The sequence below is a fragment of the Formica exsecta genome, unplaced genomic scaffold (assembly GCF_003651465.1).
Source record: "Formica exsecta isolate Colony F162 unplaced genomic scaffold, ASM365146v1 scaffold482, whole genome shotgun sequence".
Taxonomy (NCBI): Eukaryota; Metazoa; Arthropoda; class Insecta; order Hymenoptera; family Formicidae; genus Formica; species Formica exsecta.
Genome location: NW_021852055.1, coordinates 43,459 through 109,856, shown reverse-complemented (window position 1 = coordinate 109,856; position 66,398 = coordinate 43,459). Strand labels below are relative to the sequence as shown.

The 66,398-nt window shown below is 35.6% G+C and overlaps 6 protein-coding genes across 6 annotated transcripts in view; 4 read left to right on the top strand and 2 right to left on the bottom strand.

The window, feature by feature from the left end:
- The window catches only part of LOC115241400 (plastin-2), a 66,668-nt gene extending 63,321 nt beyond the window's left edge, over positions 1–3,347 (top strand). The window contains exon 4 of the mRNA XM_029817145.1: positions 421–3,347. Within this exon, the coding sequence (XP_029673005.1) occupies positions 421–618 (198 nt within the window). The 3' untranslated portion in view covers positions 619–3,347. The remainder of the gene's footprint in view (positions 1–420) is intronic.
- A 27,557-nt stretch (positions 3,348–30,904) lies between these two features.
- LOC115241401 (vitellogenin-like) lies at positions 30,905–33,146 on the bottom strand. Its single transcript, XM_029817146.1, has 3 exons — positions 33,010–33,146; positions 31,590–32,287; positions 30,905–31,278 (listed from the first exon to the last, which is right to left on the bottom strand). Exons 1-3 carry the CDS (start codon positions 33,038–33,040, stop codon positions 31,033–31,035), a joined length of 975 nt encoding a protein of 324 aa, XP_029673006.1. The 5' UTR covers positions 33,041–33,146; the 3' UTR covers positions 30,905–31,032.
- Positions 33,147–38,655: 5,509 nt separating this feature from the next.
- Positions 38,656–43,492, bottom strand: LOC115241402. Its single transcript, XM_029817147.1, has 4 exons — positions 43,116–43,492; positions 40,832–40,991; positions 39,710–40,386; positions 38,656–39,295 (listed from the first exon to the last, which is right to left on the bottom strand). Exons 2-4 carry the CDS (start codon positions 40,860–40,862, stop codon positions 39,056–39,058), a joined length of 948 nt encoding a protein of 315 aa, XP_029673007.1. The 5' UTR covers positions 40,863–40,991; positions 43,116–43,492; the 3' UTR covers positions 38,656–39,055.
- A 6,650-nt stretch (positions 43,493–50,142) lies between these two features.
- LOC115241413 lies at positions 50,143–51,156 on the top strand. The gene is made up of 2 exons (XM_029817159.1): positions 50,143–50,478; positions 50,530–51,156. The coding sequence occupies exons 1-2, from the start codon at positions 50,143–50,145 to the stop codon at positions 51,154–51,156; spliced, it is 963 nt and encodes a 320-aa protein (XP_029673019.1).
- Positions 51,157–51,885: 729 nt separating this feature from the next.
- LOC115241410 lies at positions 51,886–53,925 on the top strand. Its single transcript, XM_029817158.1, has one exon. The coding sequence runs from the start codon at positions 51,886–51,888 to the stop codon at positions 53,923–53,925; it is 2,040 nt and encodes a 679-aa protein (XP_029673018.1).
- Positions 53,926–54,327: 402 nt separating this feature from the next.
- Positions 54,328–55,299, top strand: LOC115241409. Its single transcript, XM_029817157.1, has one exon. It carries the CDS (start codon positions 54,328–54,330, stop codon positions 55,297–55,299), a length of 972 nt encoding a protein of 323 aa, XP_029673017.1.
- Positions 55,300–66,398: the final 11,099 nt, after the last annotated feature.

Genomic DNA, 66,398 nt, shown 5'->3' with positions numbered 1-66,398 from the left:
CAGCAGGCACAACCGTTGAGCATCGTCTTATCAACACTCGACATTGATTTGTTGGTTCTAGAAGTAAGAACCAATCACGTTCGATTGCTACTCAACAGTTGTGTCTCTTGAACGCACCCAATAACAATCTGTAGTTGCATAAATCGCTTCAAACAAGCTGAACTATGCGCATATCATTATGTCTAAATCGCGTATGCCCGCGAATCACTTTGTCTAGTCGGCGGATATTAATTTCTACGCCCACAGGTATTAAGCCCTTATTCATAATTAACATTCATCGAATTTCTGTGTTCCACTATCTTTCTGTGAAAGTCTAAGGGCCGCAAAAGCCAATTGATTGTGCGGAAATGAGGAACATTTTAATCTTGTTGTTGGTTTGATTAATTGTTAGCATTTATTGCTTTTTATTTTGTTGCGTAGGAGAACCTGGATAACGCTAAATACGCGATATCATTAGCGCGGAAATGCGGCGCGCGTGTCTATGCACTGCCGGAAGATATCACCGAAGTGAAGCCGAGAATGGTAATGACGGTATTCGCCTGCTTGATGGCCATGGACTACATCCCGAACATGGATTCTGTGAAAAATCAGCCGAATAACGTGAACGATGGCCAATAATGTTGACGCCTATTTGTTCTACTATATACTTTTTGTACACAGAAACTTTTGAACCGGCCGTATCGCTTTGCACCTCTTCCACGAGCGTAAGACTTGTATATATGTAGTTTAAGTTAGCTTGAGAAAAGTAGTACCAAGGAGTATTACTACTAGAAAAAGTTGACAAGACGAGAAGAACTCGAGAACTTGAGAATCCCGACGAGATAAAAGATTCCCGTTTGAGCGAATAGTCGCGCGAAATATGGCAAAAATCATGTGTTTGACGAAAGAAATTATTTTACCGTCAAATTTAAATATTTCTTAACTCTATAAAATATAAGTATATAAAATATCAATATAATAGTGCATTTGTGATACTTTAAATATATATACAATGTAGTAAGATTTTCACCTGCAAAATAAACGATCGAAATTTGAAATAATTTTGAAATTAAAAAAATGGATTTTTTATATTAAAGTATAAGGTGACCAGACAATTTCTCAACTAAACTATTTAAGATTCATGATATGCCGTATATTGATATTTTCGTATCAGACAGTATATTATATAAAGAGTGTGCAAATTGTTTTGAATTAGTGTTATTTAGCTGTAAATTTTCTCGTACATGGTGATTGATTGTCGTGTTATTATGCAATGTGGGATTCTTCATTCCCATCGTTTTTGCAATCATATCACTTGTTTCCACTTTATATACTACTTGTCACATTGTAAAAATCAATTTTATACCGAGAAGTGGGCAAATAAAGAACACGGTAAAAATCATCGAGAAATATTTACAATGCATACCGAAATATTTAGAAAGGTGAATATACACAGGATATTCAATTCGACATTAATTTTAACGATAAAAGATTTTGAGAAAAGTTCTCTAAATCCAAGTTTAATTAGCGAGATACACTGAATGCAGAACTTTAAAAGTATAATATATTCCGATAAATGATAACTTTTCTAGAAATTTTCTCTTAGGAAAATTGATTTTTGATTTGATTCGAGAAATTAAGGAACATTTTGTATATATATTTCAAGTAAATAAATCGTCTGGCGCAAAGTGAATGAAGTTTGACATGAAATTTAAAAACTCATATTATATACAGTATAGATATAAATATACTTAACACAATGTATACGTACGTATATTTGATAGTATAGATGTAAGAGACTTGTGATCTGTTTGAATTATTATTTTACGCGCTCTCAGTGATTCGCAATGTTTATCAGAGGATTATGATACTCTAAAAACTTGTTAGTTCAGTTTCTTGCGCATCAATATCACATAAGCGGATTTTATATCGAGCAAGTAATTTACAATGATTATACAAATTACACATCAAATAATATTTTTTTATATACATATATTATATGAGAATATTGATAAATTTTTATATATTTTGTCTGGCTCTAAACAAAAATCCGTTGCTGAACTATAAAGTGAAGGCTTCTGATAATTCATCGTTGAAATCTGTCGCCACTCTAGCGCGGTAACAGTTTCTATGACATTCATATATTGGAGACGACATATTATTCAAAAATATCAGTCGATTATGTGCGTCATTAGTCGCCAGATTATGTGCGTTGTAAGTGGACAGGTAATGAATAATAATAATGTAATCATATTGACACAAAAATTATTATAATCGTGCCATTATTACTACTGAGGTGTAATTTGATATTTACATAATATTTATAATCAATTCGAAAATCGGAACGTACTTATGCAACTAATAGTTAATATTAAAATATTCGCGATTGCTCTTTGCAAATAAAAAGTAAAGTGTAAATTATGTCTTCTTTTTTCTCTCTCTCAATTTTGCAAGTTTATATAACGCGTTTTGTGTGTGTAGCATATGCAGATTGCAAAAAATTAATCGTTTTCAACAAATAAATGATTCTTATGTATGAAACAAAGTCGCAAAATATATCAAAATGATTAGAATTCTTTTGAGAAAATTTTAATACGAGAGGGAGGGGCGAGGGGGAGATAATTTCATCATATATATTACATATAATTAGAATTTTTAATTAGGACTTTTTTAATAGAAGAAGGGGAGAGGAAGATAAGAAGAATTAAAAGAAATTTATGAAAAATTTAATATACTTTGCATAATTATCATTGAGACTTGAATTACGATAGATCATTGGTTAATTATTATTATATTCAGATGTTAATTCATTGTATTAGACGATATAAGAAATTATATACGATGAATATAACTAATTGTAAGTGCAATGCGTTTTATCGGTATATTTGTATAGATCATTTTATTGCATTAAATTTCTTCTCTTAAGACATCATTGCATTATTATTCCAAGAGCAAACAGTAGATGCGTATGAACGCGTGATTGTAATGTATTTATGTAACACGTATTAGTAAAAAAAATTGCTTGGGATAAAAGAATAGAAAAATCGATTTGTAATGCAAACTTGGAATATTTATGTTATGTATTTAATTATGTTCTTGTATCAATCGCGCGATTTGGAAATTCTCAAGGGCTATTGGCAATTTGACTAATTAAAGCTAAGTATTGCAATCATTGAATAACAATCTGAATTTACAATGATCACTGTATGTGTGCGTGCATTTCATATATACACATATATACGCGCTAATACGCACATATACACGCATACTATGTATATTGTGTGTGTGTATGTACGTGTCATGCGTCCATCGTGTAGTTATAACTTAACGTGTACGTAATTTAAATAAAAGAACTTTATTATATATAATATCTTATTACTTTATTATTAATTAATGGCAAAGCAGAATGCAAAATAAACTATTGGAAAAATAATTTTACTTTCAACAAATAACAGTGATAGTCAAAAACGAATATATTTTGCAAAAATTTATTTAACAATTTCTATATATACATACATTGAAATTAGGACTGCCATCCGTCTGGTTTTCCCTGGATTTGTCCTAGTTTTTCGAGCGTCCGAGAACGTCCGGGGGGATTTTTCAAAGTAGTCCGGGTTTTTTGAGCACGTGACACAAGGCGATGCGCGCGTCGCATTTTGAGGCTGTGTCTGTGTATGTTGTACGTGCGGTATTGTCGGAGCCATAGACATAGTATATCTAGACCGAGTGTTGAGAAGTGGGGGCCGATGCCCACGTAGAAAAGGACATACTCTGTTTCGTGCCCCTTGCGTTCTCTCTCGCTCGCACGTAGCATGACGAAAGAGAGCGCTATGCTCTGTGCGAGCGAGAGAGAACGCAAGGGGCACGAAACAGAGTATGTCCTTTTCTACGTGAGCATCGGTCCCCACTCCTTAAATAAAGGCAAACGCTCGGTCTAGATATACTATGTCTATGGTCGGAGCCTTAGGGCCTTAGGGCGTTGGGATCATTGACAGCGAAATAAAAAATGTTGTATTACATTATTACTATTATTAATAATTCTTAATAATAATGACTACTAATAATATTAATGATTATTAATGATTATTAATGATTAATAAAAATTATTCTATTTTTATCGCTTTATCAACAGTTGCAATAATTTCACATTATGAATTATGGATGCCCGGATTTCAATTGGAAAAGTCCGGGGTTTTAAACCTTTCAATCCTAGGTCTGTATAATTACAGATGGCAGCCCTAATCGAAATACACATATATGTTAAAACATGTGACGCATAAAATTATAAATAGAATTCTGTCTTGTATTTTGTCATAAATTATAGATCTAAAGAGGTATTGAGTGTGATTAAAATATTACGCGCGCTACACATCTCTATGAAATTGGTATCTCGATTGAAAGTTTTATCAATAATCCTATTTGCATTCGCAATAGTTCTACAGTTTCTGATAAGTTTTAGAAAAAGTTCCGTCGATCTAGATAAAAAAATTATACCTCAAAAAATGAGGTGCTAACTATTCATGGCACATTTAAAAAACGTCATTTAGACTATGGAATTCTATAATTCTCGAAGAGTTCTATAGTTCCTGATAGATTTTAATAATAGTTCCAGTTTTTAAATATTTTTAAACAATTTTTTAATCTTAGCGCTGGTATCGCACTTTGAGAACTATGCTAGCTATTTCCACCGTTTTTTCGACAGTTTTCAACAATTCTTCCATAGTTCTCAATATTTATCAATAGTTCCGGCTTTTAAATACTTTTAAATAGTTTTTTAATCGTAGCGTTGATACCGTTAAGAGGATGCCGGACCGTCCTGTTTTACCGGCCATAATAATTACACTTTGCAGACCGAAATTATTTTATTGGTTACATGAAATAAGAAATCCTTTTCCACGATTAAAGTATATACATCAACAAAGTGGGAACCTTATGCTTTTACGTTAAAAACGAAGAAAAGCTAAAAAATTACAGTTTTTTGACCGGTTTCTTGCGTCAGGTCGTAACAATATTTGCTTAATAAAAAAGTTTTGCAGTTTGTATGTACAAAATAAGATAGATCTCCACTCGGAAGTGCATGAAAAAATATAAGTGAACATTTAGAAACGTGTTTAGAAGCCTAGTAAAAAAGATTACTGTCTACAAAATTTTAGATGTTCTCTGGATAAAGATTACTGTCTACAAAATTTTAGATGTTGTCTGGATATGTGTGTTGCTAGGGAAATGGCTGCCCTGATTTCACTTGTCACATCGTTGTAACAGTTTAGATATAATATATGTATATAATATAATGTGTGTGTGTGTGCGCGCGCGCGCCCGCGTTTGCGTGTGTGTGTGCGTGTGTGCGTGCGTGTGTGTGTGTGTTATAATATAATATATGTATAAAAGTCTGTGTTCCCCAACAATCGCATCCATGTACTCAATATATTAGTCTGTGCTCACACGGACACTGCACACATACACGATGTCGTAGGTATATGAGAAAAATTGCCTCATTCCACCGTCGTCACTCGACTTGACTTTGAACTCCGTCGCCGACTGTCGTACAGCGTGATATAGCCTTGCTCGCAGAGATAAGCTATTTGACCCTTTTCGAGAGCTCCTTCGTCGCCAGCGCAATTTTCTTGTTCTCTCGGTCACGTATGACGTGATTTTTCCGTCATTATTTCCGCTTTCAATCGCGGGTATATTTATAAATTTCTCTGTTCATTTTAGCGAACGAATCTCTCCGCTGATTAATTACAGAAGAAAAGCAATCGCAAACATCTCGCATCCTTATTTTTTCCGATTTCGCTCATTTTTAATTAAGAGAATTACTTTCTCCTTTTTCTTTAATGCGACTCCTATCGCGGAGAATAGATTTCGAAAGACCTTCACTCCTGTAAATAAAACATTCTCGAAGCTTTTAAAATGCGCAAATTGTTATCTACGTGGTCAGTTATGCAAGAGCGCTATGCTCTGTGCGAGCGAGAGAGAACGCAAGGGGCACGAAACAGAGTATGTCCTTTTCTACGTGGGCATCGGTCCCCACTCCTTAAATAAAGGCAAACGCTCGGTCTAGATATACTATGTCTATGGTCGGAGCCTTAGGGCCTTAGGGCGTTGGGATCATTGACAGCGAAATAAAAAATGTTGTATTACATTATTACTATTATTAATAATTCTTAATAATAATGACTACTAATAATATTAATGATTATTAATGATTATTAATGATTAATAAAAATTATTCTATTTTTATCGCTTTATCAACAGTTGCAATAATTTCACATTATGAATTATGGATGCCCGGATTTCAATTGGAAAAGTCCGGGGTTTTAAACCTTTCAATCCTAGGTCTGTATAATTACAGATGGCAGCCCTAATCGAAATACACATATATGTTAAAACATGTGACGCATAAAATTATAAATAGAATTCTGTCTTGTATTTTGTCATAAATTATAGATCTAAAGAGGTATTGAGTGTGATTAAAATATTACGCGCGCTACACATCTCTATGAAATTGGTATCTCGATTGAAAGTTTTATCAATAATCCTATTTGCATTCGCAATAGTTCTACAGTTTCTGATAAGTTTTAGAAAAAGTTCCGTCGATCTAGATAAAAAAATTATACCTCAAAAAATGAGGTGCTAACTATTCATGGCACATTTAAAAAACGTCATTTAGACTATGGAATTCTATAATTCTCGAAGAGTTCTATAGTTCCTGATAGATTTTAATAATAGTTCCAGTTTTTAAATATTTTTAAACAATTTTTTAATCTTAGCGCTGGTATCGCACTTTGAGAACTATGCTAGCTATTTCCACCGTTTTTTCGACAGTTTTCAACAATTCTTCCATAGTTCTCAATATTTATCAATAGTTCCGGCTTTTAAATACTTTTAAATAGTTTTTTAATCGTAGCGTTGATACCGTTAAGAGGATGCCGGACCGTCCTGTTTTACCGGCCATAATAATTACACTTTGCAGACCGAAATTATTTTATTGGTTACATGAAATAAGAAATCCTTTTCCACGATTAAAGTATATACATCAACAAAGTGGGAACCTTATGCTTTTACGTTAAAAACGAAGAAAAGCTAAAAAATTACAGTTTTTTGACCGGTTTCTTGCGTCAGGTCGTAACAATATTTGCTTAATAAAAAAGTTTTGCAGTTTGTATGTACAAAATAAGATAGATCTCCACTCGGAAGTGCATGAAAAAATATAAGTGAACATTTAGAAACGTGTTTAGAAGCCTAGTAAAAAAGATTACTGTCTACAAAATTTTAGATGTTCTCTGGATAAAGATTACTGTCTACAAAATTTTAGATGTTGTCTGGATATGTGTGTTGCTAGGGAAATGGCTGCCCTGATTTCACTTGTCACATCGTTGTAACAGTTTAGATATAATATATGTATATAATATAATGTGTGTGTGTGTGCGCGCGCGCGCCCGCGTTTGCGTGTGTGTGTGCGTGTGTGCGTGCGTGTGTGTGTGTGTTATAATATAATATATGTATAAAAGTCTGTGTTCCCCAACAATCGCATCCATGTACTCAATATATTAGTCTGTGCTCACACGGACACTGCACACATACACGATGTCGTAGGTATATGAGAAAAATTGCCTCATTCCACCGTCGTCACTCGACTTGACTTTGAACTCCGTCGCCGACTGTCGTACAGCGTGATATAGCCTTGCTCGCAGAGATAAGCTATTTGACCCTTTTCGAGAGCTCCTTCGTCGCCAGCGCAATTTTCTTGTTCTCTCGGTCACGTATGACGTGATTTTTCCGTCATTATTTCCGCTTTCAATCGCGGGTATATTTATAAATTTCTCTGTTCATTTTAGCGAACGAATCTCTCCGCTGATTAATTACAGAAGAAAAGCAATCGCAAACATCTCGCATCCTTATTTTTTCCGATTTCGCTTATTTTTAATTAAGAGAATTACTTTCTCCTTTTTCTTTAATGCGACTCCTATCGCGGAGAATAGATTTCGAAAGACCTTCACTCCTGTAAATAAAACATTCTCGAAGCTTTTAAAATGCGCAAATTGTTATCTACGTGGTCAGTTATGCAGTATTTAAAGTACAGAAAAATGGATAATTACTGAGAGCAATCTGGAATAGTACATAGTCTAAAGAATGCAATGCTTGCTCCTCTTGTTATTCTATAGAAAAGTCTAATGAAATCTATAACCATTCATATTTTGGGAAAAATACAATTTCAACTTATTATTTGTTTAAAGCAAATATATTTACAAAAAGGCTCTGAAACACATGAGATTAAAAAACCTAATTTATATCTTAATTTTATTTTACAAGAAGGATATTTAATATTTCAAGAAAAATTAAATCAAGAAAGTATGCAGTATAAGTATGCAGTTAAAATACCAAGTATAAAAATTCAAAAAGAGTTTTAAAATAAAATAAATTTAATTTATAAATAATTTTACTACGAACTTTCTGTCCACGAAAGTTTTATCTAGAAGCATGTACAGTTCTTATTAACAAAATACCTGCTTCTTCAACGAATGAAGATTATTACGAAAACTAATAGAAATATTTCAAAAAGTTATTTCTGCTTATCAAAATCAAAGCATATGTCACAATGAAAACATATTTCATTGTTATCTTTTTAATGTAATATGTAAAAACGATTTTAAGGGGGGAGCCCAGTGTAACCGGGAGAAAAAAGGTGATTTTTAGGAACTTTTTTTGAGAAAACTATGAATAATATTGGATTGATTTTTTAGGGGATATAAAAAGGCATCATTAAGAAAAAAGAAGATATTTCGTTTTTCGAATTTTAAAAAAATTTTTGTCGTGTTAGCGTGCAACTTTGTGACACAATATCGGTGGCGTATTGGTTATCGACGTGCAGTGTAGCAACGAGTTGAGTCATCTGAAAACTAAAATCCAATATTTCCTTTAAAGCTTACGAGGGCTGTATGATAAGTACTCGTGTTAAGAAAGAAAACGCATTTTAAAAAAATTTTTTTTTATCTATTTCTCAACATAGTCTCCTTTCAGCTCGATACACTTAGTCCAGCGATATTCCAACTTTTTTAAGCCATCCAAAAAATATGATTTGTCGAACTCTGCAAAATAGGCCTCTGTTTCGGCGATAACCTCCTCGTTTGACGTGAACCGCTTTCCGCCAAGCTATTTATTCATGTTTGGAAACAAAAAGAAATCGCATGTAACTTCACTTTGATTTCCTCACATGTCTTCCCATCCAAAAAAAGGAATCGAATCACTGACCGATATTGTTCTTTTTCCATGGTTGCAAAGAAACACAAACTTGCCCACTTTCAACAGCTATCAAAACAAAACTACTCGATAAATCTGTCTGAAATTTTGACAGGCGTTGTTCGAAAGATGGTGTTAAACGATGGTATACAGATTTTTATACAGCACCGCAAGATTGTAACAACATTGCAGCAACATTTTTCTGCAAGATTGCAACATTGCAGAAACATTGCAAAATATTGCTGTAATGTTATTATGATATTGCAGCAACAATAAAATGTCCGCCTACAGAAATATTGCAATATAATATTGCAGCAACATGGCAATATAATATAGAAAACTTTATATAATCTTAAAATTTATTTATTAAAATCTGAAGTATCTTGCATATTAGAAAATTATTATCAAATTTTTTATTTTATATAAGAATGGAAACTATTAAAAGAATTTTTAGTCCAATGTTTGAGTCCCCTGTGTTGGGGTAATATCATACAACTTAAACTAATAAAAATATTTATTATATCTTTAATCTTACTAGCCGCTCTTTGTAAACTTTATATAATCATCGTGACTAAAAATTAAATGCGGAATAGATAGCGCAACATGCGCTGCATAGTGGTAAACGAATGAACTAGCGATTATCGAATACTTTTTTTGTCGGAATGTCGGAATGTTGCTGTAACATTGCTAAAGTTATATTGTAAAATAATATCTTTGCAATATTTCTGCAACATTACACTGCAATATGCAATATTGCAATGTTGCAGCAATGTTGTTGCAAGCTTCAGTGCTGTATGAGTGGTGCTATCAGTCGTTAAACACGAATACTTATCATACAGCCCTCGTATTTTTAGTCAATTACGCGGGGATTATACTAACTTGCAAACAAAAATATGAAAAATTGAAGCAATTACAGCAATTGCAATAAAAGTAACATTTTTTTTACTAAAAAATCAATATTCTATTGTTGATAAAAATGTTATAAGTAAACAATAAAATTATAGCAGCTAGTACAATCCCTGGAGAAAACTATAAGGAATCAAACTGTATTTTGCAAAAGCCATTTGATTGATTACTTTTTGAGTTATCCTGCACGCCAAATTGGAAAATGTAGTTTCGAGAATAACGCATTTAAAGTTTATCTCTTTGTTATTAGACGAAAAAATAAAGTTTTTGATATTTTCACGATTACAGTTGAATAACACTCATAAGGGAACCTCGCGAACCCGAAAATTTTGATTTTGATGAAACTTTACAGACATGTAGGAGAGGGTCAATAGATGAATTTAGAAATTTTCAGGGATAAACTTCCGAAAACGATAAACCTCCGATTGCGCTGAAATTTTAACCAAAGCTTGTCCTTGACTTGAGTATAAAGCACCTTGAGGGTTTTTTGCCGATGAAGCCCCGTTTCCTCCCTATGCCCCCTCAAAGTTCCAAACATTTTTACTGTATATCACCGAAAATATTGATTTTACAAAAAAAAGTTTTAGACAAAAAATGAAGCCCTTAAAAAACTCTACAAAATAGGTTATATACATTTTTTACATAAACCCATTATTTTAGAAGTTACGTGATAAAATAATAATTTTAACGCTATCGTGTTAATACAATGTATCGGACAAAAACAAATAATTGTTTAAAAAAATACATTGTAAATAATTACATACTTTTTCTTAAAAACAATTATTTTTTTTATACTAATTGATTTGTCTTATTATTCTGTACATAAAAATATTACGGTAAGATTATTAAAAACTAAATATTTTACGAAATATTTTATTTTTTATATCAAAATATGTCAAATTAAAATATAAAATAACTCAAAAAGTACTTAATGAAAAAATACTTTATTATAGTGTTTTGGAAAGCTCTCAAGATGGGCTACAAGAATATGCAATAAAAAATATAGTATTCATGTGACCTTCATGTGACCTTCAAATAACTCTTCAAGGTCAAACCAATGGTATCATCTTATGGCCCCCTCGAAACCATACAACTTTTGTCTAAAACATTTTTGTCTTAAACTCTTAGATTTTATGATATTTCAGTGGATATATTAAAATGGCCTACCTTGTATATTGTTGCATCCCTGGATTATGCCCGTCTTCGAGAGATCGTCTCTAAGCACGTTGCCGGGGAGTTTGCTGTTAAACAACGGCGGACATGTTGTTTTGGGTCGCCATCTGAATTTGGTGACGGATGTCAATCCGCGCGGACGTGTCAAAGATTATTAACGATATTCTCTGTTCTCTATTTCTGTGAATAGTTATATTGTTCTGTTTCATTAAAGTTCTTGTTCTTTCATAACTAAGAGTTATTATTTACGACGCGGAGTGTGAGTGCCGATTGTGTCTTGCGTGATTCGATTTATCTTGCTTCCGATCCGCGGACGCAACAACATGAAAAATGACAGCGTCCGATAAAATTATTGCGAGAAGAATTTATTTATTTACTCCCCTATTTATGCATAAAATTTCATCATAAAAATATTTCTTTTATTATATATTTATTTTATATAAAATATAAAATATTTATTTTGTTTTATCATTTATTTGGTTATGTTTTTATATTCGTAATAGAAATCTTGATTATTTTGCTCGATTGAACATGTTTTTCCATTCCTTAACTTATTGAAGATTACATCACCGAATTTTTTGAATATAGAGAATTATTTCGAAATATTTCTGCATTGCAGTGGAACATGACGTGAAAAACCATCGAAATGCAACGAGATAAATCGCGTTTTATATCTCATGTATATTTATATCGTATCAAGCGACGCGGTAGCGTCGCGACGCCAAGTATATTACATATCATTCATTTATGCATAACTTTAATGCAAAGTAGTCACGTTGCACCGCAACGTGAGAATATTTTGAAGTAATTTTCCTTATTTACAAAATGTTATATAAGGAATATGTAAATAAGATTATAAGACTCTATATAAATCGGAAATATTGCGCGCAGTTTTAATATAAAGTGCAACCAACAAGTTTAACGATTCATTCAAGTGTAAGATTGTCAGAGTTTTAATTTTCGGAAAAAGTGTCTATATCTTTAATTTAAACAAAATGTTACATGTGAATCCTGCGAATGTTCTTAATATGTTAATTGTTTCATTCCAAATTTCAAATATTCCACGAACACAAGTAAATGATAAAGAAATCGAATTACATGATACTAAAAAGGATATTATATAAAATTCAATGGATGACATATCATTTGCAATGCAGATCGATACTACGTTAGAATTTGAGAATTATTGGGACTCAAATTTATCCGAAGCACAATTTGTCGCAGTTGATGAAATAGAAGAAATTGAAGAAAATGATGAAGATGAGGGAGAGGATAGTTGTACATTAAAAAAAGGCGAAATTATAAATAATGACTATAAAAAAAAAGCTGTTGAATTCTGGAAAAAAGAGTCGTTACGCTTTATTAACAGTACAACATCGCTTTAGAAATGTAATGTACGAACGAATAAAGAGGGCGTTAAGTCTATAGGCATAAAGAGATGGAGACAGAGGGAGCTGGAGGTAACGAGCAGTGAGTGTTGAGAAACACAAGTTAGATGGCGATAAGAATAAAGCGTGTATGATACATTGGCGTTCTCTTCATTTTTCCCAATACAATAAATTGGCGACGAGGATAAAAGTGCCATTCAGTGCAAAAGACAATATTAAACCACCATCTCAGGAATTGATACAAACTAAGCGGGCAATCTAACCTCTCAAAATGGATCAGGAGCAACTTAATCAATTATTAGCTGCAATGAAAAAATCTCACCACACAAATGCAGCGTCAAATAACCGTCGTAGATGCTACAGGCCGTCAACAAAATTTATCAGCGTCAAATTTAACACTCATATAAAATTTTGATCAATTCGTTTCAGCGAAAGAAACATTTCGTCAATATCGTCATCGATTTGGAAATTACTTAAAAGTAAAAAAAGTAGAAACAGATAAAGTAATGTCAAAGCATCTACTCATCAATTCAATAGGTCCAGAAGGGTACAAGGTACTATGCTCAGTCGCAGCACCCTATGATCCATCAACTATCGACTACGACGAATTAATTGAAAAGGTAGAAAAACATCTTTGTCCCAAGGTAAATATTTTCGTTGAACAACATAGATTCTTTAATTGCGTTCAACAAGAAAAACAGACAATCGCACAATATGTAGCTACATTGAAACAAAAAATTCTTGACTGTAACTTCGGAATTGGATGCAGATGTGACTGTAGATGTGATGTTAAAGTAAACGACGTACTTCTTTGTGCACAGTTTATCCGGGGCTTACAGGACACATATACAAGAGAGCAGCTTTTGAAAGTCAAGAATCTAACATTTCAGACTACAAATAACGAGGCACTGGTACATGAAGCATCACAAGAAGACAGTAAAGAATTAAGTCAAAATTAGACACTGATTACTTCAACGAGAATCGACGAAGTCAAACGAATATCTAGAAAAGACCAGCGGGAATCAAAAATAAAACAGCATCAACGTTCAAAATCTCATAATAAGCGACCGCATAGATCAAAGTAAAAAATTAATTATCGTGCTCTTGGCATCGAAAAAAATTGTCTACGTTGCGGTAAGGATAATCACTTGTCAAAAGAATGTTACATAGATCGCAACACATTGAAATGCACAGCATGTAGTCGTACTGGACATGTACAGAAGATATGTATCCAAACCCTTTTAAAACAAAAATCGAATAAAAATAAAGGAGAAGTATCAACTAATTACATTGATTCTACGATGCATGATTTTTATGGTATTAACCAAATTATCGATGTATATCAAAAGTGTGACAACATCGAAGAAGACTTAGAAAAATATTATGTCGACGTAAGCATTGAAGACAAAAAACAAACATTCGAAGTTGATTCAGGAACAGGATTCACACTTCTTCCGGAATCAGAATATCATCAACTTGAAATCACAGCAAAGTTACAACCAACTACTGTTCGTTTCAGATTTTACACACAAACTGCCTTCGAGCCCTTAGGAATAGCTCAAACTTCGGTACAATATAAAGATCACAAATCAACAGAGACTTTATTCATCGTGCCATCTGCTGGATATCAACCACTTCTTGGTCGTACGTGGATTCGTCATCTCAAGATTAATTTGGCTGAACTCGACAAAAAAGGTCAAACACAAGTAATCAGTCAATATTTTCCATTGATCTAACACCTGGAATTATCACAAAATATCAAGAAATTTTTAAACCCAAAGTCGGATGCATTCCTAATGTCACTTGTTCTCTTCAATTAAAAGGAAAAACAAAGCCAGTCTTTATTAAAGAACGAGAAATTCCGTACGCACTACGCGAAAAAGTGGACACCGAACTTGACAATCTGGAACGTGATGGAATTATTACAAAGGTAGACATAAGTGAATGAGGATCTCCACTCGTAGTTATTCCGAAAGCAGATGGAACTGTCCGCCTATGCATTGACTACAAAATAACTGTCAATCCATGTCTAAAAGACGCGCATTATCCAATTCGAAAAGTCGACGACATACCAAATAGTCTAAAAAAATCAAAATATTTTTATCGGCTGGATTTGTTCAAGGCTTATTTACGTGTTAAGGTAGATAAAGATAGTCAATCCATCCAGACAATCTCTACGCACAGAGGAACATACAAAATGAACCGGTTATCATTCGGAATAAAAACCGCCCCAAGTAAATTCAATAGAATCATCGTTCAAGTTTTATCGGGATTACAAGGAGTATCATCATACTTTGATGATATTATAATACATGGAACAGACAAAAGAAGAATGCCAACAACGCCTCATCGAAACGTTAGAACGCTTACAACATTACAACCTCCACATTAATATCAAGAAATGTGATTTTTTTAAAGAAGAACTAGCATACTTGGGATATATTGTTAAAAATAATACCATCAAAAAAGATCCAAGGAAAGTTGAAGCAATTCTAGAAGCGCCAGCACCGGAAAATGTGGATGAATTAAGACAATTCCTGGGAATAATAACATACTACGCCCGATTTATTCCAAATTTATCAACAATCACATATCCTCTTCGATGTCTTTTACGTCAAAATTGCCAGTGGAAATGGGACGCTACATGCGAAAGCGCATTCAGACAGTTACGAACAGAAATTGCAAGCGATCGCGTTTTGATTCCGTATGACCCACACTTACCAATCTTACTAGCATGTGACGCTAGCCCAACGGGAATTGCAGGAGTCCTGTCACACATTATCGAAGGAGTAGAAAGGCCAATCTCGTTTGCTTCTAAGTCACTTACAAGAGCAGAAATGAACTACAGTCAACTTGATAGAGAAGCCTTGGCTATAATCTTCGCTGTTGATAAATTTTTTATGTACGTATATGGTCGAAAATTCAAACTTATAACAGACAATCGACCGCTCAACTGGATTTTTCATCATAATACAAAAATGCCAACAATGACAGCAAGTCGTCTACTACGTTACGCTTCTTTTTTATCAACTTTTGATTATAAAATCGAACACAGGAAGGCTGAAGATCACACCAACGTAGACTATTTTTCACGGGTAAAATTCAAGTCAAAAACATCCCAGGAATATCCACTTAATCAAGAAGCCACAGAGATCCATGATCAAGTCATAAATCAAATTTTGTCAACAGACATAACATACAAGTCAATCGCAGAAGAAACATCAAAAGATTCGGAGCTAGCGAAGCTAAAGGATAAATTGCTCAACGAATCCATCATCGATACTAAATTTAAATTACAAGATTGAATTATTTTCAAAGGCAATCGTGTCGTCATCCCAGTAATACTTCAAAAACATGTTCTAACGGAACTACATCACATGCACGTAGGAGTTGTGAAGATGAAGCAGCTTGCTCGACGTTACTGCTAATGGAAAGACATCGACAAGGATATTGAAAACATCGTAAAAGCATGCCAACCGTGTGCCTTAGTAAAAAAGAATCCACAGAAGGCTTCAATTCACGCGTGGACTGAGCCAACGGAAAATTTTGAACCTATTCACATAGATTACGCTGGTGAATTTCAAGAACACCATTTTCTAATCCTTGTAGACTCCAAGTCAAAATGGCTGGAGATAAAAGTAATCAATAACGCTCCGACTACGAAAGTTACCATCCGCCTATTACAGGAAATTTTCAGTTTTCACAGATTTCCTAGGATACTAGTATCGGACAACGCTGCGATATTAACCAGTGAAGCATTTACAAAATTCTGTAATCAAAATGGCATTTGTCAAAAATTTACAGCTCCAGGGCACCCCGCAATAAATGGACTAGCTGAGCGTAATGTTTAAACAGTCAAGAACAAACTTACGTCAATGTCAACGTCGCCCGATTCAATCACTGGCAAAGTTCAAGAAATACTATTCAGGTATAGAGCAACGCCATTTGCTTGTGGTAAATCATCGGCAGAATTATATCTGGGATGCCGACTGCGAATTAAACTTGACTCTCTGAAGCCTTACAAAGATAATACGTCAAAGAAAGTTCCGGAAAACTCTACAGTTAGACAATTACGCGTGGGAGAAAAAGTACAAGTAAGATGGTGGTCCCGAGGGAAAGCCGAATGGAAATTTGGTTTTATCACAAAAAAGTTGGGTCGCTTACACTACGAAGTCCGCCTTGATTCTGGTTACACACTAAAAAGACATATTAACCAACTCCGTAGTACATATATAAAAATACCCACATCAATCGATTTGAACGAGTCACAGAAAAAGAAGGTCACATTTGCAGATGAGATGGACGCACCGTCGACTAAATTGGATTTGGATTTAATTTATAACAATGATCAGCCAAACGGAACACAGGAACCGGATACAGCACCCGAAGACGTTCCAGCCGCCTTACCAGAGCTTGAAGACAACAAACCGGACATTGTACGGGCAGAACCGGTAATCCGCCGAACTGAACGAATTCGACGACCCCCATCATATTTTAAAGACTACGTAAAATAAATACTCTCCAATGTCAAATTACATGTGGGAGACTCTGTAATGTACGAACGAATAAAGAGGGCGTTAAGTCTATAGGTATAAAGAGATGGAGACAGAGGGAGCTGGAGGTAACGAGCAGTGAGTGCTGAAAAACACAAGTTAGATGGTGATAAGAATAAAGCGTGTATGATACATTGGCGTTCTCTTCATTTTTCCCAACACAATAAGAAAGATAAAGTCCTTGCCGCTGTTGTATCGATGGGAACTCTCCCTACAAAAAGGTGGTACTCATAGAAAAAAATTATTACAAATTTCTGAACATGTCTTGAAAAAATTCGAAGACGCTAACGATCAAAACAGAATTATTCATGATTTAGATTTGCGACGATGGGCGCTAGAAGCAAAAGAAGAAATTAATTTTCCTCATTTTAAAGCAGGAGCAACGTGGATATTAAATTTTAGAAAAAAGCACGGCATAGTGAGAAAAATAACAAAATTTATAAATCGTTCATCAAAGACAAATCAAGAACAATTACAAATTGCATGCCAAGAATTTATAAATTCTGTGAAATCATTTATAGAGATCTTTTTGAAATACAAAATATATAATATATAATGCAAACAAAAGTGGGTTCAATTTAGAAATACATTCAGGAAGAACGTTAACAACACAAGGTGTTAAAACAGTCGAAACTGTAGTTCAATTAGAATCAGCAATTACACATAGCTATACTATTATGCTTACCATTTTTTGCAAGCGGGCAACTGCAATCATCTCTTTATTTGGTTTTGAAAGAGGCCAGTGGAAGTTTTGGACCACGCGTAAAAAAGACTTTGTTTAGGTCTGCAAATATTTTTATCGCATCGTCAAAATCAGGGAAATTAACTACACAACACTTTTAATCTTGGTTTACAAATGTATTTTTACCCGCAACTGGAGCCTTCAGTGTGTTATTATTAGACTCTTGGAACAGACATTGTCCCGCGAACCTACATAAGTTTATGCTATCTAAAGATAAAGATGTACGGATTTTAACAATACCAAAAAGAACTACAGGAATAATTCAACCCCTTGACATTTATGAATTCAGAATCAGGAAAAACTTTGTGAGAAAGAGAGAAATGGATGGAGGGGGAGAGAAAGAAGAGAAAGAGGGGATTGGGAGAGGGGCGAGGGGCGAGAGGGGAGAAAGGGAGAGAGGAGGGGCGAGAGGGAAAAGAGGGGAGAGGGGGAGGAAAGAGGGAAAAAGTAGAGGGGGAGAGGGTTGTGGGGGAGAGGGAGGGAGAGGAAAAATATAGGGGGGAGGGGAGAGAGGGAGGAAAGGGTAGGGGAGAGGAGAGGGAGAGGGGGGAGAGGCGCGAGTGAACGTGAAAGCGAATATGTACGAGGAGAATGAAGCTGAGCGATAATATGTTGTACGTATAGTGAGCGAGTGATTAGAAAGAGACAGAATAAGCGTATGATCGAGAGAAAGAAGATACGAGAAACTGCTATAATGTTAGTGCGTACATATATATTACTCTTACACGCATGAAAGAGACAAAGATAATACGATTATGTCTGTCCTTGTCATGCAAGATTGCAGTTCTGTCTATCGCGACATCACGCAACTAATCTACTGCTCTGTTTTACTCTTGAGCCTCGATCTCGCACACACACATATGTACGAAAGCTTTGCATAGTAAAATGTTTTTTATAAAGCTTCTAAACTCATTTCTCAAAGTTCACTGATACTCTTTCATGAAATGCCGAGTGAGGGATCCACTTGTTGGAAAGAAAAACATTTTTCTACAAAAAATGACTGCCTTTGAGTAACCATAACTCACTCAAAATTTTATATATTTTTTTTATTCTAGTCTACTTTATGCGCAAACATTTACACATTATAAAACTGGTTGATTTTTTTGTTTCAGATAATTTTTGGAGGCTTTGGAAACTCCACCGTCTACTCATCTCACCGGGCTGCTTGATCCACCCACTCGGCCCCCACAGCTTCAAATAACATGGCGATTTTTTTTTATTCAATAAAGATATATTTTTGTGGATACCAAATTTGATTATTCTATCTTTATTAGTTCCTTTCCTAAAAATTTCGAAAAATTGTCTATTTTTCAATGCTAACAAAGTAGAAACCCCCCTTTAGTTTCAGTCACGATGATAAAAAGCTTGCAAAGAGCGGCTAATAAAATTAAAGATATAACTATTTTTATCAGTTTAATTTATCTGATACAATCCCAACACATGGAATTCAGATATTGAACTGATTGTTAAGTAATCGGACACATAAATGTCCGAAAAAGTTAAAATTATTCATTTTCTACTTAAGATGTAAAATAGAGTCTAATATCTATATAAGTAAAATTTTAACTTTTATGAATTAAATTATTCAATCATTATCAATTTCTTAAACTTATAAATTATTTATAAAATAGCGATGTTAACTAGATAACAAGAAATTGTTTAATAGTTTCCCTTCCTATATAAAACCAAAAATTTGATAATAACTTTTTAATATGCAGGATACTTCAGATTTTAATAGATAAACTTTGAGAATATATGAAGAGATCCAAGAGAGAGAAAACTCGTTGTAATTGCATAAATTCACAACCTTTTTTTCTTATCTCTCTTGGATGTTTTTATATATTCTCAACGTTTATCTATTAAATTTGAAGCGTTTTGCATATTTGTAGCAACGCATTTCAATATTACAAATACATTGCACCGTAACATTACTGTAGTCTTACAATGTAATATTTCTAAGAGCGGACATTTCAACATTGCCGCAGGCTTGTAGTAACATTGCAGAAACATTTCGCAATTTCCATGCAATATTACAATGTTTCAATGTAAGATTTATGCAACGTTTCTGCAATCTTTCGGTGCTGTATGGGTGACATCTTACCATAAAAATGATAACTCGATAACTTTGAAGCAGCTGACCCAAAGTGGATAAAATTATAGTGTCTTGAAAAGGTTTCAAGAAGGGCTATAATAATGTGCAATAAAAAATAGGGCGTTCTATTTAAAAAATTCATGATAACCTTGCCCTGACCTTGGCGACGCTACCCAAGGTCAAATTGATAAAATCAGTAAATAGATCTTTTTAAACCCTACAACTTTTATTTGAAACTTTTTTTTATAGAACTTATATTTTTCCAGATATTCCGGTAATACACCCGATATAAATGTTATGTTGTATATATATATTACATATACAGGATGGTCCTCGTAACGGTCGCCACGATTTTTAAGGCGCTTACAATAATCTGACATAAAAAAGTCATAAACAGAAATTTATCAGTTTCTAACCGGCAACAAATTGCAATAATAAAAATTGACCAAACAATTTTTTTTCCATAAAAAAGCAAGGTCACCTTCAATTTTTTAAACGGAACTGCCTACTTTTTATTGCATATTCTTGTAGCTTATCTCATGAGCTTTTCAAAACACTATAATAAAGTATTTTTTCATTAAGTACTTTTTGAGTTATTTTATATTTTAATCTGACATATTTTGATATAAAAAATAAAATATCTCGGTTAGAAACTGATAAATTTCTGTTTATGAGTTTTTTATGTCAGATTATTGTAAGTGCCTTAAAAATCGTGGCGACCGTTACGAGGACAGCCCTGTATAGGGGAAAGTAGGGTAAAACCGGGTACTTTTTTTGGATTTGTCTTCTTATAAAAAATTAGAGAATAAAAAAAAATTTGCTGACCGTTAGTTGTCTTTAGTGGACCTTAAACTATAAGAAAATGAGGTTAGTTGCCGAAAAAAAAAATTTGGTTACCAAGGATAATAAGATTTTCTGAAGAAATCAAAATACCCGGTTCCTACCGATAGGGTAAAATCGGATACTCATTTGAAAACATGTAAAACACCGTGCAATTACAAAATCTAGATTTATTTTAATTAAAATACAATACAAAGATGTATTCTATTGACAAAAATCACAAATAAAGAAATCCTCTTGTTTTACATTGCTGCTAGACTTCCTTATTTAATTTTTTAACTTTAGGGCTTTTTTTTAGAGGTTTCTTTTTTTGAATGGTAGTTTTCGTTTCCAACTGCTTTTTGGAGGGAGACAAAGCCAGAATAACAGGTTTCCTCTTTTTATTACATAAGGTGTGTAGATACCGGGTTTTGCCCCAACACGAAGAAAATAACAAACACGGTGGCTGTATATTCCGGCAAAGTGACGATCAAAGCTAATGCGATGTACTCTCTAATATGTACAGAATGCAATGCTGCATTTACCGAAGCAGATGCTCTGTGTAGAAAAAGTCCATAACGACTCGATTATTGCCCCGATTTCGATCTTTTCCGGCCCGAAAATTTTGTACTTTTCTTAAAAAAGAAATATCGTGTGCATGTGGCACGATTCATCTCAAAATAATGATGGCATCAATTTACAACTAATAACACGAGTTAGCCGAAGATAGTAGCATTTTCACGAAGAAACAGAAATATCCGGTGCGATTTCTAATCGGTTTTATCCTACTTTTCCCTATATATGTATATATATATATAGTACATATAGTGGGTGTATAAAGAAGGTCGAGACCTCGGAATATCTGCAAAAATATAAATTTTATTAAAAAAATGTTTCAGATAAAAGTTGTAGGATTTAAAAAAATTTATTTATTGATTTTATCAATTTGACCTTGGGTAACGTCGCCAAGGTTTGGGCAAGGTCACCTTGAATTTTTTAAATAAAACGGCTTTTTTTTATTGCATAGTTTTCGATAATCTTACCGTAATACTTTTATGTTCAGAATAATCAATTAGTGTAAAAAGAAAAACAAATAATTGTCTAAAAAAATATATTGTAAATAATTACATACTTTTTCTTAAAAACAATTATTTTTTTTATACTAATTGATTTGTCCCATTATTCTGAACATAAAAGTATTACGGTAAGATTATCGAAAACTAAATATTTTACGAGATATTTTAATTTTTATATCAAAATACGCGTCAGATTAAAATATAAAATAACTCAAAAAGTACTTAATAAAAAAATACTTTATTGTAGTGTTTTGAAAAGCTCTCGAGATAAGCTAAAAAAAAAGGCAAAAAAAAGTAGGCAGTTCAATTTAAAAAATTGAAGGTGACCTTCACGTGACCTTCAAGCCACTATTCAAGGTCAAATTAGTGACACTACCTTATGCCCCTTTCGAAACCATACAACTTTTGTCTGAAACATTTTTTTCTAAAATGCATTGTTTACGAGATATTTGACTGTTTCCAGACTTTTCTAACACCCTGTATATAAAGTTTCTTTGATTTGGTTTCGAGCGAAATATTCTGTGATCAATACGATTTTGTTCCAAGTAAAGGCGTTTCTAAGATTTCAAAGCCATCTTTGTTCTCTTTAAACGAAATCTAAATATATTTTTTCTTATATGAATCAATTTTTTTCATTTTACATATAAAAATATTAAGATAGAATCATTGTATATTTTTCATAGTATTTTATAATTTGTGTATTTTATAATTTTGATTACGGAGCATAGACAAAGAGACCACGAATTTAATTGGAGTAAAATTGATGTCTTGGATAACGACCCGATTTTAGGGAAAAGATTGATATCTGAAATTATTTATATTAAACGTCAAAAGAACAGCTTAAATCTTCAAAACGACACAGACCAATTAGACAAAAGATATTTACCAATAATAGACAACCTTGTGAAAATTTAGTCTTTACGATATTATGTTTCCTTTTTATATCTTGATTGTTAACCTTCGTACTTTCAAAACCAAGCATTACTAATATCATCACAATTGACAAGTGCGGCTCGCTCGACACGCTCATGATTTTATCTTCTGTCAAAATACGTTTGTCCACTTTATGTAAGTTTTTTTATTTTATCGTTTTATTGTAATTTCATTACTTAATATTTTGTTCACACAGTTGCTGAAGATGGTCCAATTTACGGACCGAAACGTTTAATAAATACATATTCACACACAACGTAAAGAACACAATTTTGACGCCCCTCATCCAACGCATTTGGCTCTCATTTGCCCATCTCCTTATAATTTAGCTAATATTAATTTTATAATTTATTTTAATATATTGTAATGCAAAATATGCAAACTAGTAAAATGTGCTTACTCTTCCATTAAAATATTTATGAAATTTTTCATAGGTTTATGAGTGAAATCAATTGAAAACTCTATTTCAGCATTATACCTATAAAATAATATTGTGTATTTTTTAAAATTATGTCTTTTTTTACATCAAATTATTTATTTTATTATTCTACATTATGTGTATATAATATATTAAAGTCACATATTAATTAAAGTACTATATTAAAGCCATTAAAAATAAATACAATCTTGTTTAAGAAATCAAAGATGACTTTGAAATCTTGGAACGATCTTTATCTGAAATGATCATAGGATATTTTCCTCAAAACTAAACATTTATCTGTGTGAAACGTTTTTCTATAAAACTCATATTTTGACATTTCTTGAGTAATTTTTAGTAATTCACATTCTATTGATATAAGAAGAAATTAATGTTTCTCATAAGAGAATAAAATATATAGAAAAAAACAAAGATATATTCATATTCACATACCATTTTTAAGATTCCTATTGAGAAATCGATGTATCGCGGTGGATTAATGCAACTGATTTGAAATTTCTCGATTGTAAGATTCGATATAGATTTCGCATCATCGGCCATCGGCAATACGATAAATCGGAAGCCAATATCCTTTTCCTCGATCGTATTCGTCTTCAGTTCTCCACGTGTAATACTATATATAGTCGCGCAATTGCCCATCGACAAATTTTCTTTGGCCATGAATTGCGACATGCGCTCCATCTTGCGTCGATCGACACCTATACTAAACTGATTGGCAATCTTTCTAAGAAGATTTACGATTTCCATACGAAACGGTGGCTCGATTATCAGATCTTCTATGCCATCTTCGTTAAATTTAATTTCAAACATCTGTTCCGTCTTCACTTCTCGCGGCGTGTTGCGATCTTTCCCGGCAATCGTGGAGTTCTGCAAATGGCAGAAGAGATTGTCTGTTGGAGATTATTGTCATCTTCTCGAATGGCTCGTAGAGATCCGTTTTTATCATGTAGGTCATGTTTAGGTCATATGAGTATTCCGGTCCAAACGTCCATTTTGACGTGTCATTTACGACCACGCTGGCCGCTGATGAAGCGAAAGAAAATTTGATCAAATGTAAAATATTCTACTAGAATTATTTTACTTGTCCACACACACTCTTAAAAAGGGTATTATTAAAAGATATAATCTTTAGTATATTATTTTTTTAATTTCCAGTTATATAAAATATTTGAATATGTGATCCATCTAAACTTTTAGAAATTTTTAAAACTATTTTTAGTGAAAAAATGTTTAGAAACCCCCATATGTGTGTGTGTGTGTGCGTGCGTGCGCGCGCGCGCGCGCGCGTGTGTGTGTGTAATATTACTCTTAGTTCAAAATATAAATATCCAGAAATATGACTAGAAAAAAATGGAATATACATATAGTAGAGTTTAAAAAAAATGATAGAGAGATAGAGAGTTGATAAATTATATTTGGATATGATAATTTTTAAAAATTTTGTTTAAATTGTATAGCTGTCGTAGCCAGATTACATAATCCGTCGTTTTACAAAACGTCTAGGCATTTTATAAAGTGCGCCCAGATTCTCAAAACATAGTTAAAAATGAAATATTTTTACAATCTGGCTAAGAGTTTTAGTCTTTTTATAAAATACTAACAAGCGATCCGCCACATTGTCGAACGCAATGATTTGTACGTTGTTTTAGATTCTGGCTAATCCATTTCAATCATTTTATGAATTATCTTTGTAGAACAACCATTTATAGAAAATTAATAGGTAATTATGTTGCTACGTCCAGACTCGATGAAGGATGAGTCAATGGAAGGGCGCAACAACTATCTTTTATTATCCCGAAGTTAAACGTCTCGTGGCGTTTGGAATCGGGTCGAACGAACTGACAGGTCTGAAAAGCGGATAAACGACTGAGTCGCTATTACGCTGATTATTCAGACGTTCATTCGGTGGTCCCTTTTCGGTAAGAAAATTTAATCTCTTTTACACGGGATGGGACCAAGTGCGATCTTTCGACTAAAAATGAGTGGGGGTTAATAAAGAGTTATTTTGATTTTAATTAACAAAGTATGAATTTATTCATTTTTTAAGATAAATGATAGATATACATGATTATTTAAAAACAAAAATAAAATATTGTTGAGTATAATTTCTCGGTGAGTGTACGTGTGTATGTGTGTGTTTTAGTTCGTGAGTGTTACATTAATACGGAGGACATTAGTCAAAATGCAAGAAAAAGATTCTATCGTTAACATTTAGGTTCTGACCGGTTAATACAATATAAAAATATATTGATTAAAGGATAAAAAACTAAAATGAAAATCAATATAAGTCAATAAGTGTATATGTTAAGAACGGTCAGAAGTATAAAATTGGTCGCTCGCATATGATTAAAATCTGTGTTAGATTAAGATCAAGATTTAAAATTTTCTAAGATTTATTACCGGAACGGGTTGATGATTTAAGAGAATGAAACATTCTTCGGAAAGTTTTGATTTAAATAAGAAACTAGACAAAAAGGAGGAAAAGGAAAATTATTCAATAAAACTTACTTTTTTAAATAGTAATTCAGAGGTGGAGGGGTGGCGAATTTGTGTACGGTGTTTCGCTCTGTGTCTCATGTCGGCAACTCGATGTTCGATTCGTGGTTGCTCTGGAGATAATGCCAAGAAGACAAAAAGGAGGAAAAAAAATTTAGTCAATTAAACTTACTTTTTTAAATAGTAATTCAGAGGTGGAGGGGTGGCGAATTTGTACGGTGTTTCATTCTGTGTCTCATGTCGGCAGCCCGATGTTCGATTCGTGGTTGCTCTGGAGATGATGCCAAGTGAGGACACTGGTTGCACAAGTGCCTAACTCGCGAATTACGGTGCAAAAGCACAGAGTAAGACTGCGTGAAGCTGAAGACCGGAGAATAAATGTGTCAGTTCGTGTATGTCCCTTCGAGTCCTCTTTTCATAACTCTCTTTTCGGGGGTGTATTCTAATTTCTAAGAGTGGGAATCTTCCAAAACTTCAACGAATTGAAATTGCGCAGAAGTGGGGATTCTTCACCTTAACGAATTAAAAATTGTGCTAGTGTCCTCATTAGGCGGGGTGTTTCTCCTACTTTTCGAATTTTTACTCGTGGTGATTGTCGATTGGTGATCTCGATATCAGTTCAGAGTTTCTTGAGCATTAGATTTTCCTTGCGCACGTGATCTGATTAGAAAAAGTCTTACTTCCTTATGATTATTTTTATCGATATTAATGCAGCTGTATTTACTGAATATTTCGTTACGGAAGTTTTATCATTACTGATTCAGTTGTATTTGTCAGATATTTCGTTAGAAAAAATTTTATTACCTTTTCTGTATCACTTTATTCTTCCGCCGGAAAATTCTATTGCAAGAGTATCTACTGATTTTTATTTATTTTTAGGCGACCGGCGCGGTTTCGTCACCGCTCTCTCGCGTCTTTCTCACGGTTACTCATAGATATAGATATTGATAAGTGACTAAATGTTTAAAGAAATGTGTGGCGCAAGATGCTCTTTTTACTGAACAATTCATTTTTATCACCAATTGACTATCATTGCCGCAACGTCGCGGAAGGAAGGAATCGTGGAGTCGCCAGGACGTAACATGTTATTTGTTACTTATGTAATTAATATTAATAAGTAATTATGTGTATTTCTAAATGAAGAAAAGCTTGTATGAATACTTGTTGTATTTATTACTTATTGTATTTATGAATACTTGTATTTATTACAATTAAGGTTTTATAAAAGTAACATGAATAAAATTCTTGAAAATAATGTTTGAAAACAAATAATAAAAAAGAATAGAAGCGTGAAAAAAATAAAAAAATACATTTATTATGACTATTTTATCAAATGTAACATAAAGTAAGATCGGTAAAAACGCGCCGTTCATAAAATGACTGAAATGAACCAGCCAGAATCTAAAACAATGTACAAATCGTTGCGTTTGACAATGTGGCGAGTCGCTTATTAGCGTTTTATAAAAAGACTAAAATTCTTATCCAGATTGTAAAATATTTCATTTTCAATCATGATTTGAGAATGTGGCCGCACTTTATAAAATGACTATACTGCGTTTACGGAGAGAACGACCTCGCTTTTCGTCCGGTTCAGTCAGATCTCGCCCGACCGACCGCCCATTTTGTCCTCTCCACGCTGCCAAAATTGGTCTTGCAGCTTGCAAATCCGGCTAGCCAACAGAGGGGACCCTATTTATTTATAATAGTATTAAATTTTATTAATAAGGTAAATATGCCGATGAAGGGAGGCAGTCCCGATGACCTTGACCTTGATATATGTTGTCAAGATCATGACCCTGAACAACAGTTTTAGTTTTAAATAAAAAAAAAATGTTACAGGACTTTTCTGTTCAGTTTACTGTGCTCTACCTGCTCACGAGCGTTGTCAAGGGTGCTTTGGGACACCCTGTATACTTTCCAAAACGAAACTAAATTCATTCTATATCTAACCCTTCTAAAACGTACATGGTGTCGTAAAATTATGTTCTATTCATTAAAGTTTCTTCATTAATAACTTCTTAATAAACTACGAGCGACGGCTATGACCTTTTGAATGTTGTTCAGGGTCATGACCTTGACAACATATGTCAAGGTCAAGGTCATCGAGACTGCCTCCCTTCATCGGCATATTTACCAATTCGATTAACAGAGAACAACTCAAGCTTTCAATATTTTAACATTTCTTTCGAGCTTTATAGGCGGATCACATACATGATACACGATCGACATACGGCATTGAAGTAACGCGCTGAAGTCTCTCACCTAATCCCCACACCGCCCAAAGCTGTGCGGAGCGAGGTCGTTCTCTTCGTAAACGCAGTATAGACGTTTTATAAAACGACGGATTATGTAATCTGGCTACGACATAGCCACACTAATTTCCAAATATTTGTGCTATAAAATCAATATAATACAATGTGTGCAATTATTCAAGCATGCTTATGTTCGAAATAGGTGAATGCAACATCGGGTCATATAAGAAGGAAAAGCACTTGAGATTTCAAGCTTATTTAACTTCTTAGTGGCTTACCTACCTAGGAAATACGATTAGGATGACGTTTATCTCGTAACAATATAACCTGCTACACGTACGCTGTACACTATTTTTCTTACACTCGCAAGCTCCTTTATATTAGAACTTGCTCGTAATTTAACAACATAATGTTCAACAGCGTTCACATTCGTAATGATCTCTAGGATGACGCACATCGTGACTTCGTGACTGAATCTGTTACACGTGTATGTACATACGTATATGTATATGTAACATAAATGATGAATATGATATAAAAAGAACTTTTCAATATTTTTTTATTCAACTAATATTATTATAATTTATTGTATCGGAATGAAAAAAACATGTGTTACTCTCAAAGCTAACTAAATTGTTTTGTGACACTGTACAAAAAGCAGATTCCATACTGTTTCAAAAATATTCTATTTTTAAATATCTTTTCCTCGCGCAATTTTAAGATAATTGCACTATCTTTTAGCGCGTAGCACAATAGAGACGTATTTGTGATTAGCGGAAAATATTTCCGTTCTTTGTATATAGATTTTCTTTACATAATGCACATTTCTTAGAGATTTGTTAAGCGTTGCAGAAATCTCGTTATGCTCGTATAAGACTACGCATTGAAGATTAAAGATTATTGGAAAAATTGAAATTCTCATTATCAACCTCCTAGACAGCTTCTCAATCATTCACGCATTGTTCGCACTTTCTCTTTCACGCTTCCGTTTCCCTAGCAAGTGCCTATCCTCTTGAACCTTGACCGGCCCAATCATGGAATCTGACATCCTGTTGATTGGTATTGGCCAATCATGCGTGGGGCTTATCGGATCACTTCATTTCTCTCACTTTCTCGAGGGTTCCTCTGCGGATTTGAGAACATTCCGTCTCGTGCAACAAGTCTCTCAATATGTATGTGCTTCGGAAAATGATTACCAGTTTCTTTGTTTCACGTATTATTCGGGATTGTTTCATTTTTTTACGGCAATTACAGAAATTATCGCGATCAAAGACACATAAAGATGTGGTTTAAGACAATCGGTAAGACAATCAACAGTGCTTCTCATATTGTTGTTAAACATTCATCTCAAGCGGGAAAGTGTCTCATTTTGTGACCGTGAATATAGACATTATCGAGATACCAAAGACAATTAAATTGTGATCGAATGTGATTCTCCTTTTTCTTTACGGACAAGTAATTGACCTCGTGGTCAAGCTTTCTTCGTTCGTTATTTTCTTGCATTCATTAATTTTGTATTACTATTGTAAGGTTTACTTATAAGAATTGTTCAGTAATAAAGTACAGTATTCCAATTTCTTTTTGCTAAGTGAAAGTGCGTCTACAATTTCTATGTGCGGTTTCGCCGGTTGTTCATTCTGTGATTCTACCAATGAGTAAAGAATAACAGGAGTGAGCATATCGGGGTATATTTATCGCGAACGGTAGTACGTCATCGCAGCCATCTTGACCGTCCACTTTTTTGACGTTTTTCAGGGCTGTGTACAACCACTTGTTATCTTACTTGTTCCAATCTGCACTTATTTTGCGCACGATCACCGATTCTAAATAAGTGTAAGGAAGAGAAAATATTAGGCTAAAAAAATATTATTAATAAATATTAATTGTAAGATCATGGTGCATTGCCAGGCCTTTGAGATATTTTCAGTATCTCTGTCATGCTGCAATTCGTCCCTGAGCGGCCATCTTGACCCTCCACTTATATATAGTCACTTCCGCCCGCTCGCTTAACACCAAATGCTCACTCCTGTTATTCTTTACTCATTAGATTCTATCCATACCGACAACCGGAATTCCCTCGAACTTTTTACAAAACAAAGATTGAAGATTAAAAATTAAAATTTAATCAATCAAAACAAAAGAAATTAAAATCTCTTTCTTCTGATTGGTCAATTTTCAATCTTCCATCTCAATTTTCAATGTATAGTCTGATACAGGCTTTACAGATCTTAAATGAAATAAAATTAGTTCTAGAAGCAGCGCTGCTTCTTGCTAAGCATTAGGACCATGACACATAGAAAAACTTAAGCAGTAAAACCTAAGACGTAAGCGAATTGATCACGGTCAAACAGTAAAGCAGCCATATTGAAACATAAGCAGCGCTGAAAATTCCATATGGATGAAATTCTTAAGTCTTAAGTCTTACTGCTTATGTTTTTTTGTGCCATGGCCCTAAGAATTTCATCCATACGGAATTTTCAGCGTTGCTTACGTTTCAATATTGCTTCCGTTTTCGACTGTAATTGGTCGCTTTCCTTACAAGTCTTACTGCTTACGTTTTTCTATGTGCCACGATTCTTACTCACCTTATTACTAGCAATTATATTGCTACAAGGAGAACTGTGCAATTTAATTTCACTTAATACTCGTGCGTAACAAGACTTCTGCAGCGCTTAACAAATCTCCAAGAAATGTGCGCTAGACAGTCTTTTATTACATTATCACGTTTAATCATTTGTAGATCTGTAAATGAATTTGATAATATAATTTTATTTCATAAATGTTTAATAATTATGAAATAATTACTAAATAATTACTAGTCTAATCACAAAAAAAAACGGAAATTTTATTATTATAACATGTTATTTATTAATAATTGATTAGTAGCTTATTTCGGCCACTAATTTCCGTACGCATTCTAATACATGGTTTTTTCGATTTTTTTTTAATATGAATTTTTCACGTCTTCCGAAATGACTTCCAAATTTGAGAAGGCGAATAGACTCGTTGAGGCGGGATTTGGTATCTCTGGCATTAAAGATTGCGCAAAATCTATTCGTTTCAATTTTAGACTTATATTCTGATAAGGTCGCATAATTCGCGATTTGTTCACCGTTTTCATTATACCCTCCGATATCGTATATGATACGAATTTGTCCTTTGAGATTGTAATGAGACTCGCGGAAGTAGTCTAAAACAAAAGAGAAGAAAGAGATTTAAGTCAAACGTATCTATATAGCGGCAAAAGACATTATTTGTTAAAGAAGTTTTTTCTTTAAATAAATCATTTAATTATGATATTAGATTACCGGAGAAATTTTTTAGAGTGTTAAAAGTAAATCATTTTAGAATATTAAATAACAATTTTGAAAAACATTTGCAATAATAAATATTTAAAAAAAAAGATTGATGACAGTTATATACATAAATATATGTACATATACACTGTTTGCTTTATGTTGGACACAAATACACTTTATAATTTTCTGTTAATCATTGTACCATATCCATGTAAAGTTCTCCATCACAACGACTATAATCCTCATGATTTCCGAAAAAGTATATTGTTCTTCGCGGGCATTTCTTTGGCTGTCGCGTTTTTTCCACTTGAAGCCTTTCAACTATAGGACGTGCGAGTTTATCACTTGACAGAAATCCGATCTCGAAATTGTCGCTTTTCTTAGCAGAATCGTCGTCTTCCTCAAAATCATGACCTTCGCGGGTAATTTTAACGTCGACTTCGCAGTGACCCACCGTCGAATTTTCCATTATAGTAAACCTGTTGCGACGTTCCTGCATCTCGAACCCAATATTCAGCTGACTGACTATGACTTTAATCATGTCGAGTCTCCATCTGGGAATCGTTCTGTAGACCACCAGATTTTCGATACCTTTCGTATTAAATCTGATTTCAAAGGGTTCCTCGCCCACAAAATTGTATCTTGTAGGCACAAAGTTCTCCGCATTTGAACATCTACTGTCCTTCGGATCAGGACGTTTGATTCGGGAGTTCTGGAAGCGGCAGTTAAGAGTATCGTGTCCCTTGGGCCGGCATTTGAGCTCGGTGGCAATCATGGAGCAGAAATTATCGTTCTCGTGGACAATGTTGGCTAGGGACATATTTACGAGAACGTCATACGTGCATTCCGGACCGTACATCGTCCATTTGGACTGTTGATCGTCAATAGCGACGTTTGTAGCTGTGGAACGATAAAAGATAATTAACGGAAGTATAAGATCACGGTTAATAAAAGATGATTGCAATTATTACAGATGAACTTTGCTGAACATTAATATTATTAAAAATATAAAATAAAGACTCTCTCGAAGAACAAACAAAGGAAACTGGGCAAATTAACAGCCGAGCGCGATTACATTTGCGCAAATATTCAAATTATTTATTCCGGTAAATTTTGTCCGGTAAATTTCATTAACCGGTACACTTTAATTAACACCATTCGCTAAAGATGGTCCGATACCAGGACCGAAACGTACGAAATTTACCGGACAAAATTTACCGGAATAAATAATTTGAATATTTGCGCAAATGTAACCGCGCTCGGCTCTTAATTTGCCCAGTTTCCTTTGTTTATTAATATTATTATACTCATGGATATATTAATTTTAAATAATGCAATATGATATATGTATATGTATCCAAAAAGAATATCCTCAAGATTGACAAATAATATAGAGTAATTAATAAAATGGAGATATTGATATAAATAAGCGAAATTAGCACAAATAAAAGTAAATTTTGCAACGCAGAAATGTGTGTGTGTGTGTGTGTGTGTGTGTGTGTGTATATAAAAGAAAAAAAGAGAAATAAATGAGTTATAAATTTAAAATATTATTTTGCCTCCATTGGACAAAGCATAAATATTAGCGATTTATACAGTTGAAATAAATATTAACAACGTACCTAGAAAAAATGGTAGAATTGTCACTAACATGGCCGATATCTTTTCTTTGACTGATGCTTCTGTCTGTCGTTCGTCTTCTCTTTATATGAGATGGATAATTTGATTCATAATCCGTCTCCTTGAAAATAATGTCGCTGTACTATTTCCGTCTAGATATCTACAGATTCTACAGATATCTTCTGTATTAGTTGTGGGATAGCGTTGCCTTTATACTTAAGACTGCTTTGATAATTCTATAATTATGATTGTTCTACAAGTACCAGCAAGGTTTAAATGTAATTGATAAATTTACTGTATGTCTTATCTTTATTGCTTCCTCATAGAGAAAGCTTTGTTTTCGTTTGTTATCAGTTTGCTCGGATATTTTCCATACATATTTAAATAAAATATTCTATTATAATCTTTTAATTAAAATAATATATTTTATCATAAATAAACATTATCACATATATACTTTAAGAATCTTCTCTTTATTTATAATTAATGGTAAATATTAAAACATGCTATATCAATAAATAGATATATGTAAGATAAACAAAATTGTTCTGATTGTATTTTCTCAAAAAAATTTAAATAATACGGATTACGTAGCAGTAGTTGAAATTGACTTTGAAATCGAAATTGTTACTCCTTTACTGTAGTGTGTATAAAGTCGAAACTTAGCTCAATCTTCTCGTATAAGAAGACGATTTCATTTTTGACATTGATATTAATATTTTTGGTATATGACTCAAAATTTATATTAGACATCAAGTTCCAGTTATGTAACAATATCTACATCTATATCTCTGGATGGAAACGCACAAAAGATATTAAGAATATTATTATTATTTTTTTTTGACATGTCAAGAAGTTATGCAAAATAAAATAATAATAATTAAATTATACATATTTTCGAGAGATTAATAATTTACAATATTATAATAGGAGATAGAAAATACATGGCTTAGCTATAAAATAACCGGATTAATGTTTTTAGTTCTTTGTGTTAATGCTAACTATCAATAAGTGATAGTTTTAAAGCTTCAGCTCTATCAACTGTAAAAATTTCGTTATCATCGGATGTACGTGTTATAAAATATGTCGATTAAAAGGGCCAGTAAAAATTTTATTTTGGCCGCGAAAACATAATGAAGTAAAAAGTATATATCAAGTACTATGTAAAACTTAAGAAAAACGCGATGCAAATGTTTATTGTACGAAATGTTGAATGTACAATTGTATCTACATGGTTTTAGAAAATTACGTTCTATTCATTAAATTTCTTTTGTTGATAACTTTTTAATGAACAATGAGTGATGGCTAAAATCTTTTGAAGATTACTCAGGACGATAATCTCTATAATATATGTCAAGGTCACAGTCATTGGAGCTAACTTCCCTGAACTGAATAATTACTGAAATTACACGCTTGGAACACTAGTAGTGCTTAACTATCTGCCATGTTCGCCTGATTTGGCACTTTGTCTCTGTTTCCAAAAATCTGTTTTGAAAATTCCATTAAAAGGAACTCACTACGATAACATTCCGGCGATCCAAGCGGTTGCGGCAAAGGTACTAGAAGCGATTCTGAAAAAGAGATTCCAGAAATCAATTCACTCAATAGTTCACCTTGCTCAATGCTATATCGATACCGAAAACATATATTTTGAATAAAATAAATTAAGTGTGCCATTAGGATCGTTATTTGATTTTATACTGCTTGAGTCCGGTTATTTTATAACCGGCACACTTCGTATATCCTCATAATAATTCTTCCGGAAAAAATTGGTCATATATATATATATATAAATAATTCTTTTATAATATGATAAGTTTTCGGTGATGGGTATTGCAAGAGCGAATATAAATTTACCGTAATTTAAGATCGATTTGAATCTCTCTGGCGCCTGTGACTTTGTTAAACATAACAATTAGTAACACTATAATATAACATTGTATTTAGTTTGCCGTTTTTATTTAAGGACAGTCATATATGGCAGTGCAATTCACCAAAGTTTTGGAATATTGTATCATGAAAATTAACGTAATGATATTATAAAGATAATTTCAAAGACAAAACTACCCGAGTGGAAATTGATCTAGCCAATGTTATTTTACAGCTAATGACTGTATCACGCAGGCTAGATATGTTACCTAGCCATTGATTAGCTTAGTATTAGCTATAATTTATGAATAATTCTTCGCTATCTAGTACTTTTCTAGCCCCTGCACAGTAAATATTAGAATAGATGACGCTAGAAACTTTTAAAAATTAGCTAGCCATTGTCTAGCCACTATTAGCTGAAAATTTGTTAGCATTTGAAAAATGAAGTTATGTCATTGTTGCATAATTTCTCTAATGACTGTCTAGTGATTATCTAGCCATTAAACATTATAAATGAAGTTTGAAAATATTTAATGCTATCTAGTGCTTTTCTAGCCTCTGCACTGTAAATATTGGAATAGATAGCGCTGGAAAGTTTTAAAAAATTTGCCAGCCGTTGTCTCACTACTAATTGAAAATTTGTTAACATTCGAAAACGTTGTTATTCTTGAATAGTTCTTTCATGTTTTTTCATGTTTCATCATTCTATTATATTGAAAATGTTTCATCATTCTATTATATTGAAAATGTGATTTTACAAATTATTACTATATAATTCATATTGATCAATTAATAGGATAGCTAACTTTCTACTTAATTTTGATTGCAACTAACATAAAACTTCTCCAATATGTCACGTATAGTAGCTATAATATGATATAAAAGGTAATTATTTACTATAGCGGACCCAGCTCCAATGACGTTGACCTTGACATATGTTGTCAAGGACATAATCCTGAGTAACTTTTCCTTATAACTTAATCGGCAGTCTCTTATAATTTTTGAGATATTTAAAGTTAAAGTTAGATTCAAAACGAAAATTTGGTTTGAGTTATATAACGTAACTTGAATCAAATTTTAGTTTTAAATCAGAAATAGGTTTGGATTGGGTTATATCTTCCGGAAGTAGAGCCCCCCGTAGGGGGGGGGGCGAAACCCACTGTGTCCATGAATATACTTTACAACGCGAAGCGAGGTCGAGCCTTAGAACATATCCAGCCCAGAATTGTTGTGTGGATGGGAAAGTGTATGCGTGGACGCAGTGGGTTCCGCCTCCCCCTACGAGGGGGCTCCACTTCCGGAAGATACAACCTAATCGAAACCTATTTCTGGAAATTTGGTTTGAGTTATACAACGTAACCCCAACCAAATTTTAGTTTTAAATCATCGTTTTATCGTTTTATTTTTCAAACTTTATTTGTTAATAACTTTGTAATAAATAATGATTGCCGATTAAGTTATAAGGAAAAGTTACTCAGGATTATGTCCTTGACAACATATGTCAAGGTCTATAAATGGAAGGGGAATGCCTTTGTTTCCCGATAGAAAAACATGTCGGAAGGAAGTAAGAAAGAAAATCATAGTTGCCTCTCTCTTGTGAGTTACTTTGCTCAAAAGTGCGCATGCGCGGCCATGTGTGTGTACACAAAAGTATGTATACTACAGACACGATGCTTGTATGTGTAGTTACTCACAAGAGAGAGGCAACTACGATTTCTTTCTCACTTCCTTCGACACTTTTCAGCCTGCTATTCCCCTTCCATTTATATATGTTCTAAGGGTCCAGCCCAGAATTGTTGTGTGGATGGGAAAGTGTATGTGTGGACGCAGTGGGTTCCGCCTCCCCCTACGAGGGGGCTCTACTTCCGGAAGATATAACCTAATCCAAACCTATTTCTGGAAATTTGGTTTGAGTTATACAACATAACCCCAACCAAATTTTAGTTTTAAATCATCGTTTTATCGTTTTATTTCTCAAACTTTATTTGTTAATAACTTTGTAATAAATAATGACCGCCGATTAAGTTATAAGGAAAAGTTACTCAGGATTATGTCCTTGACAACATATGTCAAGGTCAACGTCATTGGAGCTGGGTCCGCTATAGTAAATAATTACCTTTTATATCATATTATAGCTACTATACGTGACATATTGGAGAAGTTTTATGTTAGTTGCAATCAAAATTAAGTAGTTAGGATTTTTATTCCTTAAAAAAGAATCAACTATATAATTAATAAGATATTCATGGTTGATTAATTATAGTTTACAGAAAAATTTACAAATTAGATATTATTGAATATGTATTAAATAATTTTTAATTATATTTATTCAAACTTAAGGTTTGTATACATAAATAATTATGTATACATAAAAATGTGTATACATAAATTTTTGCAAAATTTTTCATAAACATTTTTTAATTTGGACATCTATATTATTTCTGTTATTTTAAATTTATCAAATTTGCATTTAGCGACCTAAAAACCCCCTAAGTTTGAATAAACATAGTTAAAAATTATTTGAAGATATAAATAATCTAATTCGCAACTTTTCCGCAATAGACCTCATATTTAACCATGAATATTTTATTAACATAATCTACATAACAAATTCCGATAAATGTTGACATTAATTTATACCTCACAGATCACTTTTCTTTTGACATATGTTATACAGGATGCAAACATAATGTGTATATGTGTATTATATATGTTGTAATGTTGTTTTATATTTAGCATATTGCGTTTGCGGAGCGAAAAAAGATATTAATTAAAAACATATAAATATAATAAATTAGTATTATATAGTGAAACCGTAACACGTAGAGAATTATTATATAAGGAACCGCAAATATAAAAAATTAATACACACGCACATCTCGTCCCATATATCAACTTAAATTTAAATGGTTCAAACTGAACTCTTGTGAGCATAGTGGTTTTCCAAAAGCTATCTGTGTTAACGAACGGAGAGATATGCATAATTTTTTTATAATATGAATTTTTTAACATGAAAGAAGTTATAGCGCTGTTTGAAATGAATACAACAATGTATGATATAATGTAAATATTTTACATATTATACGAGTTTTATCAACTTGAAATATCGCGGGCGACATCTACTGTTTTATTTTCGGCCCTGCAATATGGCCAACTTCGGATTGATTATGATTAAATAACAACATGACATATGTCAATCTCTAATGCACGAGTCAGAAGTTAGCCATAACGCAGGGCAGAAAGTGAAAAAGTAGATGTCGCCCGCGATATTTCAAGTCGATAAAACTCGTATAATATGTAAAATACTTACATTATATCATACATTGTTGTATTCGTTTCAAACAGCGCTACAACTTTTATCACATCGAAATATTCGCATTATTATAAAAAAGTGCATACCTCTCTGTTCGATAACATAGATAGCTTTTGAAAGCAACCACTATGCTCAAAATAGAGCTCACATCAGTTTGAACCATTTAATTTAAAATATATATTTGTTACGGTTTATCTCTTTTAGTTTAAAAGATAAAGGAGGTGGCCACTTTTGGTGGGACACCCTTATTATATTTTGTGTGGGTATGTATGTGTATTATATGTATATAATATCATATTATTATAATAGGATAGAGAGATATTATTAGAGAGAAAGAGAGAATATTTATTAGAGAAAAAGAGAAAATATTAATTAACAGAAAAAGTTTCCTTCTGTTTTTGCTATGATCTTATTATCTATCATATATATAATAGTAATTTTTATATAAGAAAAAATATAAATGCAATTTTTATTAATATAATATATAATATTTTATTTTTCTCATAAAATCAACCGCTTTTACAATATTATACAAGTAATAAGACTTTGTTATCACTGTACACTCTTGCACATTAAAATATACGGCACTTTCATAACAACACTTTTTTTATTAATTAAGATTATAATAGTTCTACAGTTTGATTTATAATTATCGCGAATACCATTCACTCACACAGAATAATATTTTTTAGTAATTTGTTGAACGCAAAAACGCATCGTTGCAACCTGAATACTTATATCTCTAATTTACATGATAAATAGCTGAATCAAATTAATGTAAGTCACACTTTGCAACAAAAGAATTTCTTAATTTCGTGTCTCATACGCGTCATTCGTGCATGAATAATGCAATTGTTCTCGGTATCTTAGTTATCTTCCTCAGACGAATTGTCTATTAACCATCTGCCTATGAAGATACTAGCAGATTCTGCTTCCTTCACAGCTGGCGGTTCGCTCTCCGCGGGTTGGATCGACTCGAGCCTGAGCCGTACGTTCTCGTAAAGAGTCGTTACCACTTCTTCGTTTATTTTGCTCCTTGTTATCACATTCGACGTACCGGATATGAATTCTGTCGACATTATGATGATGTGTCCATTCGACAAACTCTATGACAGAAAAAGAGGAAATGTAGATTCTCGGTTATCATAGAGACAATTATAAGTATTATAATTAATTATTATTTGCCTATTATACTTTAATTAAATTGAAAATGATATTCAAATTTTTATAGTAAATTAAAACTGACTTGATAATGATTAAATATTAAAGAATAAAAGCTGTATTTTGCATTGTATCTTATTTCATCATTTGTAGAGTTTTGACAACTTATAGCATATCTATTCATAAATATTGAAGATTGTTAACGTACATAACTCGCCATATCGATTATCTGTCAGAATCGATTATTGCACAGTTTTGCACATTATTGAGCATTTTTATGTATATACATTATAATTATGTATGGGCAAGGAGAGAAAGATTCAATAAAACGATCATAAAAGTATATAGTCGGCCCTTACTGCGTCAGATATAATGTCGCTTTCTTCTTGGAAGCTGTCGGCACTGCCGAAGAAATATGGCACCTTATGCGCGCACATGTATAGGTTCCTGATCTTTCGTATTTGCACCAGTTTTCCGTCCCTCAATCCAAAGACCGGCCTGAGCGCATAATTTGGTTTCCCATACAACGAACGATCCACAAGCTTCTTGTCGATCTTGAAAGTTGTGTAACACTCGCCCTGGGTAAAGTTCTCCATCGCGTCAAAAATCACGTCATTGCCGATGCCTTCGAGGATGGCGCCCACACTCAACTGACCCACAATCAGCCTGATCATATCAAGCTCGCGCGGCTGAATGTTCTCGTTCACTACGAGATCGTCCAGTCCTCGCTTGTTGAACTTGATCTCAAATTGATCCTCGTTAATCTCATAAGCTGGTTGTCGGTTCACTTGTCCAGTTGGCGTCGCCAGTTCCGACGGATCGAGACTATCCGTGACGAAACTGTTCGCCTTCGAGTCCTCGAAGTGACAGCTCAATGAGTGACCACTCTTCAACGGCTGGCAAATCAGCTTCGACTCCAAATTCAGCCGTACACTACCGTAAATGCCCTCCTCCGGGATCGCAGTGCAGTTCACCTGGACCTGAAACGTGTACTCCGGTCCATGCGCCCACGTTTCATCGGTAGAAAGATGCGCCGCTGGGAAAAAAAAATAAGCATCATCGTATCATTGCACGCATGGGGCCCGCGAGAATGGCCGGTCTGAATGGCTGACCGGTTAGGAGATTGAATGGAGTTTGATTAGAGCGGCGAGTATGACGTCAATATCTTGACGTCATACTCGGTTAAATATCTTTGTTATCTCTCTGGCACGGTTAAATATCTTTGTTATCTCTCTCGGCTTAAGGACGTTTCTTTCACGGTTTCCGGTAAGTGCTCACATTACGTGTTGGTTCCATTTCGTAAACCCGACTTGCCGGTATCGATCCGGTATCGATCCTCATACTTACGGAAGGTAACGTCATTCGAAACAAACTGAGAATCAATTGCAAGAGAATCGGGAATCGGCAAACGATCTCAATTTGAGTCGGTCCCATCCCAAGTCGTCTACGCGATGCTGGCGACGGCAATTCGAAATTCTCACCTAAGAAGAACGGTATCACTACGACGTTCATCGTGACACCGTGCAACGTTGATCCACTTTAATGGAGTTACTGATGTTGGAGCTGCTCTTATACAAGCGGCTAAACTGCACTACTGACCTCTTCTTACGATTAACGAGCTCCAATTTATTTGAAGCCGTTCTCCGTTTGTCACGGGAAAATAAAGCGTTTGTTAAACAAAGAGTAATATTTTTAAAAATTTAACGAAGAGTAAAGTAGCGGATAAAAAATAAGTAACTATTAAGAAGGAACTGGACGGATCAGCTATGTCAAAAGTTGATAAATCTAACACATTTCGCGATTCAGGACATTTGACATTGCGCAAAGCGCTTTTAGCCTTTCAAAATATAAAATTAATTAATTTATGAGTTAAAGTAAAGATTTGCCCTGTAGAATATATAATTTAATCTCAGAATCGTAAATTATCTTATATCGAAAGTTATAACTTTGTTATAGTGATTGTACCACAAAAATTTTATAGTGAATCTACACAGAAATTCATGAAAATAAAAATTTTAATTCTACAGGGCAAATAATTATTTTAACTCATAAATTAATTATTAATTTTATATCTTAAAAGGCTAACAGTGCTTTATGTGTGTATGTGCGCAATGTCAAATTTGTGAATCTCGAAATGTATTATATTTATTAATTTTCAACGTAGCTGATTCATCCAGTTCCTCCTTGAATGATAAGAGAGACGAATCCTGAATTCGATTTTGGTAAGCATAATTTGTTATACACATTTTACTGAAATAAACTTTATTTTCAAACGCATATACAGGGTGGTCTATTTTAAAAGAGCCAGTCAAATATCTCGAAAAATATGGAAGATACGGAAAAACGTTTCAGACAAAAGTTGTTTGGTTCGAAGGGGGACATAAGATGGCGCCATTGATGTGACCTTGGATAGTCATTTGAAGGTCACATGAAGGTCACTTTCAATTTCTTAAATGGAAACCCCTATTTTTTATTGCATATTCTTATAGCTTATGTCGAGAGCTTTCCAAAACACTATAATAAAGTATTTTTTCATTAAGTACTTTTTGAGTTATTTTATATTTTAATCTGACATATTTTGATATAAAAATTAAAATATCTCGTAAAATATTTAGTTTTTGACAATCTTACCGTAATACTTTTATGTACAGAATAATAACACAAATCAATTAGTGTAAAGAAAAAACAAATAATTGTTTAAAAAATATATATTATAAATACATTATAAATAATTACCTACTTTTTCTTAAAAACAATTATTTTTTTTACTAATTTCGAATATCCGACAGCTTCGAGTTGCCAAAGAATCATTACGATAGCTTAATTGTTAGAATGATACTACCGTGAATATATATATATATATATATATATATATATATATATATATAATATACACATAACGTATATATGTAAAAAATGCATTATTCGGTGTGTATATGGGAGAGAGAGAGATATCCATATTGTATAAAATTAATCTAAAGTATAAGAGAAAAAGGATAATATTTATGTATATATGTATATTGTTTTATTTATGTATTAAAATACTATATAAAAATATATATATCGCTGCTAATCTCGATAACGGCATTGTTCAAATGATACAAATGTAAAACGTAAAAAATATAGCATTACGATCAATTACAAAATTTCGCAGTTTTAATTATGAAACATAATCTCTATTTAATATGTGACGTCATACGTTCCAGTTTTGCAAAAAATATTGATTTTAAATTGAGATAATGCTTAAGGCTCCCGCACAATCGAAAATATAAAGAACAAGGAACAAATATTAGAGATAAGGACTGACTTGACTTTTGTTAAAGTAACTTTTCTTTCAATTTTCCAGGTTATGTGGTGTTTACATAGCTTGTAAATTACTTTAAAGTAACGTTACTTTACTTTAAAATATTGTAAAGTTATTTTAACAAAAGTCAAGTCAGTCCTTATCTCTAATATTTGTTCCCTGTTCCTTATATTTTCGATTGTGCGGGGGTCTTTATTAATAAGATTCCGAGTCGTCATTTGTCATTTTTAAATAGGAGCAATATAATATTAATCCAATCCTCAAAGATGCATTTCGCAATCAGCGTTATTATAGTCTAACAGATAAATCTTGCACGGATTAAACATTTTTTAAAAAATTGTATTTATTTGTAACATATATTTTTTCTTTGTTCTATAAACCGCATTGTTATTCGAATTAATTTTCCTTATTATACATGCCAATGTCATTGAACATTAATATAACTTATTAATACACATTACCTTTTCAATATATAATAATCATATGCCAAACTATTTCAACTTTAAACTATAAATATGTTGGTACGATCATTTTTACTTTCTCATCTAAGATTTCACAAAAAAAAATCTAGAGCTTGTGTTTGTAAAATAGTATGTATATATAGATGCTAATCCCCTGCAAAATATAAGGATTAATTTCACATGCGGTTTCGACAAGAATGTTTAACATCCCACATAGCACAGAACATTGTAGCAATATTGCTGTAATGTTCTGTGCTATGTGTGATATCACAAGATCACGTGGAGAAAAGATCAGTATTATGATCAGTATTATGATCAGTATTTTACTACGCATTAAATTTTAATCTGCTCTTTACTGACGTTTGACGACACCGATAATAAACAATGATGAATCTTAATCGAATGGACCTAACTAACCTAAGACAAGCAGCTGACGATCTCTCTCACCGCTGCCAGTGGATAACTCCGGTTTTAAATTCTGTAGCCCTGCTCTTATAGTGGCATCAAGTACACAGCGTCGTTTAAATATATACGTGTCGTACCCATTTGTATACTTCTAGTGATATGATTGACGTGATAACGAAAAGAACAAGTGGGATAACAACATCCTGTTTACAGCCGCTTCTTCTATTGGCCTATTGAGTGGTTCAGTACTATTATGTACCGGAGGTTTAAACGAGCCAATATTATTTGCATTATATTGATAATATGGAAAACGATATAACTGCATATATTAATGTAAAATAATAATAATAATAGCATAATAAATTCTCTTATTGCTTTTATTAAAATAATTACCGATAAAAGAGAAAAGAATTATTGCTCTATCAGAATCTCTTTTACTTTCCTTACCATTTTAAAATAAAATTATATTTACACAGAAAAGGAGTCCAATTATAAAATAAAAATATCAATATTTTTTTTAATGCAACTCTGTAGCTCGCATATCGATTTTTTATGTCGACCATTGGTCAGTAGTAATATTGCATAAAACATCAAGTTTTGAAATAAAAATAAAATACGGATATATAAAACAAGATACAAAAGACAATAAAATAAAAAAAATACGTAACACACACATACTTAATGCCACTAATAATTAATAATATGATTATATATATATATATTTTGGAAAAATAAAACATTTTATAAAAACGTGTCCAAATACAATATTAAAATCGAGATAATTAACTCTAAAATAGAGATTACGTATGCTTTATAATATATTACATCGTAAGACTTGACGTGGACCGTGTCACAATTGAAATATAAAATACCCGAATGACCGACATATATATATAAAGAAGTGCGTTTATTGACCCAAGGTCATTGTAATGATTTCATAAGCGGCAAAGTGCGCTTGACATGCACACCGGTCCACGGTGGTTTAGAAAAGGAAACGGCGATAATATAACACAATTCTGCTCGTGTATAGCTCTAGATACAATACATGTTTTTTCTTTGCAAATTTTTGTACTAAAAGTATATCTGATAAATCAATAAACGAGGAAATAAGTGGTAATATCATTACATATAACTAAAATATTAGTTACTACATTAAATTTTATTACATAAAATCGTTGATAAAATTGATATAAGTTAGCTTTAATTTAAAAGATGCCAAAGCACAAATCTTTTTATTTTATTTTATGTACGATTAATCTTTGATCTCTACATATATTTTTGTAAACTGTTTTGACATTATGTTGTGTAGAAAAATATATGATATAAATATATAATTAAAGATAATATTCTAATATTCTCATCTTTATGATACTCTAATAGTTTAATTTTATTAACTATGCATATATATTTTTCTCTTTAAGTAAAGGCGTTTTGGAGATCTTCAGATCAATTCCATTTTTTAAATAAAGTGTTATATTTTTTATATTACAGTTAGAGAAAATATGTTGAATTAAATATTTATAAACTAATCTCATTACTCTTATCTTTCAAAGGAAGTTTTCGTAATGCTTTTTTGAAGACAATATATATGTTTCCTGAACATATCCAATGTTTTTACCCATCAAGCATCGATAAGAAACATCTTGACAGAAACCATAACATAAAAAATGTGTTTTTTACATTTCTATAGACAGGATAAATTAATTCTTTTGATTCAAAATTATGTACACGTATGTATACGTATATATACGTATAATTATGTACTACGGAGATTACATGTTAATTTGTGCTTCCAAATGTATGAATAATCCTTTTTTTAAAACAAATTATAATTGTCTCAAACTGTACAAAAAACTAAAAGATGACGAAAAGATGTCTAAAAGATGCAACGCGTTATGCATTATCTATAAGTATTTAAGTTTTAGTCTTTAGAGAACTATGTACAACTATATACAACCTGCAAAGCGCAGTTAATAAGATTGTATACTACTTTTATCAGTTTAATTTCTGATACAATCTCTATACAGAAGATTCAGATATATTAAACTGATTTTTGAAAATCGGACAGATATGTGTCTAAAATTCATTTATTTGGACAATTTCTGTCTAAGTAAATGAAAATCGTTTGTTAGGCCGGATCTACAATAAGTGTAGTAAACCTTTAACCTTTTGTTTTAAGCCCTAAAATATGACATAGTTTCCGAGAAATGTTCCCCGTGTTGCTTGAAGCTCTAATCTCTAAGCTTTAATCGAACTGGCTAGATCTCAACTCTTAAAGCTTTCGACCGATATAATTCTAAAGGCTAAAGGCTTACTATACCTATTGTAAATCCGGCCATATTGTCTACTTAAGATATAACATAGAAGTTAATTTCCATATAAATAAAAAATCTTTAGTTTTATAATTTTTTTTTAAATTATCTTTTCGGCAAAGCGAAAAAACAACTAAATGATGTTTTTTCAGCCAAACAAAAAGTTCATTTGCTTATTGCTATATGTGACGCACTATGCAACATCTATTTCGTATTTGAATCATGAAAACTATATAAAACCTGTAAAGCGCGGCTACTAAGATTGTAACAACTATTTCTATCAGTTTAATTTCTAATACAATTCTCATACGAGCGATTCAGATATTTAACTGATTTTTGGAAAATTGGACAAATAAATGTTCGATTTTCACTTATTTGGACAGAAATTGTCCGAATAAGTAAAAAAACGTTTGTTATTGTCTATTGAAGATATAAAATATAAAAGTTAATTTCTATATAAATAAAATCTTTAGTTTTATAAATTAAATTATTTAAATTTAATTATATATATACATACATTTATAATTATAGTGGGCCAAATATTTTTGTTCATACATACATAGGATATGTAACTGCAATGTATATAAATACAATATAATATATGTTTATTATTACATTTATTATAATGAGAAATTACAGCTTACCGATAATATTTATGTGATATTATTTGTAATACTCATAATTTTGTTACACTGATGTATTTAATATAACAATTAATATAACGATTAATATAACGATTAATATAACATTAATATAACGATGTTTATTGGATTCTAATCCTACAATACATACATATAATTAGAAAGATTAAAAGATGTCATAACAAAACCATAAAGACAATTAAAACTTTTAGTCATCTTTTAGATGACTTGGTGCTGTCTGGGTATGTAAATGCATTATTTTATTAATTCCGTGAGAAAGCAAACTGTTCTCGCGGATAAAAGAAAAAACCGGTATTTTGACCGTTTCTTAAACGGTTTTATTTTTTTGTCGAAAAACTATTTTTTGAGTGGACATTTTAACTAATGAGAAACGTTTTCCAGAGCTGGTCATAAAACATTTGAAAGAAATATCTATGAAACGTTTTTGAAACAAAGACGATCTAGTTATTCTATCTATATATATGATAGATATTCTATATATGATAGATATTCTATCTATAAATATGATAGAATAATCTTAATATTAATAGAATAACCTTAATATTAATACAAAAAAAAAAATTTTTTATTAAAAGCAACATTAAAAGCAATAATAATATTTGTAGTTATTTATTATTTTATTGTTTTACTTCTTTATATTATTATAAATTTGTATACGACGGCCTTTAATACGCACACTTTTAGTGCGCATTAGTTCGGAATTTGCTATAAATTAAAAAAGCATAATTTGATATTGCCTGATACATTTCATACTTTTGTTTCCAAAATAATAAAGAAAGGAAAACAATTTATTGTAGATATATAACTTCTACATTGTGTTAAAGAAAATTTATTTTATTACGCAATCGTATAAATTCCCATTATCCTGAACCACAATATTGTAGATGTAGCACGGACATATATCAAATGGCGGTTTTATCATGGCACCGAATAGTAGATGTGGCCATGTAGTTCCAAGCGACTATTAAAATGGTATAGAGGCACTGTTGTATGGGCATTTAAATGTCTTATAAAAAAAAGTCTATGGTCTATTCTATTCTATGCGTAGATACATAAAAATATTTCATTAATAACTTAATATTCAAATATTTCTTATTATATTTTAATGTATTATTCTTACATATATTTTTATATTTCATTAAAAATTTAATATTCAATTTAATATTTAACACAAAACATTTTAATAATATATCGCTGTTCGTAGTATATATTAAAATAAAAAAATATTATGCGCAGCTAACAAAACATATTAATAAATCCATAATATTCCCGTATTTTTCATCTATAATTTATATATGTAACATAGACATAGAGAGCAAACGACGATTTTATTGATGGTATTAAAAAATAGATGTAGCCATGTTACAGACTTCCATATATTATACCTAGACTGCTAACACGGCTATATTCCATATAATAACATGTAAAGCAAGGGCAGCCATCTACAATTGGACAGAATGTCATATCGGATATTGCAAAATTGTGCAGGATTCGATATGAATTCGATATTCGATCGATTCGTATCATTCAAACGTCAGTCATTTATTTTTAAACATATACGTTTAAAACATTTTCAAGTAAAAATAAAGGTAAATATGCCGATGAAGGGAGGCAGTCCCGATGACATTGACCTTGACATATGTTGTTAAGGTCATGATCCTGAACAACATTTAATAGGTTTTAGCAGTCGCTCGTTTTTTATTAAAAAGTTATTAACAAAAAAAGTTTGAAAAATATAGCAGTTTATTTTGAGTATTGAAAGGCATAAATGACTAATATGTATGTGGAAATAGTACATGTATGAACGAAGGAAAGTCATTTAAAGCAGTGAATTGTTGATATATTAAACAGTCTTTTTGTTAAAGCAGCGAATAGTTGATATAGAAAAGTATATATACAATTATGCTGCGTCGTCTTGTCCTCTAGATCAATGCGTAGTAACGTCAGTTGCTCGATCCGCCACATTTTTCAAATTCCGCTTAAAACTTGCGCCTCCGGCTATAGAGGGCGGTCCGGTACCCTCATGACGCCCATGCAGGAAGAGTAAGGAGAGTTATCTCAATAGTGTAGAAAGGAAAAAAGTTGGTCACGAAAAATGTTCCCTATGTGGCCAGGTTTGCCAAATGGAATAATTGGGACCATTTTGTCGCCATCTTGAATATTCGTATATGTATAGTGTTACGTTTAGTTGTGGTAGTAATTAGTAAGTAGTATGTCATCCAACACACTTACTGATCACTAATACAACTAAACATAACACTATATATGTACGAATATTCAAGATGATGACGAATTAGTCCAAGTAATTCCATTTGGCAAACCTGGCCACATACGGAACATTTTTCGTGACCATTTCCAATCTAGGTAGATAACTCTCCTTACTTTTCCTTCATGATGACACCGCAACGCCATTACCTCTTTCTGTGCGATCCGAGACAGTCGTAAAAAATCATTAAATAAGAGAAAATCTTAAAATTTTTGGTGATTCAAAAAGAAAGTATGAGTTCATCCTTAGAAGAATCGGTGAGAAGCTCACGAAAATGAAGAAAATCGACGAAGGACGCCTTTTTGGAGAAACTACATCGCTTGGAAGCCAAGTACAAGCGATCGTGTTCCCGTGAGAAGTCTCGACGAGAACGTTCGAGATCTCGTCACAACAAACGCTCAAGGAGAGGTTATTCCGACAAAGAGAATGAGGAGCGTATCGCTGGGAAAAATAGACGTGCATCGCATTCTAGTCGAAAACAGTCAATCTCAACCAGGCGAGTAAGGAAGCATTCGGAAATTTGGTCCGACAAAAGAAGCGGTGAGCGTTATCCGCAAGATGCGTCACGTTCCAGTCGGTCGTACTCGAGTTCGAGCGAGTCAGAGACATCGATGTCAGCGAATGGGCTCGACAAAGAAGAAGAGGATCAACCGTTAGATGCGTCGGTAAAACAACCAGATGCCGATGGGAAAAATAAATCCGTGGATCTCGACGAGTCGACGTTGGGCTTGTTGGGAGATGATCCAACTAAAGATGATCAAATAGGTTTCGATATTCACGTGGCAGTAGCAGAACGTTGGGATAAAATTTTGCGAGACGGCCTATGGAAAGATCAGAAGCGTGATCTCCAAGGGAAATACCCAACAATAGGTAATTGCCGTCTCACCAATGCGCCAAAGTTAAACCCTGAGATCAGAACTGCCTTGTCGGCTTTGGCGATAAAGAAAGATACCTACCAATATTTGGCTCAAAATCAGCTGGGAGTTGGCATCAATGCTATTGGCGTTACCGGAGGTGTTAAACGCGAAGAAAAGTAGCGAGCAATGTATTAAAATTTATCGAACGTCTTGCCGACGCAGGTAGGATTCTGTCTGACTTGCACCATGATATGTCCAAAACAAGAAAATCGTTTATTGTTCCGGGATTAAATCCTATTGTGAAACATATCGCCAACGATTTTCGTCTTTTCTCTGTCGAGTGTCTGTCTCGAGTGCACCACAATCTCGCAGGGCTCCTCTCGCCCACGTCCACTTCTTTATCGCACATTTGCTGGTCCTTCAAGCCGGATTTCCTGCTATCCGGTGCCGGTGCGTGGAGTGAGTGCAGCGCCTGCGGTGAGTCCGTCAGTACTCTTCCGGACGTCGACCACCTGAAAGAGAAGGATGAATAAGGACAGGGAACCAACTGTCCGCTCGCAGTCGGACTTATACGGGCGCATTGCCCGCGCGTACGAGAACTTGCGGAAATCGGGATCCGCCAATATCACGATCGGGCTGGCAGAAGCGAGACTCCAAGCCCTCGAGGCCAACTGGGCGAAGTTCGAGTTCCAGCACGACAAGCTCCTCGAACACTGGGAGGCCCTGTCGGACAGCCAGTATGTAAAAACCGACATGCCAACGTTAGCCGAGGAGGCGTACCTGACGCAGAAGGGCATGTTCTTGGACACGCTTCGACGCCTCAGAGCCGCGGAGAGGACCGAGACTCCGACCATCGGAACGGCGCCGTCTCATCCGGCGCGAACGACCCTGCCGAGAATCTAACTCCCGCAGTTCTCCGGTCTGTACGAGGATTGGCCGTCGTTCCGCGACCTCTTTCACTCCCTCATCGGGAAAGACGAATCCACCGCCGACGTCGAGAAGCTCCACTATCTGAAGTCGTGCCTGAAAGGAGAAGCAGAGCTTCTAGTTCGCAGTCTCCCCACAACAGGCGAAAATTTCAACCGCGCGTGGAAGACCCTCACGGACTACTACGAGAACAAGCGCCTCCTGGTTCGGTCGTACATATCGAAGTTCACAGCCATCCAAAGGCTGAAGAGTGAGTCAGCCTCAGACCTGCGCAGACTGTATCACGGCGTAATGAGCACCGTCGGCTCGCTCGAGAGCATCGGCCGGCCGATAACGCGCGGGGAGGATCTTTTCGTGCACCTCGTCGTGGATCTGCTGGACTCCCGGTCGCGTCGCGAATGGGAGAACGCGAGTAGCAGCACGACAGAGCCGCCTTCGCACGCCGCGTTGCTGCAGTTTCTCGACCATCGGCTGCATACGCTCAAATCATTGCAGTCGGCCAAACCGGAAATGATCCCCGCGAAACCGAGTGCGAATTCAGGGCGTCCGACACGAGTGCTTCACGCCCGGAAACCGGAGGGCAAGCGCGGTCGCTGTTCGATGTGTCAATAGGACCATTACATAATGTTCTGCGACGCGTACCAATCGAAAACCGCGTCGGAGAAGAGGCGGCACGTCGAAGCCAATAACTTGTGCTTCAATTGCCTCGGACGGCATAAAGCGAGCGAGTGCAAATCAAAGAAGACGTGCACGTCGTGCGGCGCGCATCACCATTCTACTCTGCACGATGCGTGCAGCACACACGAGGCAGTCAAGTCCTCGCACGCCGCGAACCGAACGGCTAAACGCGCTCCTGCAGTGCTTCTGGCGACCGCGCGCGTTCGTGTGGCAGACAGATTCGGCGTCTTGCATGCCGCGCGCGCCCTAATCGACCAAGGCTCGGAAACCTCGCTGATCGCGGAATCGCTGGCGCAGCGATTGAGGTTGCCCACCTCAGTCTCGATCTTCGGCATAGGCGGTAAACTTACGAGCGTCGCTCGGGGCATGGTCGACCTCGAGATGTCGTCACTCCACGGAGAACCGAAGATGACCGAGTCAGCTCTCATCCTTCCTCGACTCACGCTCTACAATGGCGGTCTCCGTGCGGACCGGCAATCATGGGAGCACATTGACGGGCTGGAGCTTGCAGACCCGGAATTCTTTGCGGCCGACGCGGTGGAGCTCCTCCTCGGTGCGGACGTCTATGCAGACATTTTTTTGCAGGGCTTGCGGCGCGGACGATCTCAAGAACCTGTGGCTTAGAACACAAAGTTAGGGTGGATTCTGTCGGGCACCGTCGGCATGGCCAGCGGCCCGCGATCCGCTCAGACTTACCAATGCCACGGAGACGACGAGCTTCCCGGCCTGGTGCAAAGATTCTGGCAACAGGAGGACATGAGCTCCGCGGCTCCTCCACTCACGACTGAGGAACGGGAGGCTGAAGACCACTTCGCGCGGACGCATTCTCGTGACGTCAACGGTCGGTACGTGGTTCGACTCCCGCTCAAGCTGCCTCTCCCGGATCTCACGGGCACAAGGCGCTCCGCAGCCCGCCTGCTCGGGCAGATGGAAAGGAGGTTCGACCGAGATGCTCAACTGCGGCAGCTCTACCGCGACTTCATGCAAGAGTACGAAACCCTTGGCCACATGACGCTCGCTCCATCATCCCGTGACCAACCAAAGCCCGATTGCTTCCTGCCACACCACGGCGTGATGCGCAAGGCGAGCTCACCACCGAAGATCCGGGTCGTGTTCAACGGGTCCTCAGCGGTCGCATCAGGAGCAAGTCTCAACAGGCACTTGAAGACAGGGCCAAACCTGTTGCCTGCCTTGGCCGACGTGTTGCTGCGGTGGCGAGTCCATCGCTACGTACTGGCGAGCGACATCGAAAAGATGTATCGCCAAATACTCGTAGCCCCTCAGGATCGCCATCTGCAGCAGATTCTATGGCGTCACGACAACCAGACCGCCCAGCAAGAGTTCGAGCTAAATACAGTGACGTACGGGCTGGCGTGCGCCCCGTTCCTGGCAATGCGCTCTCTGCGACAGCTCGCCGATGACGAGGAGGCCCGCTTCCCCAGGGGATCAGCCGTCCTGCGCCGGGATGCCTATGTGGACGACATCCTCACGGGCGCATCCTCCATCGCAGAAGCACTGGACCTTCGGCAGCAGCTGACGCAACTGTGCACGGCGGGCGGGTTCCCGCTGCGAAAGTGGTCAGCAAATTCTCCCGGCCTGCTTGCCGACATCCCACCGGAGCACAGAGCACAGCGCGACTTGCGGGCGTGGGCCCCGCATGAGAGTCACGGCACTCTCGGCCTTCAATGGCACCCGAGCATCGACGACTTCTCCTTCTCGACCAGGAACATCGCTGTGGTTGTCTACACCAAGCGGTCTGTCTTGTCGTTGACGGCTCGCCTATTCGACCCACTGGGGTGGCTGGCTCCTGCGGTTATCCGGGCGAAAATCCAGTTCCAGTCGACCTGGTTGCTCGGCATCGATTGGGACACCCCGTTGGACGACACCAATGCGCAACTCTGGCGCAGCTTCCAAGCCGACCTGCACAGGCTGGAGGAGATTCGCGTTCCACGGCATGTCCAACTCAGCAGGTCAAGCTCCTCGATCGAGTTCCATGGCTTCGCAGATGCATCCGAGCGGGCGTACGCTGCGGTCGTCTATGTGAGAGCGGAGACCTGCGAGGGGCAGAAAGAGGTAAAGTTAATTGCAGCAAAAACCAAGGTCGCGCCGTTGAAAACGGTGTCTCTCCCACGACTGGAGCTCTGCGCGGCAACCCTGCTTCGTCAGGCTAGCTGCCCATGTCCAGCGCACGCTCGACCAACCGAATATTCCCGTCCACCTATGGTCCGACTCCACGGTCGCACTGGGCTGGATCCGTGGCCATCCGTCGCGCTGGAAAACGTACGTCGCGAACCGAGCCGCCGAAATTCAGACGACTCTGCCAGAGGCGGCGTGGCATCATCTTCCTGGACCGGAAAATCCCGCCGACTGCGCATCGCGGGGAGTTTCCCCAGGCGACCTGGCCGGGCACCCGCTCTGGTGGACAGGGCCCCCCTGGCTTCAGGAGGACAAGGCCGCGTGGCCGACATTGCCGGACGAGGTGATCGACGACGACCCTCCAGAGGCGCGCTCAAGGACTCACGCTGTCGCGGCGCCAGCAGGAGAGATCGGCGAGGCGGACGAACTCACGCGATTCTCGTCACTAAACCGCCTGCTACGAGTGACAGCCTGGTGTCGCCGATGGATGCCTTAGCGACCCAATGCTCGGCGTCCAGAAACGGAGGTGAATCAGCCGCCATCCAGGACCACTCTTTCGGCCGCTGAATGCGACGAGGCTCGCCGGGCGTGGATTCGGGTGATGCAAGCTGGGGAATACGAGCAAGAAATGAAGACGCTCGCGCGGGGGGCCAAATTGCCTAGCAAGAACTCGCTCATAAAACTTACCCCTTTTGTAGATCTGCAAGGCATCCTCAGGGTTGGTGGGCGGATAAAACATGCGCTCTTGGCGTTCGACGAGAAGACCCGACGATCCTGCCACGATCATCGCGCTTCACGCGCATCATCATAGAGGCATGTCACCAGCGGACTCTGCACGGCAGAGTGCAACTCACCCTCGGGTCGCTTCGCCAACAGTACTGGATTCCTCGGGGGCGTCACCTGGTGAAGGCCGTGATCCAGCGCTGTGTCACCTGTGTGCGATGGCGGGCGGCCACGCAGCAACAAATCATGGGTGATCTGCCGCGGTCACGCGTCATGCCAGCAAGGCCATTCTTGCTCACCGGCGTGGACTACGCCGGCCCCATCCAGTTGCGAACGAGCAAGGGGCGCGGGCATCGAGCTCACAAGGCCTTCATCGCGGTCTTCGTGTGCCTCAGCACAAGGGCGGTGCATATTGAGGTGGTCTCCGACTACACCGCGGAAGCATTCCTGGCAGCATTGCGGCGGCTCACGGCTCGGCGGGGTCTCTGTCGCTCCCTTCACAGCGACTGCGGCACCAACTTTGTCTGCGCCGACGCGCAGATCCGAGCATTTTTCGCCGCCAGCAACCCGGAACAGCGCCAAATCGCCGATCAGCTGGCCAACGACCGGATTCAGTGGTGCTTTAACCCCCCGGCAGCACCTCATTTCGGCGGTCTTTGGGAGGCAGCGGTGAAGTCGCTCAAGCACCACCTCCGCAGAGTGCTGGGCGAGACGATGCTGACATACGAGGAGATGAGCACCCTCCTCACGCAAATCGAGGCTTGTCTGAACTCTCGACCTCTCCAGGTGCTATCGGACGACCCGGACGACCTGGCGGCCCAGACACCGGGGCACTTCCTAGTGGGATCAGCCCTCAACGCACTTCCCGAGCCGAGCCTCCTGGAGGCACCAATTGGCCGCTTAACCAGATGGCAGCAACTCCAGAGGATGCGCGACCACTTCTGGGCCCGGTGGTCCCAGGAGTACATCCACTCGCTCCTCCAACGACCGAAGTGGTGGACGAAGAGCGACGACGTGCGAGTCGGTCGCCTGTGTCTCCTGCGCAATGACAACACCCCGCCGACGCGTTGGCCTCTGGCCAGAATCACGCGGGTGCATCCTGGCGAGGACGGTCAAATCCGCGTAGTCACGATCCGCACCGCCGCCTCGGAACTGACGCGACCGATCACAAAATTAATCCTCCTGCCGGAGAGCAACTCCGCCGCGCAGGAGGACTAGCGAGCAAATCGCACGCACGCCACCACTCGACGTCCCTGTAAAGAGAAAATAATAATCACGATCATATGATAATAAACCGCGAAACGCGTCAAAACTTTCTCTCACGCGAGTCCGGCGTGCGCCCAGCGTAAACCCCGGTACGATCAGCTGTTCACTTGGACACCGCGACCTCCGCACAACACCACACGCGACCGCAAATGCCGTCGCGAAAACATCGTCGCAACAACGGCTCTCGAAATCACTTGCACCGAGCAACCGACAAACTCACGACAATTACGCGCATGAACGATGCAGCGTAACGCGTCGCACGATCTGCAGAACTATGAATGGAAGCACATTCCATTGCAGCAGCGTCACGTTCGCGCCGCGTGATCGACCCGCGCCACGCTCGCGCCGCGTGATCGCATGCCGAGACGCCGAACTCGACCGCAAGAAAATCGGCTCGCTTTCAACTCCGGCATATTCCGCCACCAGCCAAAATTTCGTAGGCTACGCCATACAAGGCGGGCGGCACGGTATTCGCGATATATCCGTCGCTCGCGGAGATTATCGCCACGCTCCCGGTCGCTCGCCGGAGCGAAGATTTGATTAAGATTGGAAGAAATCTCATCGACAAAACATTTGTAAATCGTTATCTATTGAAATATAGTCCGTCCAGATTAAACCAAAAAGCAGTGTCGTCAAGTCGCTCGTCTTTTCTCTGTCGAGTGTCTGTCTCGAGTGCACCACAATCTCGCAGGGCTCCTCTCGCCCACGTCCACTTCTTTATTGCACAGTCTCAAAGCGGCAAAAGCTATGAAAAAATCCTTCCAAGGATTTAGTCAAGCAAGGTGGTGAACAGCGGAGAAGTTTTGGTACTAAGGCTCGAGGTGACAATCGTAGATTCCAGTCATCACGGTCGAGACAGGGCGGATACTCGAACCAGCGTCAATCCAGGAGGTTAAACTGGCATCGTCTCTCCGGGATGAGTCACCGGGGCACTCAACGGAAGCAACAGAAATCGAGAGACTTCCGGTCCAAGGACAGTCGTCAACACAAGGACTAGACACGGTGAGAATCGCAGGAAGAGTGAGATACTTTTTCTCGGCGTGGAAAAAATTGACTATCGACCCATTTATTTTACAATGTATAAGAGGATATGTTATTCCGTTTGAGAGTCAACCGCATTCACGATCAAAAAGTATAGAGCCTAGATTAACAGCACAAGAAATCCTTACTTGCGAAATCGAGATTGGTAAACTGCTTAAAAAAATCTCTAGATGTAGCTTTAATAAAAATCAGTTCATTTCACCATATTTTTTGATCGTTAAACCCAACGGTGACATGCGGTTTATTCCTAACCTAAAGAAGTTGAATACGTTTATCTCGGCGCCTCATTTTAAGATGGAAGATAAAAAGACAGCTATTCGCTTAATGCGTAAAGATTCATTCATGGCGTCGTTAGATCTCAAAGATTCCTATTTTTTGATTCCCGTGGAAAAATCATGCCGGAAATATCTTCGATTCAGTTATAAAAACAAGTTGTACGTATTCCATTTGGATTGTGCACAGCTCCGTTCGTGTTCACTAAATTAATGAAACCGATAGCTCAGTATAATAATATAACTTAATAAGTATCATTAAATATTTATTATTTTCTTTGTTTAAATACGGTAACTTTAATATTGACATATTATAACAATATTAGTTAATTGATCAGTAAATAACCTAAAAAAGACGATTAAGTGACGTTATTTCTGTGACGATAATATGTCGTCAAAAATGTCACGTCTGTGTTACGTCATTATTTAGTCGACTGACGTCATATAACGAGAAATGACCTTAAAATAACGTAATGACGATACCTTGCTACCTGGGGAGTTATTAGAAACTGTAGGTATGATTTTAAATTTAGAGAAATGTAGGCTCGTGCTGTCGAAAGAGATAAAGTTTCTCGGTTTTCTGTTAGATTCGGAAGAATTCTGTCTAAAATTGACCGAAGAAAAAAGGTTAGATATACGAAAAAAGTTTAGATATACGATCTAGCAATGAAATTCCGGGATCTCTGTCGTTGTAAAATCTTAAATTCGCAGAATTTATCGGAACTCTAGTAGCCGCGTGTCCTACAGTTAGGTACGGAACTTTGTACACAAAAAGCCTGGAAAAAGAAAAATTTTTAGCGTTGGGAAAAACAAATGGAGATTACGATAGAGATATGACGATTTCGGAGAAAATAATGCCGGATTTAGATTGGTGGATAGATAATATAATGTTGTGCACTAATCCAATAAGGGAAGACCAGTTTGAGATGGAAATCTTCAGCGATGCATCCCTAACGGGCTGGGGAGTTGCCTGTGTCAATAAACGGACACACGGTTTCAGGAACGAGAAAAACATATTAATTTTCTCGAGTTAAGGGGATCCACAAAGGTCTGTTTTACCGATAAAAATGCGAAGTTTGAGTTCAAGTACTAATCTTTTTGTTGGCTATACAGAATAAAAAATCCTTTTCTAGAATTAAAGTACTCGTAATAACGATGTGCGGACGCTATAATTTAATGTAAAAAATCCTAAAAAGTTAAATAATTACAGTTTTCTTATCGGCCTGTTACATCAAGTTGTAACAATACTTATTTAATATAAAAATTCTGCAGTTTGTTCGTGCAAAAGATGTAGCGCCCGAAAATGAGATAACATGAAAGAATAATACTAAATCAGCTTGGAAGCCTATGTAAAAAGATTAGTGTATGAAATTTGGTACTATCAATTGTCAAAAAATTATTTTAATTACAAATATAGAGAAAAAATGTAAATAGTGTTGTAGTTAAATAAAATATTAGATATATAGATCAAAAAAAAATTTGATTTGTTATATATTTTCTCTATATTTGTTATATTTTCTATATTTTTTTGACAATTGACAGTACAATAATTATAGCTATTTAAAAAATATTTTATTGTAGTACTATTTTCTTCTTTTATTTTATTTTTCTTATTTTATTTATTGAAGACTATGGATTGAACAATAAAGATTAAAGATTGGAATTTGACTAATTGGAATAAAAGAAACTAAAATTTCTGTGTTTTAATTGGTCAAATTTCAATCTTCAATCTTCGATCTCAATCTTCAATGCGTAGTCTGAGGCCGATATTACATTTGTCGTACGACAAACTTTTTAGCTCGCTTGTATGTAGCATGTACTTTGTAAGTTGTAAAGCGAGGTCCATCCTGCCTATCGGTGGGGTGGGTGCGGGAGGGGGCCGAAGGCCCCCCTTGCATCCCACCGTGTGTGTGTGTGTGTGCGTGCGCGCGCGCGCGCGTGCTTCCTGTCCGTGCATGTACTTTGGTATATTTCAAACTTTTTTTGTTAATAACTTTTTAATAAGCAACGAGCGACGATTAAATTAGAAGAAAAAGTTACTCGGAATTATGTCCTTGACAACATAGGTCAAGGTCAAGGTCATTGGGGCTAGGTCCCCTATTCGCTATATTTACCCTTATATTTTATTTTTGAACACCCTATATATGTAAAAACTTGTGTTTATTTCAGTTTATATGTGTAGTATACGTAGGACTATTTCTGTAAACTAACTTTAATATCCAGTTTTTCATTGCCAGACTATGTATAAATCTTGATTTTTACAAATTTTTGTTTGTTACTAACTTTTTAATAAGCAACGAGCGACGATTAAATGAGAAGAAAAAGTTTCTCAGAATTATGTCCTTGACAACATATGTCAAGGTCAAGGTCATTGGGGCTGGGTCTCCTATTCGCTATATTTACCCATTGTAGTAATTAGTGCCAGAGGCGATCTATTCGTGAGCTGGTTGTTTAAAAAAAATATTTTATCCTAGAGGCGATCTATTCGTGTGCTGGTTGCAAAAAAATATTTTATCCCAGAGGCAATCTATTCGTGTGCTGGTTGTTTAAAAAGAATATTTTATCCCAGAGGCGATCTATTCGTGTGCTGGTTGTTTAAAAAAAATATTTTATCCCAGAGGCGATCTATTTGTGAGCTGGTTGCAAAAATATATTTTATTCCAGAGGCGATCTGTTCGTGTGCTGGTTGTTTAAAAAAAATATTTTATCCCAGAGGCGATCTATTCGTGAACTGGTTGCAAAAAAATATTTTATCCCAGAGGCGATCTATCCGTGTGCTGGTTGTTTAAAAAAAATATTTTATCCCAGAGGCGATCTATTTGTGAACTGGTTGTTTAAAAAAAATATTTTATTCCAGAGGCGATCTATTCGTGTGCTGGTTGCAAAAAAAAATTTTATCCCAGAGGCGATCTATTCGTGTGCTGGTTGCAAAAAAATATTTTATCCCAGAAGCGATTTGCATATGCACTTCGGTTTACTGAAAAATATTGCATTTATGTTGTCAAAATATGATCTATTGTGTGCCATAGTTAATTTTCAGTAGTAATTATGTAAGATTTTAATTTTATGTAAGATTTTATAAACAAAGGGCTGCACTTATTTTTCAGAGGTTTTACTTTTTTAAATATTATTCAAAATGATTTGATTGTAATGATATAATAAATTTGACATATCTTTTTATTGTAGCAATATTTTACAAAATAATACCAATCCATTGATTTTTTTTTGCAGGCGACAGTTAGTAAAACTAAACTTACAGATGAAGAACACAGAGCTTACTAAAGGTACTAACGACGAATCCGTTGATTTTTATAAATCAGTAGAACCATTCCCTGATACGGATTCGGATATTAGTACCCAGGTAATGCAGTGCCTGAAACTAACACCAAATAAAGGTATGTATAATCAGAATATTGATAATTGCGACTATAACAATACTCTTGTTATCGATAACAAAGCCCTTCTAGACACTTCTTGTATTCAAGAAAGTTTGCCTGAAGGCCGTCGCATTGTCGACATTTCTTTTATGTTGAATGAAATCCACAGAACATTCGATAATCATGCGCGAGGAATAGAGTGCCAATTTAAAGATTGGAAACTCATAAATTCTCGTCGCAATGAGTTAATGACGCAGTTGCTCTTCAAGTGCCAAATGTGCAATTATGAAGTCAACATCTGGTCAGAACCCACAAAACCGGAAACATTGGACATTAATACAGCTGCTGTAGCAGGAACTGTTACAATGGGAATTGGTTATGTGAAGCCCAGCTTGAAGAGTTGTGTGCAGCCATAAATGTTCCTTGCATGTCCGACCCAACTTATATCAAATATAAAGAGAATTTACTCGATGATTTTCAATAGACAGCCATGGACAATATGAAAATGGCTGGCGAAGTTGAAAAGCAACTCGCTATCGAGAGATACGATGTTATAAACGGTATTCCGTATATAACCGTTGTAGCAGATAGTAGTTGGATGAAGAGATCATACGGCAATGCTTACAATTCTCTTTCCGGTATTGGAGCAATAATTGGTTACCATACGAAAAAGATTCTTTTCGTTGGTGTGCGCAATAAGTTTTGCGCAATATGTAATGTGGCAGAGCGAAGAAGTATCGAACCGAAAGATCACAAATGCTACAAAAATTTTGATCGCAATGCAAGCTCCACAAGCATGGAGAGCGATGTTATCGCAGAAGATTTTAAATGTAGCCTCGAAATGCATGGGCTGATTTATAAAACGGTTATTGCCGACGGTGATAGTAGTGTTTATCAGACCATTCTTGATAATAGACCATACTGTGAACAAATGTTGACAATAAAAAAAAATAGAATGCACCAATCATTTGCTTCGCAATTTATGTAAAAAGCTGAAAGCTGTGGCAGAGATGACTCAGTCAAAAACGCAAAGACAGCGAGGCTTTGTAGAGTTGCGAAATGTTGTGAAAAACAACATTTTAAATATCCGAAAAGAGGTAGATAAAGCAGCAGAATTACGGAGAAAAGAAATACAAACACCTCAACATTGTAAGACTGTAGAATTACAAAAAGATATATTGAACATTCCTAGCCACGTTTTTGGCGAACATAAGTGATGCGAAGCACGCGGTCATATATGCAATGAGAATGGTAACGAAATTTAAAAAAATTATATACCATTTCTGAAATTACATGGTCTGTATTAAAAAATAGAAAGTGCTATCATATATCTAAGCGGTTAATCCGACAGCTTATTGCTAAATTTCACCAATAATCCAGCAGAATCGTTTAACTCGATAATCTGCAAAGAAATTGGTGGAAAGCGCATTAATTTTGGCAAACGAGGCTCCTACAATGCTAGAACTGCAGAAGCAGTGGTACAATACAATACGCAACAAGTCCTTACGGAATTACATAAGAGCATGTATAAAACTGTTCCGCCTATTTTCGAGAATCTGGAAAAACAACGACAAATAAAAATTGCGAAAACTAAAGAATCTCGAAAAGCACAAGGAAGGCAAAAAAATTCAAAGGAGAGCCAGGATCTTCCATCCGATATGTTCGAACAACTTCGGCAAAATCATTTAGAAAAATTGGTCGAAAATGCAAAAAATTGGCAGAAAATTGAATTCAATACAAGAAAGCAGAGTGAATCAGAATTATGGTTTTCATTGAGAGGAGAAATGTTGACGGCATCCAGTTTTGGAACCGTATGTCGCATGAGACCGACAACGTCTTGCGCAGCAACAGTAAAAGCCATTTTATATCCTTCGTTTATTGATACCGCAGCCACAAAATATGGTCGCGACAATGAAGAAGTAGCAAGGAAAGAATTGGCCATACAATTAAATAAAGAAATCAAACCTTGCGGATTATTCATCGATACTGAAAATTCATGCTTGGGTGCTTCTCTTGACGGACTTATTGACGAAAATAGTCTGGTGGAAATCAAATGTCCTCTGTCGACTGAAAATTTAACAGCGGAAAACACCATTGAAACATTACTTTCTTTGAAAGGTATCTTCGAAAAAAAATCTGCACGAAATGAATCAGAAAAACCGATATTATTATCAAATTCAAGGTATTATTATCAATTCAAAATATTGCGTATTAAGGCTCCTGAGTAGTCGCCGCGGCCATATTGGAATGATGACGTCAGAAGCGAGAAATGACACGCTGAGAATTCTTGTGTGTTCCTCTCCATCCTCCTCCTCTCCATCTTTCTCCTCTCCACCCTCCTCTCCACCCTCCTCTCCATCCTCTTCTCCACCCTCCTCTCCATTCTCCTTCTCTTTGTCCTCTTGATGAGTAGTAGCTACATAGATAACACAACAATTAAAGCAATAAATTAATAAATTAACAAAATGATTTTAAAACTTTATAATTTATTGCATTAAAAAATGTAACATACTTTTTGTTCCTCTCTTTTAATTTTCTTCCTCCTCTTTTTTTTTTCGTTCTTTGTATTCTTTTTTTTCATTTTCTTTATCCGTAGACGAATCGCTTGACACAATCATTGCTTCCTCTTCTTTTCTTTTCTTCTGTTGTCGTTCCAATTTCCTAATTCATTCATGTTTATTAAATATTAATATATTAATATGTTATTTAAAGTAAACCAGTAACGAAAAAACAAATATATGTGTAATTTATAAAAGTCCTGTATATAAAAGAGAAGCGAAATCAGCCTTTGTGAAGGCTACCATTTTGAACCCATCGTGAGATGCAGCAACGGTAGCCCTATATCAAAAAGAGAAGCAAAATCGGTAGATGGTAGAACGCATTGACGCCATATTGAGCTTATAGCGATTTCGCATTTCTTTTATACAGGACTATAATTTATAATAATCTAAAAATAAAATAATAATGCATTAACCTTTCTTTTTTCAGATTTTTTCTTTTTCGCGCCGCCTTTCTTCGCGCCGCCTTTCTTCGCGTTCTTTTGTTTCGCGGCTTTTGTCGCATCTCTGCGTTACGTAGAAAATCGAGTGATCGAAATTGAGTGGTCGAGCAAATTAGTATTTACGGTTCACGGTGTTATATGTGCTTCTTCGTAATTTGTTGTGCAAAAAATTGCTAATAATTATGGAAGCGCGTAAAACCGGTGAAATCGAAATGCATCCAAGATGTGACAATTATGGTCGAATGTATGGAAGGAGTCGCAATACAAAAAAGTATCAAACATCGTGTAAGCGGCTAAGCAGGCGAAAATCGCGGATTAATATAAGGTAATATTGTATCTTACAAACTTGCTGTCTACAAACGATTCATTAAGTTAACATAGTGAAGATTCCATTGCCTTTGCTAACAGAAAGAAAAATTATCGTACATAATAATGAATTGCAAGAAATAAAGTCTACATACGGGATAGACGCGCCAATTAAAATAAATCGGGGATAATAATGCTTTTTTGCGAACAAATTTAAACGATCCCACACTTTATGTATTTCTTAAATCATGTAGCAAGTGTCTTAAACAATCGATCTTTTTTTTATCCTAATTTTATAAAGTTATTTTCTAAATAATTTTTCACTGATCAAGAATATTAATTAATGTATTATAACATAAGCAGCAACTGGTATTTGGCGATATTATCGCACGAAAATGATCACTGCCTCTCATTTTGGACATATATGTAAAATGAGAAAGAGTACTTCTTGCGCATCAAGAGTAAAATCCATAATATATCCACAACAACTAAATGTGGAATCGGTGCAACACGGGACAGAATACGAGGATGTTGCACGCAAAAGCATTGAAAGTGCACTGAATATTAATATAAAGCGTTGCGGATTATTTATAGATTCAGAAATACCATTTTTAGGCGCTTCGCCAGATGGATTAATAGGAGATGATGGAATTGTGGAGATAAAATGTCCTTTCGCAGCACGATTCTTAACACCAGAAGATGCGATTGCAACAAATGTTTCGAATTTGCAATCGTTATATAAGAATGGAAAAGATGAAGAAATGAAACGCAGTCATATATATTATTATCAAATACAAGGGCAATTACATATTACGCAGCGACAGTATTGCATTTTCGCACTGTGGACACCATTAGGATTAAAAATGGAAAAGATTATACGTGATGATGTCTTCTGGACGGAAAATATGGTTTCTAAACTAATACAATTTTATGAAGATTGTGTACTTACTTGATTACTTGATCCAAGACTGGAGAGAAATATGCCAATCCGCGAACCCGAATATATAATTGAAGCCAAAAGGCAAAAAGTGATAGAAAAAGAAAAAACGAAATAGTAAATTTACATGGAAATGGTTTCTAAACTAATACAATTTTATGAAGATTGTGTACTACCAGAATTACTTGATCCAAGACTGGAGAGAAATATGACAATCCGCGAACCCGGATATATAATTGAAGCCAAAAGGCAAAAAGTATGTAATTAAAAAACTTTTGTAATAATTTTAAAAACTGAAATTATTTAAAATTATTTAATATTGTATCTGAGATAATAATTTCAAAGCATTTTGTAAAACTATCAATTTTAAAGAATTTTAAAATTTGACAATATTTATTATTTTATTTCATCAATTGAACTTTTTGACCAATTCGTACCACAATTCACTTATATGGTAAATCGTTGGACAGGGTTTTTATTCCTACCGCAGCATCTTTATTCCCATGTCGTCACCGTCAACTCAGAGTTTCACGGCGACTACTCAGGAGCCTTAATACAGACAATATTTTTTGGAGATATCAAATGCTGCCTTTGTTAACACGCTTCTATAACGAATGCATGCTTCCAGAAATCTCAGACAGTCGTCATAATAGACATATGCCAATAAGAAATCCGAAATTTATCATAGAAGCTAAAGAAGAAGCAGCAAAAAAAATAGTTAGTTAAACAAGTACACGAAATGTTATAGAAAGCGAAACTGGCATGGAAAATAGCAAACGATTCAAACCGAACGTTTTACCAATGGAAGCAGCAATGACTGATATTGTTACTATTGATAATGTCTATATGCCTATATTGTTACTATCTGAATAAAGAGCAAGACGATGACTGTATTATCATAAGTCATTCAAGTAACAAAAGAGATATAACCGAAGATGATATGGTAAGACATAAAAATTTTTTAGATCACACGTTTTCTTCTCCTTTTTTTGTGAAAAAAAATGTCTTGCCTATAACAAGTCAATTAAACGATGAATCGTTGGATTTATTTTTGCGCATCATAAGAGAAACTTCTTGTTTCGAAACACAAAGTGTACTATATGTAGAATACCCTCACATAATTGTAGCTAGTCATAGTGATAAAAGCTTACAAATAATTGGAGGGAATTGTAGTAATCACTGAAAGTGTATTTTCTTTGATGGCACCCCAAACTTCGCGTGCACGATAGTTTACCTGGCTGTACATACAATAAATTGGTAGCTAAAGAGAAAAATTACATACATCTTCGTTATCCGATTGTAAGCTCAAGTGATATAATTTTTGAAAAAGTTCAAACACAACCTGATAGAACGAGTTGTGGAATTTATGCTGCAGCTTTCGCTACGACTATAGTCTTAGGACGCAATTCTTGCGAGGAAAAATACTCCAAAAATGTAAAAAGCATGAGAGAACATTTTTGTAAAATTATAGAAAGCAATGAACTGTTGCCTTTTCCAAAGTGATAAAAAATTTATCATAAAAAATATATCCTGATACTCGTAAGAGTATTGAACAAAAAAATGCCTCAATGTTTATAAATTATAATCGGAGAGACGAAATAAATAAATAATATATTTTGGTTGCGTTCTCACGGAAATGGGCGATGGAGGGGCCCTTTCTATATTATAAATATCCCAAATATTGTAACTACCAAAAAAATTTTGTTGCAATGTTTTGAAGACAGGGGATATATATATGTGTTTGCATTTTTAAATATTGTTACGTCCGGTGGACTCTACGATTCTTTTCTTTCACGTAATATTAAACGCCTACGCTCTGGAACTCTTTGCACTATAAACAATAAACTAAAGGAATATCTAGCAGGCGAGACTAATATTTTAAAATCTAAACCATGCGTGATAAATATTCGAACAAAGGCCCCCTAGAAGACCAAGAATTTTAAACAACAACTAAAAGATACTCGAACCAAGAGAAGGCTCGAAATCTAAACAGTGCGCATGCAAGAGACTAATAAATATATCAAATAATATTTTTTCTTGGAAGTCCTCTAGTGAAAAGGTGTGACGAGAAGAGTCTCGAATAAAGGCCCTTCTAAGAACTAGAGTGTTATCTTATT

Bases quoted from the DNA above. Each gene is read 5' to 3' on its own strand.
- LOC115241401 (XM_029817146.1), bottom strand. From the start codon at position 33,040: ATGTTAGTGACAATTCTACCATTTTTTCTAG. The intron at 32,288-33,009 runs GTACGTTGTTAA...ATCGTTCCACAG, and splicing joins AATTCTACCATTTTTTCTAG to CTACAAACGTCGCTATTGAC. The intron at 31,279-31,589 runs GTACAATGATTA...CTTTTGTTTTAG, and splicing joins GAGAACTTTACATGGATATG to ACTACTTCCGCGAGTCTCAT.
- LOC115241402 (XM_029817147.1), bottom strand. From the start codon at position 40,862: ATGAACGTCGTAGTGATACCGTTCTTCTTAG. The intron at 40,387-40,831 runs GTGAGAATTTCG...TTTTTTTCCCAG, and splicing joins AGTGATACCGTTCTTCTTAG to CGGCGCATCTTTCTACCGAT. The intron at 39,296-39,709 runs GTAAGGGCCGAC...TTTCTGTCATAG, and splicing joins GCGACATTATATCTGACGCA to AGTTTGTCGAATGGACACAT.
- LOC115241413 (XM_029817159.1), top strand. From the start codon at position 50,143: ATGAATAAGGACAGGGAACCAACTGTCCGCTCGCAGTCGGACTTATAC. The intron at 50,479-50,529 runs GCGCCGTCTCAT...TAACTCCCGCAG, and splicing joins AGACTCCGACCATCGGAACG to TTCTCCGGTCTGTACGAGGA.
- LOC115241410 (XM_029817158.1), top strand. From the start codon at position 51,886: ATGGCCAGCGGCCCGCGATCCGCTCAGACTTACCAATGCCACGGAGAC.
- LOC115241409 (XM_029817157.1), top strand. From the start codon at position 54,328: ATGGGTGATCTGCCGCGGTCACGCGTCATGCCAGCAAGGCCATTCTTG.